This window comes from Glycine max, chromosome 17 (assembly GCF_000004515.6).
Source record: "Glycine max cultivar Williams 82 chromosome 17, Glycine_max_v4.0, whole genome shotgun sequence".
Classification (NCBI taxonomy): Eukaryota; Viridiplantae; Streptophyta; class Magnoliopsida; order Fabales; family Fabaceae; genus Glycine; species Glycine max.
Window position 1 is genome coordinate 27,314,657 of NC_038253.2, and position 72,089 is coordinate 27,386,745.

The following is a 72,089-nucleotide window of genomic DNA, read 5'->3' on the forward strand; positions in this document are numbered from 1 at the left end:
TTCCCGAATGCCAAAGTGGACTCGGATGTTTTGTATGACTTGCTAAAAGAGCAATCATTAAAACACTGATTTGACCTGAATGTGGAAACAGGACCCTAAACCTTAGTGATCGCGTGACCACAAATTTTATGTTGAGTGTCCGCATGGGTATGTTTTGCGATTGATTTTGCATGAATTTCTAATTATCATAATATGCGATTCATGGGGATGATCTGGGCTTTCCTTTCTTTTTAAGCCCTTGTTCAAACAGTTGTCCCAATATACATTATTTTCTTCCATTTGCAAGCCTTTGAGCCAAATATTGATTTTTGGCAGAACCCTGACCTAGGATAGAAGTTTCCAACCTTACCCTGGGATAAGAAAGAAGGGGTATCTTCCAAGAGGGGTTTCTATCATCTTTTGGTTTGTGATGTTCATCAAAACAAAAAGCAAAAAAATATACAAAGAACAAAAACCACAAAGAAAAAAAAAACGAAAAAAAAAGAAGGAAAAAGAGAGGAAACAAAAAAAAATCAATCAAAATAGAAAAGAGCATAAGGAAAATAGAAAAGGAAAACAAGTTCTTTGGAACAAACAATGTATGAACCATGTACGGAGTTGTTGTAAAAAGTGAAAAGGAGGGGGAACAATAGTAACTTGGTTAAGACCTGAGGGGATAGGAAGTGATCACCCGTTTAAGTTACTAACCAAACCTTTGGGCCTCCTCTCCTGTTCCACACAAAACAAAAGGGAAAAGAAGGGGAAAGACCAGAGCAACCAAAACCAGTTTCCTACAAAATCCAACCTTAGAAAGTCCTATTGATCCACGATGATTATGCATATTATCCTCGATTTGATGGGAAATGACTTGCAAAATCAATTTATGACATATCTATGATTTGGAATTGAGACGAAAACACTTGCCTATAAACCTTGTGCGGTTTTCCTCTGTTCCGTTTAACCTAGTGTTTCTTCTAATGTTCCTTTAGAAACCAAATGTAAATGTCTTAAATCTCATTTTCGGTTATGAGAAATTATATCTATATGTTTTCATTCCCCATTAGTCACATTGATTTTCAAAAAAATGTGTGTTGTTCAGATTTGGTTTGGGGTTTGTTTCTTTACCAAGCGTGTTCGCGTTTTAGTGAAAGATTTCAAGACTTCAATGTCTTCAGTCTTTACGTTTCAAGACTTCAATGTCTTATGTCTTTACATTCCCAAGACTTCAACGTCTTTTGTCTTTACATTTTCAAGACTTCAATGTCTTTTGTCTTTACATTTTCAAGACTTCAATGTCTTCTGTCTTTACATTACCAAAGACTACAATGTCTTCTATCTTTACATTTAAAGACTTCAATGTCTTTTGTCTTTACATTTCAAGACTTCAAATGTCTTTTGTCTTTACATTTTCAAGACGTCAATATCTTCTGTCTTTACATTTCAAGACTTCAATGTCTTCAGTCTTTACATTTTTAGGACTTCAATGTCTTTTGTCTTTACATTTTCATGACTTCAATGTCTTTTGTCTTTACATTTCAAGACTTCAATGTCTTCTGTCTTTACATTACCAAAGACTACAATGTCTTCTGTCTTTACATTTAAAGACTTCAATGTCTTTTGTCTTTACATTTCAAGACTTCAAATGTCTTTTGTCTTTACATTTTCAAGACTTCAATATCTTCTGTCTTTACATTTCAAGACTTCAATGTCTTCTGTCTTTACATTTTCAAGACTTCAATGTCTTTTGTCTTTACATTTTCATGACTTCAATGTCTTTTGTCTTTACATTTCAAGACTTCAATGTCTTCTGTCTTTACATTCCCAAGACTTCAGCGTCTTTTGTCTTTACATTTTCAAGACTTCAATGTCTTTTGTCTTTACATTTTCAAGACATCAATGTCTTTTGTCTTTACATTTTCAAGACTTTAATGTCTTATGTCTTTACATTCCCAAGACTTCAACGTCTTTTGTCTTTACATTTTCAAGACTTCAATGTCTTTTGTCTTTATATTTTCAAGACTTCAATGTCTTCTGTCCTTACATTACCAAAGACTACAATGTCTTCTGTCTTTACATTTAAAGACTTGAATATCTTCTGTCTTTACATTTCCAAGACTTCAATATCTTCTGTCTTTACATTTCGAGACTTCAATGTTTTTTGTCTTTACATTCAAGACTACAATGTCTTTTGTCTTTACATTCCCAAAGACTTCAATGTCTCCTATTTTCAAGACTTCAATATCTTCTGTCTTTACATTTCCAAGACTTAATATCTTCTGTCTTTACATTTCGAGACTTCAATGTCTTTTGTCTTTACATTTCAAGACTTCAATATCTTCTGTCTTTTCATGACTTCAATGTCTTTTGTCTTTACATTTAAAGACTTCAATGTCTTCTGTCTTTACATTCCCAAGACTTCAACGTCTTTTGTCTTTACATTTTCAAGACTTCAATGTCTTTTGTCTTTACATTTTCAAGACTTCAATGTCTTCTATCTTTACATTTTCAAGACTTTAATGTCTTCTGTCTTTACATTTAAAGACTTCAATATCTTCTGTCTTTACATTTCCAAGACTTCAATATCTTCTGTCTTTACATTTCGAGACTTCAATGTTTTTTGTCTTTACATTCAAGACTACAATGTCTTTTGTCTTTACATTCCCAAAGACTTCAATGTCTCCTATTTTCAAGACTTCAATATCTTCTGTCTTTACATTTCCAAGACTTCAATATCTTTTCTATCTTTACATTTCGAGACTTCAATGTTTTTTGTCTTTACATTTCAAGACTTCAATATCTTCTGTCTTTTCATGACTTCAATGTCTTTTGTCTTTACATTTCAAGACTTCAATGTCTTCTGTCTTTACATTCCCAAGACTTCAACGTCTTTTGTCTTTACATTTTCAAGACTTCAATGTCTTTTGTCTTTACATTTTCAAGACTTCAATGTCTTCTATCTTTACATTTTCAAGACTTTAAGGTCTTTTGTCTTTACATTTAAAGACTTCAATGTCTTTTATCTTTACATTTTCAAGACTTCAATATCGTCTGTCTTTACATTTTCAAGACTTCAATATCTTCTGTCTTTACATTTCCAAGACTTCAATGTCTTTTGTCTTTACATTTTCAAGACTTCAATGTCTTCTATCTTTACATTTCAAGACTTCAATGTCTTTTGTCTTTACATTTTCAAGTCTTAAATGTCTTCTGTCTTTACATTTCATGATTTCAATGTCTTCTATCTTTACATTTCAAGACTTCAATGTCTTCTATCTTTACATTTAAAGACTTCAATGTCTTCTATCTTTACATTTCAAGATTTCAATGTCTTTTGTCTTTACATTTCGAGACTTCAATGTTTTTTGTCTTTACATTTCAAGACTACAATGTCTTTTGTCTTTACATTCCCAAAGACTTTAATGTCTCCTATTTTGTTGTGCAAGACTACAACGTCCTTTGTTTAGTACTTTTGATACTTCATCCATTTATTCTTTTCTTTTACAGGTTTCACTTCTTGGGTTTTCGCCAGTTGCCGGTCAGGTAGCAAGATCGCGTGAATGAAATTAGTGTCCTTATCTTTACTTACCTTTTCATTTTCAATAAAAGATAAGTAAAGAGGGCCAACTGTCAGACCCTAATTTCGTCCGAAGACTATCATTCATGGATATTTCGATTCTCGCTAGCCGAATTAAGCTGTTCGACACCAGTTACCGCGCAAGACCAAAGATCATTCGATGTTTTGGTCAAGGATGCAAAAAATACCAAAGGGGAAGGGCAAAAAGGTTATTTCAGGCATTTTTCTGGGCCCTGACTTGCCTAGGCTAGCCTCAGGCTCGCCTGAGCCCCTAAATGGCTTAGGGCTGAAGTAACCAGCTCACCTGGGCGAGCCAAGTTACTTCAGGGTGAAGCAACAACTCGCTTGGGTGAGCTGCAAGTCCACCAAGTGCCCTCATTTCCTATAAATAGGTGTGAGGGAGGCTGAGGAAGGGGTTGGACCTTTAATGTTAAGAGAAATTAGAGAGAAATCAGAGAGAAGAAAAAGAAAAAAGAGAAAAACAAGGTTGAGGTGCTGCCAAATTGCGACCGTAATCAACTTCTACATCGTTCTTCGTTCGGTGTTCTTCGTTTGTCATCCGGTTAGTATTTGTTTTAAGGATTTGGATACGATCTATGCACCCTTAGGGGTCCTCCGTTGTTTTGTGAATCTTCATCTCCTTCTTCTATCATCAATAATCTCTTTTCTTCTTGTAAAGTAAATTTCAACTGATCATGTGTCGTAAATCATCTTTTCAAAGAGATTGGAAGTTAATGAACAAAACCAAGATAAAATCAACATATAACTGAATTTTTCTCCATTAAAGTCACTCGAGATCGTTCAAGGTCCAATGCCTTAACGACCTCTTTTTGCTTGTTATTTAAAATGAATCTTTCAATAGCCTAAAATCAACTCTACACACAACTTTCTCGACTTAAAAAACTATGTAGGTCTGAATTCCTCATCGCACCTGAGGATACGTAGGAGCAAGGGCAACACCCTTGTCAACCCCAAAAAGAAGTAAAAACACAAAAAGGGAAAATAAATAATTTTGAAGTCATGTTATACACACTCAATTAAAGGCTACCGTCCCTTTTGACAGACGTGTGGGGTGCTAATACTTTCCCCTCGCGTAAATAACTCTCGAACCCTTATTTTCAAAATTCGCAAACCTCTTTTTGATTTTTCTAACTTTTTTCTCCAATAAACGTTGGTCGCGACTCCTGCGCATTTTCCCTTTTTGGAAGATGCACAATTCCATCTCGCTTCGCCCTCTCGCCGAAGGGTAGGTTGCGATACACGTTGATAATCATTTCAGTGACAAATTTGGCCCTATGTGTCACGTAAACTATTTTATTAATGGTGAGAGATAGAAGTTAACGGCTAGATATATTTGTCGCACTTTTTTACACTTTCGAGGACTAAATTTTGTATTTTTATCTTTTTGAGACGCATTTATCAGCTAATTACACATTCAAGTACAAAAATGACTATTTATCCTAATGAAATTTTTATCAATTCTAAGTTAAGAGATAATTTATGAGTGAATTTTTGTTTATATATAAAAATATTTATAATATATGTCTATGTTAAAGGATACCAATATAGTTTAAACAAAATGGTATAAAATATATTTTCTGAATAGAATAAAATTTATGTACCAAAAGAAAATAGTAAAAACAAAATCAAACGAAGTAGTTTATGAAATTTTCGGAGATGACTTCACTAAATATCATTCTTACAAAAAAAAAATTCAGAAAAAAAATGCTTACATCTTCTATGTTAATTAAAAATAAGCTTTTTGCTAAAGTTAATCAAAAATATTTTTTTCTAGAAAAAAATACTAATATGTATTGATTCGAAAAGAAAAACTATCTCTGAATGAAGTACGTACTATAGGTTCAATTTAAGATTTATATATTGAAAAGATTATTAGTATTTTGTTTATTTATAATTTATTACTTCCCAGATTTTTATTTCAAGATATTAATAATTTATTACTTCCCAGATTTTTTTTTGAAAAATAAAAAAAAATAATTTTTGTGTTTATAATTTATTACTTCCCAGATTTTTATTTCAAAATATTAATCATTACATTTAAAATCAAGATTTTTTTTTGCTGATCAAGATATTATTAAATATTGTGAATTTTCAAACCTATAATTATATTTGATTAAATTATCTTTTTAGTTTTTTTGTTACATAATTATCTTTTTAGTTTGTCACTTAATAAAAATATCAAAGGATAAAATAAAATTAAAAACATTATTATTGATTTTGTTTTTTAAATGACAGGTAACAAAGAAACAAAGTTTTCTAGATAAAGTACCATATTTTAAAACAGACGACATTGTATCATTAAGATGCTGTACCAAAAAAATTAAGATGCTTAGGTTCTTAGCTATCGAACATGGTACCATAGCAGAGACGTATACCTGATTATATCTTCATCATATAGCACCTCAATTATACAAATTATAATTGAGAAAGTTGGTCAACTTTGACAACTTCGAAACAAAATTTGCTTGACATGACTTTGCTGTGTCACAATAAAGGTTTTTTTTAAAAAATACTAGTATGAAATCGTAAGTTCAATCACAACATTAAGAATTTTGGATTAGATTGTCTTTGTTTCAACAATCATAAGTATCTGCCCCGTTATTTTTTATAAGAATTTTATTTTTATATATAAATAAAAATTTAATTACTTTTATTTTATATAATGAGACATGTTTAAAATACATTTTATTTAATAGGAAATTGGATTTAATATCAAATTCTAATAAAAGATAATTTTAAAAAATTATTATTTTTTAATTAAAAATGACGTAATTTAATGAAATAAATTAATTTTTTAATAAGTGTGGAATATTATTTTTTGTTGATTATTATATTAGTATGAAAGTTTTCTGTTTGAATTTTTTTGCTTATCAAAGAGAACAAAAGAAATATCAATTTTATTAATAATTAGTCTCTAAAAAAATTAACTGATCACTTTTAATAGAGTATTTTTTTTCTAAAATCACGATTTTAATCTAAATGCTCGAATAAAAAAATTTGCTTAAAAGATCTGATCTTAGTTTTACACTCAGACTATAAAATAAAATAAAATTATAAGTTGTTTTAGTTTATAGAAAATTGAATGTATCTTACTCTCTTTTTTTGGATAAGTGTTTGTGAAAATTTTCTCTCTCTCAGGATTTATGAGAGAGTCAGGTTCGGTTGACAAATTTTCTATTGTTTTTTAAGTGATCATTTGGTGGTTTGGTCTTATGAGAGGTAGCACTGAGTGAATGGCACTTGCCTACTATCAGGTAAGAGCCACGTTATTTGGTGTTTAGTGTTCTATTCTGCTTCCCAATTATTATTATTATTATTATTATTATTATTATTATTATTATTATTATTATTATTATTATTATTATTATTATTATTATTATTACATGTACAAGTGTATCAGTAACTTTTTTATTCAATGAGATTAATTCTATTATATAAAATTTTCTTGAATCAACAATAATCACACACGAATGAGATTAATCTTTTATAATATAAGATTCACCCATGCTTTCTTATAGAGGAAAAGATATCCATAAAGCCATACAATGTCATGGATCACCGTAAAATTGTGAGCGCAATTTAAATTTTTGTCAGAACATTAAAATTTAACAAAATGAGATCATAAAATGAAGAGAATCAAGTGGGAGAGAAGGCAAGCATGGTGTCTTAATCAGCCAGAATTCTCGCACTTTGGAAGACCCATACTCTCTGGCTATCACAAAATATAATCTCCAAATGGATGGACAAAAACAAAAAACCACAAAGTGTAGTGGACACTTGGGTTCCCCAGCCAGAGCAGAAGTTGCCACCTTTGATGGTCCACATGCTAGAAAAAAAATTCCCCTCATTTCAACCCACCTATCATCTAACTCTCTCCTCAGCTCAAAGTCTTTGAATTTTCCCTTTCACTTGTCTACACAACTTTACCTTTTTTGTAAAGTGAGCTACTTGTTCTTTTTCTTTTTCTATTAATAAGAAAATATCTGAAGTTTCTATTTTTACACTCAACTAATCTCATTTTCACCGCATCGATCCATTTAAAAATAATATGTAGGATTAATTACGGAAATGGGTAAAATTTTAAATTTTTTATCATAATAGGTATTTTTAAAAAAAATACAAAAATAGGTAAATCAAACTTTAATATAGGATTTCACAATCAAAAAATCATATATCAAAACATGATTTCACTTTTCATTTGTTTAAAATATTTTTTTCTTTAAAAACTAAAATTGTATGTTAAAATATGATTTTTAAGATTTATTCGAACATGCCATTTCAACTTTTAATAATAATAAAATTAATATATATATATATATATATATATATATATATATATATATATATATATATATATATATATATATACACACGATTTTAGTGTGATAATTTTCTAAAAAACAAAATCGTAATTTGATGTATGATTTCTTCATGAAATCGTATTTCAAAGCATGATCCAATTTCGTATTTTTTTAAAAATATACTTATTATTATGATAAAATTATATCATTTTGATGCAAGAGACTAAAATGTACCTTTAATTGTGATTCTATGTCTAAACGAATAGAAGGATCCACAAATTTTAATTAAGAGACTTAGATATCCATTACTTGTACTATCAACTTATGATAAAATAAACTATTTTTTAATTAGTGAATTAAATTCTCAGCCATCATTGGAATTACATGTGCCACATAATAAGTACAAAAGCCCTTGACTTTTCTCGTCCTCCTCTCTATTTAATCCATTGTGATCTCTCCGTAGGGACAATACCATGCCTCTTGGTCCTTTCTCTAATCCAAATATCTCTCCGTTAATGCTCTCACCACAAACTTCAATAGACTAGCCAAAAGCTAACACCAACTATAGGCCAAATCACCAATAAATATTATTTCCCGTTCTTTTGGCGTGTTGGCCACCCACTGAACACATTTGCACTCACACATAGAAGCAGAGAGAGGCCATTGGTTGGTTTCAGAGATGGGAAGCATGCACATAGAAACCCCAGAAACTTTTGCTGATGGTAGCAAAAACTTCGATGATGATGGACGAGCTAAAAGAACTGGTATTAGCATTTCACATATAAATTGATACTGTAAAATATCATCGTTACCCAAACTTCTTCCATTGTCTATTAGTTTTTCTTTAAATAGTTACTTACTCTGGATTTGTTAAGATATACTTCTCGATAAATACTTTTAAGAAAGAAATAAAATAATTTAAAAGCTAAAATTAGTTTATTTCTAAGAAAAATCATCTTAGTTAACATGAATGCGTGTTCTTATACTTCTATGTGTTTACAGATAAATATATCCAGAAAGGTCTTTTGTAATTTTAGACTAGGGTTTGTGATGATATATATATATATATATATATATTTGGGATCTAGTCCAGTTGATTGAACTGAGTGTATAAGTATTATAATTTTTTTGATAATATGTTTAATTTTTATTAATAAAATAAATATGCTATATAATATGATTTTTGTATTGATTAATTTGAAGGGACTTGGATTACTGCAAGTGCTCATATCATAACGGCTGTGATTGGTTCTGGAGTGCTATCTCTTGCATGGGCAATTGCACAGATGGGTTGGGTAGCTGGTCCTGCAGTGCTCTTTGTCTTCTCTTTGATAACATACTTCACCTCCACTCTTCTCGCTGACTGTTACCGTTCACCTGACCCTGTACATGGCAAGCGAAACTACACATATTCTGAGGTTGTCAAAGCCAACCTAGGTAAGCAAGAATAATACCAAAAGGCTTTAATATGTTTAAAATTCATGATAAATGATTGAATTTTATTTTAAATTTCTAACCAATTTTTCTGTTATTTTGAGTTTTGATATATTAAAAAATTTATTTTGATCCTGTCTGTCATAATTTAAGTAATAATGTATTATCTAACAAATTAATTTTTCAAACATTATTCATTGTTAGGATGATATCATGTTATTACTTAATTAATTAACTATAAAAGATTTAAAATAAAAATTATAATAAATTATAGAATTAAAATAATAATTTTTTTATTAAAGACATAAAATAAAATTCGATCATTAAGTACTTTAAACATATTTAATTCATACAAAAAATGCTAGCAATATATTTTCTTTCTGATATACAATACTCTTTTAAATATATTATTTATCATTATAGATTAAAATTTATTGAGAACATATTGTCTACTATTATTCATTAAAATTTATTGAAAATCATAGATTATGTAAATCTTATTTTTAATTATATGATTTTCAATCCATTTTGATCAATTTGCTTAATTTTCCATTGGCCTTTTGCGCGCTTATCCTGTTTTATCATTACTTTTTGTAGTACTTGCCTAAATATGATACATTTATTTTAATTCTGTTGTTTCTTGTTAATTTATTTCTACCTGGACTAAATGAGTTCAAATTATTGATTATATTTTTTAAAAAAAAAGCTAAAAATGTTGTGTTTATTTGAACTTTGAAGAGAGGAGGAGAAAAATAATGTGAGTTTTACGAGAGTTACACGCCTCTTACACTGGAATATATTTTAGTGGCAGACACGTATAGAAATAGTTTTAACTAGATGTCTGAATGTGAAAATTTGATTCTTTGTATGTATTGTTCAAAGAGACAATAATTTGTACTTTTTAAAAAATACAGTACAATAATTTATGTCGGTAATTAAGTGGCTGAGACTTGACACTTTGGGATAGGGAGTTCGGGCTTTTCAAGTACTCTGCTTTTGTTTATTGTCAATGCAAACAAAAATTCATTGTTTCTTAACAGAGATATGTCACATGACTAGGGATACTATTTTTCCCGTGACAAGGTTTTGTATTGAAAGGTGCATTTATTATTTTTTCTGTTTGCATTTATAAGATTTAATTATCTATTTTATTAAGATTTAAAAAAGTTATTAATATAATTAATAGTAATTTTTTCAAAACTATTCTTATTATTAAGATTTTTGTCGATTTTAATTATTTGTCAATATAAAAAAAAGAAGAAAGTGAGTATAATTCTTTGTTAAGAAGTAAAGTACGTATACATGAATTTTTCTCATTAATAATTGTTTGATGCACCTTTATATATTTTAATTTGTTACCCTTCTTCTGTCTATAGGAGGAAGAAAATTTCAGCTGTGTGGATTGGCTCAGTATATAAATCTTGTTGGTGTAACAATCGGCTACACTATAACTGCATCACTTAGTATGGGGTAAGTTTCCACATCAACTTTTGACTTAGTGTGTTTGTGTGTACATTAATTGAAGTAATATGTTCCCTTAATTATAATTTTTTTCATATATATTTTGAAAATTGATTAGGGCGGTGAAGAAGTCGAACTGTTTACACAAACATGGCCATCAAGACGAGTGCAAAGTTAAGGACAACGCTTTTATGATTGCTTTTGCCTGCATCCAAATTCTTCTAAGCCAAATACCAAACTTCCATAAGCTCTCTTGGCTCTCTATCGTAGCAGCTGTTATGTCTTTTGCTTATTCTTCCATTGGGCTTGGCCTTTCCATAGCCAAAATCATAGGTAAGCATGTGATTATTACTCAAATATTTAATTTACACTAGCTAGTTTAATACACCTTAAGGGTCCCATTTGTTGTTATAGCTTTTTTTTCACATTTTTAAAGAAAATAATCACTTTTATAATTTTTTTAGGTATTCATTGTAGTATTTTAAATTATTTAGAAGTTAAAAAATTTTGATTAAAATTATAATATATTTTAAATAGTTTCTTATAAAATCAGTTGTACTTTTTAAATATACAAATTAGCTTCTATATTTTATAAAAATAAAAAATGAAAAACAATCACTAAATTATTGAACTTCAGATTCATTTTTTTTTTTAAATGTAACAAATACCTTTTAGGGTATTTTTTTTTTTATTATGTAATACTAATGTGATAAAAACATCATCTTTAGGTGGGGGACACGTGCGAACAACCTTAACAGGGGTGGAAGTTTCGGGAACGGAAAAGGTTTGGAAAATGTTTCAAGCTATCGGTGACATTGCCTTTGCTTATGCTTTTTCTAATGTCCTAATTGAGATCCAGGCAAGTACTAGAATTTACTATTTGTCTATTTATTCTTTGGTTAAATGTTCCGTATGGATTGCGTACAACTACGATGTAAATCATTTTTAAAAATAGTTATAGTAAAACCATATTTTTATTCATTAACTTGCACATAAGTATGTCTGAATATAATTAAATTCGCGTAATTTATTCATATTTATTGAATCTATGTGCCTGTGGTTCTGTCTCCATCGTTGGCTTGGTGTGGGTAGTTGGAATTTGGAAGAAGCCAGTATATTTCAATGATAAATAATAATACTTTATTCATAACGATTGTTATTTTTATCAGATTTAATCTATAATATTTTTTATTAATTACTTTTAGATTACAAATATTTCTAATTTAAAGAAGATAGTATTGATAAATAATTAAAAGAGAAAAATATTAATTATAAAAATAATTTTTAAAAAATTAAAATTTTTATATAAAATAAATTTATTATTATCAATTAAATTATTTTTTTAAAAAATTTTTATGAATTAGGTACGAATCTTATATATAAAAATGAAAGGAGGATTAAAATTCATTGATATTGAAAGGGATAACAAAAAATGCGGTGAAACGGGTCGATGCATGATTAAAGTTGAAATATGTGCCTGACTTGAATTTGGTAGTGCATAGAATATGTAGTCAACTAGTCAATGATCTATAGTCATATGTAATACCAATTTACTAACTGCTATTTTTGACCACTTTCATGTTTTTTTTTTCTCCTTATGTCGTTGACTTATGTGCGATGCATTATTTATTATATAAATATAGTGTCATCTAGAATTGCATGCATAACCATGACGGAGTGTGGTCACTGTTTGGGATTAGTTTAAGAAAATGTAATTAAAATGTCATTTTTATGACCACCAAATATTTTAATTTAAGAATAACATAGCAGGTGTGGGGATATTTTGGCAAATCAGTGTGTGAGATGAAAATAGATTTTTATATTTCAATATGTACATGTTTGGTTTATAGTTAAAATGACTGTAACGTACATTTTAATATAAATTTAAAGAAAAAAATAAATGTAAAATAAAGAGTCGTGATTAATTGGTAAAATTATTTGTCTGTATCTGACTAGCAAATAATTAAGACTCCTGCAAATATACATGAACCGTTAAATCCGCATATAGTTATCTCCAAGGGCACCACTTGAATGGCAAGGGTCGGTTCCCTTCCCTTTCATCTTAGTCACGAACTTATAGTCATTGATATGAAAATTGAAAACTCTTTGAAGAGATAGAAACCAAACCATGTTCTGCTAACTGTTGCCTATGTTCTCATGCATGTGATTATTCATTATCTTTGGATCACTATCTAACGGCTCAGAATAAATTGATTTCCTTGTACACATTGCTGACTTCAGATTCCATGTGATCGACTCACTCTACCATTGCATGGAAATCAAATGGTTCACGACTCACTATCCACGCTAAATACACAAAAACCAACTACACACAAACCAAACTTAATCAACATAAAAGTACTTCTCTATCTTAAAATAAGTGACATTTTAAAAAAAATCCCAAAATAAATGTTAAGGTTAATTTTTTAATGTAATATTTTTGTTTTACTAATATTCCTAATAAGTATCATTCTAGTTTTTTAATATAATATTAACAATAAAATTAGTTTTGTATAATTAATATTTTTTATCTATTAGTTCTTATTATAAAACAATAAGATGACATTTATTTTAGGATCGATAAGTAGCATTCATACCGACCAAAAGAAAAGTAAAACAATACTACTCATTAAGGCTTATTGCACAAATTCAACACAAAAATCAAAATTTATGGTAAAAAAAAGTTATGATTTGACAATTTTTTCTTTAGGGATCAAAATTACTTTTCTAAAGCCACTATGAACCTGGGATAAAGCTGGATGAAACTCTAGGCAGCAAAATTCCTTCGATGCCATTATTATGATTATTAGTAATAATGTTTAAATTTAAAACTTACTAGATATTTTTTTTCTACACTTCCTATGTTGTTTCTAAATGACCATTTCATAAGCAGTATGAAAATGTAGGAAGTAATTCAGAGAATGCAAGAAGCAATTGCCTTACTTACCTATCACAGTGCTTCAAATAAAAATCTTTACAATTTTCATTATTATATATATGACACATGTGAATATTTATTACAACTAATAATTAATAATTTAGCATTTGTCCATAAAAAATATGATTGTTTACAGTTTACAAGCCCACTAAATTAGAAATGTGATCCATACTGTTGCAGGACACACTGAAATCAAGCCCACCTGAGAACAAAGTCATGAAGAGAGCAAGTTTGATTGGCATTATGACTACAACATTGTTTTATGTACTATGTGGGTGCTTAGGCTATGCTGCATTTGGAAATGATGCACCATCTAATTTCCTCACAGGATTCGGCTTCTATGAGCCCTTTTGGCTAATAGACTTTGCCAATGTCTGCATAGCAGTGCACTTAGTTGGGGCATACCAGGTAAATAACTATTAAAGCCATAAATATCTTGTTATTCTTTGAAAATATTACTTTTGAAATTAATTTTATTCCGTTTTATTCCTTACATTTGACAAAAACAATAAAGAAATTAAAGCACATGAATTTTTTTAAGACTAGAGAAATAAATAAAATTTAAATAGAAACTACAATAATAAAAAAAACATTAGGAGTTTACTTGTGTTTTGATTTATTTATTTTTCATTTTTTGTCTTTGTTTTTAAATTACAAAATTGTCAACTTATTTTTAATCTGTTTTCCATTTTCAAAAAAAATGTACAAGAAATAGAGGGGGAAAAAATTGTTTTCAGACTTTCTTATACAAATATTTGAAAACAAGAAATAAATTGAAAATAATGTAATAATTTTGAAATCAAAAAGTAAAAACAGAAAATAAAAACACCACTAAACACCCCTTATCAATATTTATATAAAATCTGTTCGGTCATCGTCATGTGTTAGTCAGATAATTTTTTAATTTTTTATTTATTCAATTATGTTTTTTCCTTAAAAAATATTGTGTTACATGGAAACCGAGGCTAGTATTTTGAAAACCCCAAAAATTTATTTAAACCTAACTTTAATTAAAGCAATTTCTATTGCATTCTATGGTATTGGTAATATTTGTTCATGACACCATGCACTCTATGGTATAGGTCTTTGTCCAACCTATATTTGGGTTTGTGGAAAAGTGGAGCAAAGAAAATTGGACAGAAAGCCAATTTATAAATGGCGAGCATACTTTGAACATTCCTCTATGTGGAAGCTACAATGTGAACTTCTTTAGGGTAGTGTGGAGGACTGCATATGTGATTATCACTGCCGTTGTAGCTATGTTACTCCCATTCTTCAATGACTTTTTGGCCCTTATTGGTGCACTCTCTTTCTGGCCATTGACGGTTTACTTCCCTATAGAGATGTACATTAAGAAGTCAAATATGCAAAGATTTTCCTTCACCTGGACTTGGCTCAAGATATTGAGTTGGGTTTGCTTGATCATTTCTATTATCTCACTTGTGGGTTCCATCCAAGGCCTTTCGGTTAGTATCAAGAAATACAAGCCCTTCCAAGCAGAACAATAGAACTTTCATACTTAGTATTCCAACTTGAGCCAAGAGTTTCTATTGAGGGCGACAAAATTTGTATTACTATGTTTTGAAATAGTTGTTATATTTTCAATTCTCGAAATCGAGACAACTTGTTATACTAAAGTAATATAATAAAATGTTTAGTTTGCTATGTTACATGGTTTTCTTCTTGGTAGCTGTTTTTTTTTCTTTTTTGTTAGGTTATGTTTAGATTGATGGAAGAGGATGGAATAAAATGAATTAAAATATAATAGATTGGAATGAAATGTATTAAAAATTCATTCAATTGTTTGGATAATTTATAAAAAAGATGGAACAAATATTCCATTCCATCATTTGAAAAGAGAATCAAATGGAATAAATTATAACTTTTCATTTTCTATATTATCCTTATTTTGAAGTGACTTATTTTTTTATTTTCTTTTTTTCATTGCAAAGATCATATTATATATATATATATATATATATATATATATATATATATATATATATATATATATATAGTCCCGGATTCACAAAATACACGTGACATATTATATGACACTTGGACACACGTTCAACCCTCTACGTCAGCCTTAGCAATCGAGCTCTCCAACTAACAGGTTATCTCTAACCTATTAATATTTGAATATATTTATCTATTGACAGGTAGTTAATTATCTACAATGTCACACATTACCTACAAGGTACGATTATCTTCTAACTTTTATTTATAAGCTACAACTTATTTCTAACATTATTTATAAACTCTTGACTATTATCTATAAGTCGGGAATTATCTGCAAAGGTTATAACAACCCCTACAAACAAGGACTCGTAACTACGCTATACTCCTATAAATACTAGGTTCCATCTGTTGGATCAAGTGGTCTCGGAATAATTAAGAAGGGGGGTTGAATTAATTATTAACGAACCTTTACTTATTAAAAATCTACCCTTCTTAGGCTTTTACTAAAATGTTAAGAAAGTAAAGAAAAGAAACAAAAACTTAATCAAAAGTAAAAGCGCAAATTAAAGTGCACAACGGAAATTAAAGAGTATAGGGAAGAAGAAAACAAACACAAGAGTTTTATACTGGTTTGGCAACAACATGTGTCTACATCCAATCCCCAAGCGACCTGCGGTCCTTGAGATTTCTTTTCAACCTTGTAAAATCCTTTACAAGCAAAGATCCACAAGGGATGTATCCTCCCTTGTTCTCTTTGAACAACCTAGTGGATGTACCCTCCACTAGAACTAATCCACAAGAGATGTACCATCTCTTGTTCTCAGTCACAACAACCCAAGTAGATGTATCCTCTACTTGTACCACAAAGGATGTACCCTCCAATGTGTTAAGACAAAGTTCTCAGGCGGTTAGTCCTTTGAAATCTTTTGTTTTAGGGAAAGAGAAGAATTAAAAGAATTCTCAGAATGTGTCGTTTTGAATTCTTTGACAAGGGAGAAGGGAGACACAAGAGAATTCAGGCGGTTAGTCCTTGGCGAATTCTTTTTGGCAAAGGGAGAAGGAAATGAAAAAGATGAATATCACACTTTTGTTTTCAAGGTTTGGAAAACCAGAAAACTTTAGAAAGCTTTTTGCAAAGGAAGAAGAAAAAGAAGAAGAAGAAGAAGAAGAAGAAGAAGAAGAAGAAGAGATTCAAAGGTTGTAAAAGAATATGTGGAAAAGTTGTTTGTAAAGGTTGTAAGTATTGTAAGTTCTCTTCAAATGCAAATCAAGGTATTGCTTTTATAGACTCTTCAAGTCTGGTCAAGAAAATCATTGGAAGAGTTATAACCTTTAGAAAAACCTGAAAATCATTGGAAGAGTTACATCTTTTGATTTTTGTTCAAAACTTGTCACTGGTAATCGATTACCAAATCCTTGTAATCGATTACACAAGGCTTTTTATGAAAGGATGTGACTCTTCACAATTGAATTTGAATTCCAACGTTCAGATGCACTGGTAATCGATCACCAATATCTTGTAATCGATTACACCATTTTGAAATCAATTGGAACGTTGCAAATTCAGTTAAAAGCTTTTGAAATCAAACTTTGACACTCGTAATCGATTACAGGAAACTGGTAATCGATTACCAGAGAGTAAAAACTCTGGTAACTTAGAAAATTTTGAGAAAACTCTTTTGAAAAACAAAATTGTGCTATGTTTGTTTTTTGAAAAATCATTTCAATACTTCCCTTGTGTAGTCTTCTTGATTTCTTCTCTTGAAACTTGGATTCATATTTTCATGAATCTTGAAATCAAACTTCTCTTGATTCTTTGAATTTTTGACTCAATCTTGAAATCACTCTCTTGGGCTTTTTGTCATCATCTTTTGTTATCATCAAAACAACTTGAATCAACTTGATTCATCATCATGAAGCTTACTTCTACACCATCGTACCCTCTACACGTCCTTCACACGAGCAACAAGCCCCTGGGCCCCCCCCCCCCCCCCCCCTCTCTCTTTCTCTCTCTCTCACTCACTCGAGCCTTGTTTAAACATATACTTGCTGATGCAATCCTACCCCCCAAGGGCATTTGATAGAAGACTCCAAGAAGATTGGGCTAGAGATGCAAGAGAAGGCCCTAAGGTTCTTATGAGCCTTAGGGTAGATTTTGGGCTCATGGGCTAAGTGCCCACTTATCTTTGTACATATTAGATTAGAATTTCATTATTTTTGGGTCTTGTATTTAGGGCTCCATAATGTAGGTAGGGTACCCTAGAAATGTAAGATTTTTCAGCCCTTGTATTTTAGGGCACCTAGACTAATTTTTGTATTAGGCGTAGTTTTGTAATTTCACATGCATTAAGTGAATATTTGATGTGTGTGTTGAGAAATAAATTTAATTGAATTGGGAGAAGCCCAATCCAATTAAATTTTAGAGGGGGAGATGAGCATTTGCTTGCTACACCCCATTGCCACATCATATAGTCACACTTTGTTCATGTCCTTCATGCTTTACATGCCTCATGACACCTAAGCACACTTAGTGGAGAATCTTGGACTTGATCTTGGATTAGTGGGCTGAACCATAGCTAAAATTCACTAATCATAATTAGTGAAATTTTGGTTTCACAAATTCAAATTCAAGTGAAATTTGAATAGAAATTCAAATTTCCCTCCAATTTTGTGTGTATATTTTTTTGAACTTAAATCATTTGAAAATTAAACTTCAAATTTCAGAGCTCTTTTAGAGCACAAAATTTCGTGCTCTTCTCTTCCTCTCTCTTCATTCATCTCTTTCTTCCTCCAAGCTCTTATCCATGGCCTCCTATGGTGGTGAGCTTCTTCTAGACTCATCTTCTCCTTGAAGTGGCATCTCCTCTCTCTCTTCCTTCTCCATTCCGCTGCCATTCATCTTCCAAGAAGTAAAAGAATTCATTGATGAAGAAGATCCTAGGCCTACAAGCTCCAATGGAGCTTACATCATGTGGTATCAAGAGCATCTTCATCTAGGTGATGTTCTTTTGCTTCCTCTATCTTTTTGTTCGATGAATTCTCTTTAATTCCTTGTTCTTCATCTTATTCTCCATGTATATCCTCCATTGTCTTGTGCTTTGGTGCTGTTTTGAGTATATTAAAAAAAATCGATTAAATCTTAGATCTACACTTGTTCTTGCATTTCTATGGTTCAAATTTTGTAGATCTACTCTTGAATCATATTTTTGTGTTGATTTTAGGTTCTATCCTTTTTCATTCATAATATTCTTGTGCTGAACCTTAGATCTAAATTTTCTTCCAAAATATTGATTAGAAAAAAATACAAAAATCTAAGCGTAAATCACTTAATCCATGTTGTCTTAGAGTCATGTTTAGTCATAGTAATTGTCACATTATGTTCTAAGTTTGTGTTGATTTTTTATTTTGTTGATTGAATTTTAGATACATTTGTTCATATATTCTTGTCATTCTTAGAATATCTTTTGAATTTTGAGTCTAATTCATGCATGTTATTTAGTTCATAACATGTTCTAAATCAATTCCTAGAAATAGTCTTGTTGTTGAACTTTTTTTTTGTTTTCTAAGTTTCCTACATGATGCCTATGATGAAGTTGAGTTGTGGCTAGATTTGTGAATCAAAATAAGTCTTAAGCTCTCTTGAATTGTGTTATTCAAGATAATCGAGTATAAGCAAACACAAATTGTAACTATTCAAGCCTTAAGCAACATAAACACTACTCTTGATTTCTAGGTTGAAATCGCTGGTGCTGGCAGCTTGAATATACGAACTTGTATAAATTACTGGGAATTGGTCACTACGTGTTTTGAGCTGAAACTTTTACTGAATTTTCTAGACATCTAGAAAAAAATTATAAAAAAATAACCAAGCGATTTGGATTAAAGGAAAAAATAAGAAAAATCACACAAGTTTGCTAAAAAATCAGTGTCCAGGAAAAAAAAAAGTGAAAGGGAAGTGTGCTTGTTGTTTTGGCTCAAAATTTGTTCTATAATTGGTGCCTATTTTATACCAATCCTAGTTCTGAAATTTCAATTGAAATTATTGTGAAAACAAGTGCCAAAACTAGAGATTTCTTGAGTTTTTTTTTTTAGTTTTTCTACTTTACTCTAGAGCCATTCTAGGTTTCTCTTTGAGTCCTAGCTTGCTTTTGTGTTTTTTTTCATTGCTTTAATTGTTGAATAATCCTTGAAAATTTGTCTTGTTAAAACTCTATTGGTTTAGCTTTCATTTCATTTTTTTTGGTCTTTGGTTATTGCTTGTCTCTTTGTTTACTTGTTTGTGAGTTGCCATATAGGGAATTGGAAAAGAGGATTGGTGCCATCCCTTGAAGAATTTGAGTCAAGAAGCAAGGGGCCAACCACCTTAAGAGCTATTGGACTAAGAAGCACTCAAAATTGAGTGAATCACCAAAGAGAGAACAACCACAGAAATTGAGTACCTTTTTGTAATTTTTTTTAATTGAGAATTTACTTACCTTCATTGCTTTTAAATTTTGTAACAAAAGGCCTTTCATTGGAAGTAAGTTGGGAGCCTCCAATAGGTCACCCTACTTCCATTTGTGTGTAATAATTTTAGGCAATTTTTCCTTAGGATAGTGAGTGTTTTGTTGGGAACCTTAAATGAGGTCAACCAAACACTCTTAGGATCCACCTAGTTTACATTTCTTTCACTTTAATTTCTTGCTTACTTTCATAGCTTATTTCCTTTACCCTTCATTGTCAAACTGCCTAGATAGCTTGCCTTTTACCAATTAGTTTTTACCTTATCTTTCACACCTCTTTTAGTGTTTATTTTGGCTAGTTTCAACCATAGTTTATTTTACCTTTTGTTTTCAAACCTCCAACAAGAAAGAACCATAACTTAGGAACCAATATGAGTCTTCACTCTTCATCTAGTGTTAATGGTGAGGGTTCTACTCCTAAGGACCCCTTGTATAATGTGAATGCATGTATACATGATTTTGATGATGCCAAAGAAGAATCAAACAAGGCTGCTTCAAATGATAAGCATTTGCTTCAAGAATAATTCAAGAGTGTTTCAACAAATCAAAGCCTTGTTTCAAGATTCACTAAAGACCAAGCCTTGCCTTAAAACAAATTGCTTTCGAAACATGCAAGGCTCTGGTAATCGATTACCAGGAAGTGTAATCGATTACCAGAAGACAGGGTTGAGAAATAGTTGTTGAAAAATGTTTTGAATTTGAATTTTCAACATGTAATCGATTACCATTTGTCTATAATCGATTACCAGCAAAGAAACTCCTGAAATTCAAATTCAAAAGTCATGACCCTTCAAATTATAATTGTGTAATCGATTACATAATCATTGTAATCGATTACCAGTGGAGAGTTTTCAGAAAATATGCCAACAGTCACATCTTTTCATTGGATTTGTGAATGGCCATCAAAGGTCTATAAATAGGTGACTTGGGCACGAATTTTATGAGAGAGTTTTGCTGGTCCAGAATGTCTTATCCTCTCAAAAGAAAATGAGAGAGATTTCAAGAGAACTTCATTGTCAAATGCTCTCTCAAGAACTCTTGGGCAAACACTTGCAAATCCATTAAGAGTTCATCCATGGATCTTCATTGTAATATTCTTCTCTTGAAGAGAGAATTTTTCTTCCATTCTTCTTATTCAATGAGATTGGCTAAGAGACTGAGTCTCTTGTTGTAAAGCATCTGAACACAAGGGATGGGTTGTCCCTGTGTGGTTCAGACTTTGTAAAGGATTTTACAAAGATAGTGGAAATCTCAAGTGGGTTGCTTGAGTACTGGACGTAGGCACGGGAAGTGGCCGAACCAGTATAAAATTGTGTTTGCATTCTCTCTTCCCTTATCTTATTTATTTTGTTGTAATCAATTGTGTCTTGCATGTTTAAAGAACATTGTTAAATTGATTGTTGTTGCTTCTTCTGCATTCTAAGCCTATCCCTCTTAAGATTATTGAGGCCACAAGGTCCAACATATAAGATATTAGATGAGTTGAGATCCCATAAGTTGTGGAAAGAAAAACAAGAGAGAAAAGAAAAAGGTAAAAAAAATGGAAGAAATAAGTTAAGATGAAAGAGAGAAAATAAGAGAGGAAGAAAGAAGAAAAATAATGAAAGAAATGTAAAGAGAAAAACATGTCTCCTATAGTAATCATGACTCTTGCAAGAGTTTAAGTGAAGAACTTAGCAACTATTATAGAAGGCGCCATAGTTCACATACTAAACATCACTCCCAAAGAAGAGAAAAGGATATAAGGCCTTAAGAGGTTAACATTAGCCTCCCATATTTCCATGGAAAAGATAATGTTGAAGCCTACGTAGATTGGGAAATGAAGGTTGAACAACTCTTTGCTTGCCATCATCTTAGAGAAGAGAGAAAAGTTCCATTGGCTACCCTTAGCTTTCAAGGGTAGGTGGGCTTCCCTTGTTAAGGAACGAAGGATTCATGGGGATCCTCCAGTAGAGTATTGGAATGATCTTAAGAGTGCCCTTAGGAAGAGGCACATTCCCTCCTACTATGAAAGAGAGCTTATGGACAAGCTCCAAAGGCTTAGATAAGGGAGTATGAGTGTTGAAGAATATAGACAACAAATAGAACTACTCCTTTTAAGAGCTGGACTTAGGAGGAGGAAAGAACAAGCATATCTAGGTTCCTTAGTGGGCTTAATATGGAAGTGAGGGATAAGGTTGAACTCCTTCCATATAGGGACCTAGATGAGCTAGTCCAACTTTGTATAAGAGTGGAGCAACAACTTAAAAGAAAGCCTTCTTCAAAATCTTATGGCTTTCACTCTTATCCAAGGAAGGACCAAGCCCAAGGAATTTTGGGGGCTGCACCTTAAAAACCCAAGGAAGATAAAGGTAAGACCATAGAGAAATCCACCCCTAAGTTCCCAAGAAAGGACTAGCAACATTAAATGCTTCAAATGTCTTGGGAGAGGTCACATTGCCTCTCAATGCCCACAAAGAAAACCATGATTATGAGGGGTCAAGACATTTATAGTAGTCAAGAGGAGACTACTTCTTCCCCTTCCTCTAATGGAAGTGAAGATGATGTAAGGGGTGAAAAGTCTAGTGAGGAAGTCCACCCCCATGAAGAAGGTAACCTCTTAATGGTTAGAAGGCTTCTTAGAGGTCAATCTTGTGATCTATCTCAATCCCAAAGAGAGAACATCTTTCATACAAGATGCAAAATTTTAGATAAAACTTGTTCTCTCATTGTGGATAGTGGATCTTGTTGCAATTGTTGTAGCACAAGATTAGTTTCCAAGTTGAACCTCACTATCATTCGTCACCCAAAACCTTATAAACTTCAATGGCTCAATGAACAAGGGGAAATGATAGTTAACCAACAAGTGAAGATACCTTTCTATATTGGGACATATAAGGATGAAGTTAATTGTGATATAGTTCCCATGGAGGCAGGGCATATTCTTTTATGAAGGCCATGACAATTTGATAGGAAGATCATTTACAATGGCCTAACTAATGAGATTACCCTCACCCATCTTGGCACTAAATTTGTGTTGCATCCTCAAACATCTTCAAAGGTGGCCAAGGATCAACTAACTATGAAAGATAAGAGGGATGAGACAGAAAAACTAGAAAACCAAAAGAAAAAGAAGGATAGTAAGGCCTTGTCTTCAAAGGCCAAGGGGAAGGAAAAAGAGGAAAAGGATTCCTCCATGAAGATTGTTAAGAAGGAAAATCATTTTGCAACAAAATGTGATATCAAAAGAGCACTCCTTCTTAAACAATCTTTCTGCCTTCTCTTATCAAGGGAAACATCCCTTAGCACCGCCATACCTCTTGAGCTTGAGGTTATTCTTCAAGTAAAGGAGTTGTTGGATGAGGGTTTGGTTCGTAAGAGCTTAAATCCTTGTGCTTTGTTGGTTCCCAAAATAAGTATTATGAGGCAGCAAATCCCTATGATAGGTGGTATGATGAATGCGTTAAGTGGTGCAACCCTCTTTTTGTAAAATCACTCATGCACCCAACATCTTCATGATTTGTGTACATAGGGACTCATTAGGTAGGTTTGTTCTTATTTTTTTGTTTCAATACAAACTTAGGTGCTCATATGGGACACCTTAGGTTTGTCATAATTTTTTGTAGGAATAATCAACATGAAAATAAAGAAAAATGTATGTTTTATTGCATTACTTTCCTTAACTTTTTAAATAGTGATCAAGGACTTCCCATGGACTTTAAGAGAATAAAGGTTATTCCTGAGTGGCCTACTCCACCATGTATAAGGGAAATTTGGGGCTTCAATGACTTAACAAACTTTTGCAAAAGGTTTGTCCCATATTTTTCTATACTTGTAGCACCACTCATTGAGTTGGTGAGGAACTATGTCCTCTCATAGGAAGATGGTTAGGAAAGGGGTTTTCAGTCCTTACCCTACTCTAACATACCCAACATCACTAATACATATGTTTTTATTTTTTTTACAGGTGTTGAGGAAGGAATCCCTGAGTTTCAAGAACCTGTGGATTTGAGGTCAAATCCTTTTCAAGGGAGAAGGAATGATGCAATCCTACCCCCCCCCCCCCAAGGGCATTGGATAAAAGACTCCAATAAGATTGGGCTAGAGATGCAAGAGAAGGCCCTAAGGTTCTCATGAGCCTTAGGGTAGATTTTGGGCCCATGGGCTAAGTATGAACCCACTTATCTTTGTACATATTAGATTAAGATTTCATTATTTTTGGGTCTTGTAATTAGGGATCCATAATGTAGGTAGGGTACCCTAGAAATGTTGGATTTTTCAGCCCTTGAATTTTAGGGCACCTAGACTAGTTTTTGTATTAGGGGTAGTTTTTTAATTTCACATGCATTAAGTGAATATTTGATGTGTGTTGAGAAATAAATTTAATTGAATTAGGAGAAGCCCAATCCAATTAATCAAGATTCAAGTGAATATTCAAGAGAAGACTCAAGATATGCAAGAACTTCAAGAAAAACATCAAGATAAGTATAAAAAGATTTTTTCAAAAGAAAAGATTGAATATCACAATTTGTCCAAAAGAATTTTTCAAAGAAAAATATTTTACCAAGAGTTTTACTCTCTGGTAATCGATTACCAGAAAGCAGTAATCGATTACTAGTAGCCAACATTCTTTTCAAACTGATTTACAAAACTGTAATCGATTACCATAAGCATGTAATCGATACCAATGTTTTAAAACGTTATATTTCAAATTTCAAGAATCACAACTTGTGACAAAACATTTTCAAATCATTTCAAACTTGTGTAATCGATTACACAATACTTGTAATCGATTACCAGTATTTCTAAACGTTTTGATTTTCAAATTTAAACATGAAGAGTCACATCTGTTGATGTGTTATCGATTATACTACAATGGTAATCGATTACCAATGACTTATTTTGAAAAATAAATTATCAAAAGTCACAATTCTTAAAGTGACTTGTTTATGAAGATTTTTTCAAAAGTCACTACTTTTAAAGTGACTAGTTTTCGAAAAAGTCACAACTTTTAAAGTGACTAGGTTTCAAAAGAGTCACAACTTTTAAAGTGACTAGTTTTCAAAAGAGTCACAACTTTTAAAAGTGACTAGTTTTGAAGAAATTGCCAAGAGTCATAAACTTTTAACTTGAGTCAACAAGTGACTATAAATATGTGACCATGACACGAATTTTCAAAGACAACTTTCAGATTTCATTCATTCATTCAAAGCATTCTTCTAAGATTTTTTGTTCAATACTTTCTTTATTCAGGAAAAGTTAATTGGTAAAAAACTTGTGCTATTCTTTTTCTTCATCCGCTCTCTCTCTTGCTAGAAGAATTCAAAGGACTAATCGCCTGAGAATTCTTTTGATTCTTCCTTCTCCCTTTTGCCAAAAGATTCAAAGGATTAACCGCCTGAGAATTCTTTTGATTCTTCCTCTTCCCTTTAAACAAAAGATTTCAAAGGACTAACCTCCTGGGATATCTTTTGTTTCCACTTACAAAGATTCAAGGGACTAACTGCTTAAGAATTCTTTGTTTTAACACATTAGAGGATACATCCTTTGTGGTACAAGTAGAGGGTACATCTACTTGGGTTGTAATACTGAGAACAAGAGAGGGTACATTTCTTGTGGATTAGTTCAAGTGGAGGGTACATCCACTTGATTGTTCAAAGAGATCAAGGGAGGGTACATCCCTTGTGGATCTTTGCTTGTAGAGGATTTTACAAGGTTATTGGAAATCTCAAAAACCGATGGTTGCTTGGGGATTGGATGTAGGCACGGGTAGTTGCCGAACTAGTATAAAAATTTGTGTTTGTTTTTCTCTTCCCTACACTCTTTAATTTCCGTTGTGCACTTTTTATTTTCGCTTTAATTTTGTCTAAGTTATTGTTTTTGTTCTTTACTTTCTCATAACTTAGTAGTAAAGCATAATTGAATCTAGTAATATTAAGAATGATAAATTTTTAATTAGTCAAGACACGTTCATAATTAATTCAACCCCCCCCCCCCTTCTTAATTATTCCGAGGCCACTTGATCCAACACTTTTGATTCTTAGGAAACACACTCTCTTTGCTAATATAGATAAATACATCTTTTGTGTCGATAATGTGGTCTTCTTAGGTTTTGTGGTTAGCAGTTATCAGTAATGTAGGATTTTTCAATCCTTGTTTTTTAAGGCACCTAGACTAGGTTTTGTATTAGGGATAGTTTTGTAATTTCACATGCATTAAGTACACTATTCGATGTATGTGTTGGGAGAGAAATTTAATTGAATTGGGAGAAGCCCAATCCAATTAAATTTTGGACCAGCCTAAGGGGGAGATGAGCATTTGCTTGCTACACCCCATTGTCACATCATATAGTCACACTTTGTACATGTCCTTCATGCTTTACATGCCTCATGACACCTAAGCACACTTAGTAGAGAATGTTGGATTTGATATTGGATTAGTGGTTTGAACCGTAGTTGAACTTCACTAATCATAATTAGTGAAATTTTGGCTCCAAATTTGGCTCCACAAATTCAAATTCAAACTCAAGTGAAATTTGCATAGAAATTCAAATTTTCCTCCAATTTTGTGTGACACTTAAGCTATAAATAGAGGCATTGCGTGTGCACTTTGCAACTTTGATGATTTGAGCAATTAGACTTCAAAGTTTATACCTCATTCTCCCTCTTCTCTCTCAAAATTTTGTTTCCCTCTCTCCCTCCACTCATATTCTCCTACCTTCAAGCTCTTATCCATGACTTCCTATAGTGGTGAGCTTGTTCTTGACTCATCTTTTCCTTGAAGTGGCATCTCCAATCACCTTTCCTTCTTCTCCATTCCATTGCCATTGCTCTTCAAGAAGCAAATGACTCCATTGATGAAGAAGATCCAAGGCCTACAAGCTCTACATGGAGTCACATTATTCCCTATGTCCTGTCAAAGGATTATTCCCTATGTTAGGGTTATCCTCCTTGAATTTCAACCACCCTGCTTTAATTAAACTTTGCACTTTGAACTTCAAAGCTCTACAATTTTTCTTGGAGTGGCCAATAGCACCTACACGATAGTCACATTTGGCCTTGGCATTGTATCCTCTAAGATATGACAGTTCTTAAGGTTGCATCAAGATCGGAACGACCAATGAGTTTTGAAGTAAGAGGGGTAGTAAATCAGTGTAATACATTGGAATAGGGTCAAATTGAATTGTTACTCGATCTTAGGTGTTTTATGGTCTGGTTCGGGTAGAATTTTGGTTCTATGATTGATTGGTAAAAAGATGGGCTTGCTAATGGTGTACTGGGTGAAACTAGGTGAGGGATTTGTGAGATGGAAGTAATTTGATGAGTTTTGTAATTTGGTGCCTTAGGAGAATGAAACATCATTGCATTGGTGTTCCCTTTTTTTTTTCTTCCCAGACCCGCTTGGAAGAGTTTTTGAATTGGCTGCTCTAGGGGAATCAATCCTCCCTTTCCTCATGTCGTTTTCCACTCTCTCCCCTATGATGACTATATCAGAAAAGTTTGATGAGGTACACCCAATCATTTGTCATAAAATGGCTCACACAAGGTATCGATATGTAATGTTGTGGTTTCTTTCTCCGATAAGGGGGGTTCCACTTGAGCTGCCACTACTCGCCATCTTTGGGCCTTGAATGCTTCATATTCCTTCTTTGACATGCTCTGCAACTCAAATCCATTAGGAGTCAAGTCAATGTTGTACTTGTATTTCCTAATGAAAACATCACCTAAATCTTTCCATGAGTGAATATGGGCTCGCTCAAGCTGCATGTAACATTTTAGGGCTGCCCCGGTTAGACTATCTTGGAAACAATGGATAAGTAGCTTACCATCTCTGGCGTGTGCTTCCATCTTCCTAAAATATATACTTAGGCGACTTTTTGGGCAACTAGTTCCTTTGTATTTATCAAACTCTGGTGCTTTAAACTTCGGATGAATAATTACATCGGGAATCGAACAAAGATCTGCAGCTTCCACCATGCCATAATTACTACCCTCAATAGCTTTCAACCTCTCCTCCAACATTTGTAGTTGCTCATTTGAACAGGTCGTTGGGACTCCTTCTATGACCCGTGTCATCTTGTGGTTCACTGGAGGCATGAAATAAACTGGTTGGTTAGTCGGTATCAAAACCTCAACCATTGGCTGAGTGGGTTCTATTGTGTATGCAACGGGGGGCATAAAATCAGGTGGGAGACCATACAGGTGAGTGAGCAGGGTCAACATGTTGTCCAGGCCTATTAAGGTGCAAAGTGATGGGTTGTGCTTGAGTAGGGATCCCCTCTGAAGCCTTCATTTGGAAAGCTTGTAATATCTCCGGAATCTACGTCATTTGCTGCTTTAATTGATCAACGTCACTCCTCATCTCTTTATTACACTCTTCACACTCATCCATGATCTTGGCTTGGGAACGTGTTCTGTAAGGATGTCGGGGAAACAATTTTCCTTTTTGGTGTTTTACTGTTTGTCAAGAGAAAATATGGTGAGCATAAAAGAAAAAGACAAAAGAAACAAGTCACTAATTATATTTTTATAAGGACCAAAATTATACATTCACAAAATTATATGGACCAAATTTTTTTTTTTGTCTTAGGTTAGGCATCATGAGTGTTCTCTAACCTATTATGTCAAAGACTAATTTCGCTTGAGGTACATAACTGCCATTAGTCCAAGGAAATTTTGCACACTGAGAGAATTGAACATAATTTCTTTCGTTAAATAGGTTGTTCCCCAACACATATACGCATTGAAGTTTTACACCATTATGCTAATCCGATGGGTTACCAAAAAGTAGATTTAAGTCTACATTAAAATTTATTATGTTTCTAGAATTGTACAACTTACTGGTTTATTATTGTTGCATTTGGAAAATTTGGAATTAAAGAAAAATTTATGCCAATGCTCACTCATAATTTGTGCATTTGAAATTTTTAATTTATTTTAATTTGGTTATTTTTTTGACAAAATTAGCTAAAAAGTTAGTTGGAACCTAAAAAGCTAGTTAGTAGTTAAAAGTTAAAAACGGGTAGCTGAAAGCTTTTAAGCTAACTTATTAAATCATAAGTGTTCAGTAAAACTAATTGTTGAAGTAACTGAAAAATATAAAATGACATAAATGACATATTTAAAAAAGGTAATAGGGAAATTTAATAAATATTTTAATGATAAAATTGAATAAAATATAAAAAACTAGAAGTTAACATTTTAAAAAATGCTACTTCAAGTAAAATTTCCAAAAATGCTATAAGTTACTAAAAAACCACTAGAAGTTACTTAAAAATGTTTGTTTCTCTAACAATCAAACAAACTTTCCAACTATTAAAAAAAGTTAATAACTACCTCAAAATGACTTGTCGAACGTAAGAGTATCTTGCACCAAAAATAAAAATCTATCTAGTGTCTTTAATTACAGAAATGTGAATTATAAACTCTTCAAAATACTCTATGAACACATTATTTATTATTGATTGAAATTTATTGAAAATTATAAAATTTTACAATTTTAAATTTTTATTCAATTGTTCTTGCTCATGAAATTTCAATATCTTGAGCTTACCCAAACACATATTTCGTAAAAGTCTCACAAAAATCAATGGGTGTTGCTTTTGGCACGTAGCGTTTTTGTTGGAACACCCAACAACACAAGTGAAAGGGCTAAAATGTTCTTCACCTTTTCTTTAAATATGGATCATCAATCCGTATGAGTTTTTTTTTAATTATTTTAAAAAAAAATAATTAAAAAATAAAAAATTATTTAAAAAAAAACTCATAAGAATTGTTGATCCGTATGAATCATATGGATTCATATGACTCATACAGATCAACAATTCGTATCATTTTTTTAATTTTTAATTATTTAAAAAATAATTAAAAAATTTAAAATTATTTTTTTAAAAAAAAACTCATACGGATTGTTGATCCGTATGAGTCATATGGATTATTGATCCGTATGAGTCATATGGATAGGCAATCCATATGACTCATACAGATCACCAATCCGTATGAGTTTATTTTATTTTATTTTTTTTATTTTTAGTTATTTGAAAAAAATTAAAAATTATTTTAAAAAAACTAATATGGATTGTTGATCTATATGAATCATATGGATTGACTCATACGGATCTTTAATTCATATGAGTTTTTTTAATATATAATTATTTAGAAAATAATTAAAAAATAAAAATTAATTTAAATAAAAATTAATTCGTACGAGTGATATGGATTGACAATCCATATGACTCATACGAAACATCAATCTGTATGAGTTTTTTTAAATTTATTTTCCTATGAATCATACGGATCATCAATCTGTAAGTTTTTTTTTTAATTTTTAATTATTTTAAAAAATAACTAAAAAATTCAAAATTATTTTTAAAAAAAATACTCATACATCCCTATGAGTTTTTTTTTATTTTTTTTAAAATTTAATTTAAAAAAAAACAAACTCATACGGATTGATGATCCGTATGAGTTTTTTTTTAATAATTTTAATTTTTTTAACAGGTTATAGAAATTATTTTTTTATATGTTAGCGATAGTTTTAGCAATTTTATAAATATTGATTTAGTAATATTATTTAAAACATAATAAACAACCACCAAACTTCACCATATATCCTTAACAAAGCACATGCACCACTGGCGAAAACAAACGCGCACTAACGGAAGCAAGTTTTAGTTACGGAGTGTGGTTTTCTGAAAACAAAAAAGTGTTGTAGAAATGAAAAGAAGAATATGCTATTTATAACCCAAAATGCCTATAAGAATAGTTTTGACATTTTGGAAAACTACAGGGTGTGCCAGCAAAAATGTTGGGTGCCCAAAGCAGTTTCCAAAATCAATTTGGGTGCTCTCCGTTGGGTGATTTAAATATACTTATGGTTACAAAAGATAACTAGAATTAGAAGCCCAAGTAGGTTAATATTGAGCCATGCTGTATGGCAATTTTTTTTTATCAAGTCAAGTTGTATGAGAAGTATATACTAGGTTTGCCTATCATTGTGCCATAAAAAAATCTTTATTTATGAATAATTTTTAATGAAAAAATTGACTGATCACCTTTATTGAAATCTCTCATGTAATATGACACTATTTCACTTGAATTTTCACGGAATTAACTCCTTTTTTTTATAGTAAATGGGCGAAACAGCTCTTTTCATTCTTCTTTGTGATGTTTGACTTTGGTGTGTGTAATAGGTTATGAGAAATCTCTTTGAAAAATCTTCTATACACCTTACATGCGATAGAGATGTGAAGGTTCTGGACTTTCCTTTGTAGTACTTGGAAAGCCCTCTCCTGCAGATAACACAAGCAAGCCACTCATTTGAGCCAACAAATCAAACCTTAGAATGTGTAAAGAGGCTTGGATTAATTAATTTCCTCAAGACACTCACTGGATATCAAGTTGAGCCATAAGCTCAGAAAAAACACTTATTCACCATTCAAGTAACCATAAGCTGCTAAAGATACATTAGTACTAGAATTTCTGATTATTTTGTCTGCATCCATTGAGGTTGTCAAAGCATTCATTCATTGAGTGAGATGGTTAGCACTTTATTCCTTTTAATATTGTTCTTAGTTTCTTTTCGTTGCTCCTTAACACTATTTTGAATATTCTATTGATTCTAAGGTGGATCCCAAAGATAAGGATGAGCTTATCTATATATTCAAATCCATGCTTTGTCATATATTTAGAGGTATCTAATAACTAAGGAAATTTAGTGAAATGGGATCTTGGAAGTTCATCAACTAATTGAGAATAATTTGTTGGCGTGTTAGGTCTTACCAAATAATGTTATGTTATATATATATGAAGCTTATTCACTTTGTACCTTAGCACAAAGCATCTTGAATTTGTAGCAGCCCCTACCCCATCTTGTAAGGGACAAAAAAAATAACTTACAAACAAGCTGTGCAGAATATTCTGCTAGACGGCCATTTCAGCAAAGCAAAATTCAAATGTCTGACCACACAAACAGTGTCAAATCTTTCTTGAGACCCTTGAGTGCACACAAAGTAAATATTTCCCTCCCAACATTAAAGAAGGCTATTTTGAAGGCACGATGAGTAGGATGGAATATTTGTTGCTATTTGCATATCAAATGAAGAAGACACGAGTTATTTTCTCTGCAAAAGTACCATTCATTGGCAAAAGAAAATTAGAATGCATGTGGTGGATCAGTAGTTATATGAATTGCAGATGAACAAAGGAGTTCTATGTCTGTTAGTGTAAATTGTAGGTAAGTTTTGAGATCTTGAATATTAGTTGTTTAATCATTGACTCCACTTTGAAAGCTGTAGGTAGGTTTTTTAAACAGACAATGTTGGGGCATAGTAATGAGGAGTGAAATAACAAATGCAATTAGAATCAGGCTTGATTGTGAAACTGCTCATGCAATTTTGTAGGTTCCAAGTCTTCTTTTTATGATGACAATTAGAGATGGTCACCCAAGCTAGAAAAACAATTCAAGTCAACAATTAAACTCTAAAACCCAAAAATCAAAAACTCAACCACTCCAAACGGGCCCTTAGATTTTCAACTTCTGAAGCCATAGGGAGTGGCAATTCCAAACGACTCTGTCAGACTCATACAAAACAAACATATTGTTTAAGAATATGCACCTTGAAATACAGACCAAGAAATTAACACTTTGCAATAGGCTTATTGATTGTATTACAACGAGTAGCACCATCATGCACCAAGAACAATGATGGGTACTTCTTTCAGTTTCTAAGACAACTATTGTTGATTGTGTCTCAAAGCATCTTCAAGCTTGGCATTTTTCCTTGCACACTCCAAGATAGTTTTATCAGCAGTGATGAAGTATGAGGCGATGGATGCTGTTCACCAACCATCATCCAATGTTAAATATGATATGTATTCAAATTCAAACACTTAGCAAATACAGTCAAACTAAAAAAAAAAAAAGTCAGGAATTTCATTTACAAGTGAATCAACACCAAATAGATGAGTTCAGTTCCTGTTTCATTGAATTTTGAAAATGAGGCAAGCCTTTTTTATTGTGCGCATACACCACAAATGTATGGATTTGTTAATAGGATGCCATCAAAATAAAATCAATTTCTTCTAGCTTTGAAGCCAATTTCAAATAGGACAAAACGTAAGTTTCTTAGATACTTTTGTTATTTTCCAATCAAAATTGAAGTATCACCTCGGTAATCTATGTAATAAAAGTTTATGTTAAAGGTCAACATAGATTACAGAGATAAAGCTCCAATTCTAATTTGAGAATGGCACCAAAAGCACATATGGAACTGTATCTAAGTTTTCTCCTTTCAAATAACCATGCAAAACTCAATTAAATTTTTATTTTTGTACCAACAAAATCTAATAGCATTATCTAGAATTAATTCTTTGGTTCTAGTAAGTTGAGATCATACCAGCAGATATGATAAGTGCCTGAGCAGTATAATTGAGGTTTGCCTTTGCCCATGGAATCATACGAACTGCAGCCAACTGCAAATTTGAAAAATCCAACATTAAAGTCTTTAGTTGATAAGCAGCAAGTGGCATAGAATGATATGATAGTGAAATCCAATATTTAGTGTTGCATATCATCATTATTTATCATCGTCAACAAATACCCAAGAAGGGCCACAGTTTACCAGATTTATTAATCATACTTTTAATTATTTTTCAAAATTTGGTAACTAAAAAAGAAAAGGTTTCAAAAGGTCTTGTACTCAAATCATATTTGTATGGAAGTTCAAGCAATCAACATTAATTTTGAGACAGTACATATTCTGGTGAAGGTGAATAACATTCTTAATTCTTACATTATAGTAGTATCCAGAAGGATACATGATAGACAAAGGCAGAGTGCTATATGCCCTTGAATCCAAATTGTTCAATACTTCATCTACAGCCATTAGTTACAAAGTTTTGTGGACAAAGAGCATCTTTGAGTTGCTGATTTCATAACTCAAGTGCAAAGAAACCAAGGAAGGAAAGCTCTATATGGAATGAAGGATAGGAAAATGAAGAAAAACCTTAAACTCAAAGTCATGGTAAACCTTAAATTTATGTGGTAATTTGTTACTTAATGCCAACTGGCGGGGTAAAATTGTGTCCAATATAAAATGGTGGTGGAGTAAGTCTTTTGACAACATAGCATTTTCTCTCATCTTCATCAATACAAGCAGACATAAACAAGAAGGTGGAATACAGGACATTATTATAAGAAGGCTTAAATACATTTGTTGTCCCTGCAATTTAGTATTTTTTACATTTTCGCCCCTGCTAATTTATTTTTTTCATTTTAGTCCTTGCAAAATGTGATTGTTTTGTTTTTCATCTTAAAGTACTTTAGATAGTATTTTTTTAGTGTTCAAAACACTTTTTTCCTGTTCAAAGCACTATCTAAAACACTTTAGGAAGAAAAAACAAAACAAACACATTTTGCAAGGACTAAAACGAAAAAAAAAAAAATATTTGCAGAGACAGAAATGAAAATAGAAAACCCTAAATTGCATGAACCAAAAATGTATTTAAGAAAAGTGGTGCACCCAAAACATTGCTTAACAGAAATTTCTTTATAATTAAAAATGAAAAAAATGTAGCAGTATATCTGAAAATGGAAAAAAGTTGCATACTGTAGGCACAGCACTGGCAACACCAGCAATGGAAGCAGCCTTGAATCCAGCTCGCACACCTTCTGCATATTAAAGAAAAATGCCAAAAGGTAATTCAAATTTCTCGATCTCTGGCACCCTTTGACAACAAGATATCATCATAATCATGTTACAGAATTTGTAGCATACACACACAGAGGAATGAATGCATTAATTTGACGTATGAAGTATGACCAGCCAAGCATGCATTGCTTTTTTTATCGACAAATGTTAGTGGTTAGTTTGTTAGGTTTTTGTTAGCAGGGAAATCGAACCCACCACCTTTTCCTCCTTTCCTTCTTTCTTAACCACCTAACCAATCTTATCTCTGCCAAAGATGAATTGTTAATCAACAGAAATCAAGGTTTTAAATATCAGTCCGTGACCATGATTTGGGCCGCAACTTCAAGGTTTTTTAACTGTTCGTGACTGGAATTGAGATTGCATCGGCTGCATTTGTCCCTGATTTGCCGCAATATCAACAAACCGTAATGCCACCGATATTTAAAAAAACCTTGCCAGAAATAAAAAAAGCACCACTCACTACCTATTTTCCCAAGCAAAACCTTGTTTTCCTTTTAGCAACTAATAAAAAATTAACAGCACCATTCCTCTTTTATCCCAAATTTTTAGTTTTAGAGACAGAAAACATCCACACACAAAATCAACCCTTCTGCGTAATATCGATTTAACCGAAGAAAACAAGCATCAGTAATTGTCTTCTTTAACCAATAATAAAAAAATGCATGCCCCATTTAGTAAAATTAAATTAAATAACAAAAAAAAAGAGTAAATACCCCTAGTGCATTGCTTGGACCTCAAAGTCTTCCTGTCCTCTGCGGGAGAGGCAACGAGGACGCCCTTTTTGTTGGGCAACAACATGTCCCTCAGTTCCGACGGAATACCCATTGCGTTGTTTGTTGAATGTCTTTTCTTCTTTTCCGAATCGAATCCTTATTATGGCTTATTTATATCTCTTAGGTTCTCTGAATCAAATCGAAAATCGAAGGCTTATTTATTATTATATGTGTACTGTAGTAGTACTAGTAGGAGCCTTTGCCGAGCAGCCCACGATGGATAAAACAAAATTCAATTAACATTCTTTCTTTCTTTATTTGTTTTCAGTATTCTTTGTTCCTGGTCAAGTTTATGTTAGAATTAATATTTTATGTATAAAGACTAATAAATAAATAATTAAGAATTAAATTGTAATTGGGTATAGGAGAAGTATTTAGAGTTTACGGCCGCACATTAAAGGAGGTTAATATCGTAAATAAGGTTCCATTCTTGACAGAAGAGGGTTTTCTGTCTTCCATAACCATCACGAATAGAAAGAGAGACATAAAAGAAAGGTTTAAGGGTGAAATCTATGCATGAACCCTAATTATGAAATTTATGAATAATTTAATTTCTTTTAATTATGCATCAATCCTATTTATGAAATTTAGAGATTTTTTTCACTGTAAGTATGAAATCTTATATTGAAAAGGATATGAATGCTTAAAATTATATTATTTTGATTGCGTTCAATAAAGAAAAACTTATGATATTTGTAAGTAGTGGATACTTTTAATTGTATATATTAAATTTGGAGAAAGATTTCAAATTTATATTTTATGCAATCTGATTTGATTTCGTGATAATGGTGGCTAGTATTGGTATTTTTTTATGATATAATGTGAGAAAGTCATATAATGTGAGGAAGTCATCACCGAAACTATATGTTTCATGTTATGGAGAAAGTGTTGGGCTGGTACGCTATTAATTCCAAGGGACATGCTAGGTGCACCCAGCAATATTGCTGGTGCACCCAGCAATTTAGTGAATTGGCCATTTTTCCCCTTAAGTTAAATTTAAAAAAAGCGCACAACAATCTCGGAAGACCCACGTTGCCTTTGCCTTCCCTCTTTCTTTTCTTCTTCTGCTGCTTCTTCTTCCTCGCAAGCCACGCCTTCTTCTTCTGCTCCGATCAGCCGTCGTTGCTGCGTTTTGCCTTCGAGGTTGGTCTCCCCTAACTCCCCTCCGCTTTAATGTCCAATATTGTTGTAGCATTACGCCGGAAAAAATGGTGAAAACGCGGACCTGGAACGGTGGCTTCTTTCGGAAGTACCCTCTTCCGGAAAATTTCTGGAAGAATCCTTCTTCCGGAAGTTCCAGAAGACATTGTTCCGGAAACTTTCCAGAAGAAGGGTTCTTCTGAAAGAATCAAAGGGTCATCCGAAAGAAGCCTTCTTCCGGTAAGTTTTCGGAAAGTTTCTGGAAGAAGGCTTCTTCCGGATGACCCTTTGGTTATTCTGGAAGAACTTTCCGGAAGAGCCACTTGTTCCGGAAACTTTCCGGAAGAACCACTTGTTCCGGAAACTTCCGGAAGAACCACTTCTTTCGGAAGTTTGAATTTTTTTTTTAAAAATATTGTTTTGTTTTTTTTTAATAAATGAAGTTGTTGTTTTATTTTTATAAATTAAGTAGTGTATGTTTTTGAATTTTTTTTAAAAAAAAATTAGGTTTGTTTTTTTTTATGACAAATGAAGTTGTTTTTTTTATAATTTAAGTTGTGTATCTTTACTAATTATTTATTTTTAAATTATTTTTGTTTTTGTTTATAAATGAAGTTGTTTATTTTTATAAATTAAGTTGTGTGTGTTTTGGAATTTGTTTTTTAAAATTAGTGTTTTTTATAAATGAAGTTGGTTATTTTTATAAATTAAGTTGTGTATGTTTTGAAATTTTTTTAAATTAGTTTTGTTTTATTTTTATATATAATTTTAGTTGTGTATGTTTAATAATTATTTATTTATAAATTAGTTGTGTTTTTTTGTTTATAAATGAAGTTATTTATTTTTATAAATTAAGTTGTGTGTGTTTTGGAATTTTTTTTTAAATAGTCTTTTTTTATAGATGAAGTTGTTTATTTTTATAAATTAAGTTGTGTGTGTTTTGGAATTTCTTTTTTTTTAAATATTTTTTTTATAAATGAAGTTGGTTATTTTTATAAATTAAGTTGTGTATGTTTTGAAATTTTTTTTAATTATTTTTGTTTTATTTTTATATATAATTTTAGTTGTGTATGTTTACTAATTATTTATTTATAAATTAGTTGTGTTTTTTTGTTTATAAATGAAGTTGTTTTTTTTATATAAATTAAGTTGTGGATGTTTACTAATTAATTATTTTTACATTAGTTGTGTTTTTTTTTTATAAATGAAGTTGTTTATTTTTTTTATAAATTATGTTGTGTGTGTTTTGAAATAATTTTTTTAAATTAGTCTTGTTTTTTTATAAATAAACTTGTTTTATTTTTATAAAGAAAGTTGTGTCTGTTTTGAAATAATTATATGAATAGTTTATTTGACCCAAAAAAATACGTGTTCTACATGATTTGCTTATCATGGTTAGAACACGAGGTTTAGGTCTGCTATAGGTAGGGTTATAGGCAGAGATAGACATGATGAGCATGATGCAGTTGATGTTTCTGAGAGGCGTAGGCCTACTGCTTCGGCCCGTAGGCAACGGGTTCATCAGATGACTGAGGATGTTCCTCACATGACTGAGGATGTCCCTGATATGGCTGAGGATGCACCTGAGATGACTGCGGACGTACAGGCTAATGATGGTGCTGAGGGGTCACATGCTGATGATGCTGAGGGATTCCCAGGTGGGCCACGTGACCCATCAGTGCTGACTTCATTTGCGGACCATGTTGCACATGCCATTTGGACTGGATAGGTATTTTAATTTGTTAATTATTTCTCATTGTTGATTTGTTTGTCATTAATTTTTTTTATATAATTGAATATTTGGAATGCTTTGTACTTCAATTCAGGAACGTCCTGAGTTGAAGTTGGTGTCGCACGGGAGGAAGGTGACATTAATTGGGAGGCCAGTGCCTGAGATTGAAGGACTGGTTGGTGCCACAGGATTAAGTCCATTGATCGGGTGTTCAGTTGTAACTGGCGATCCTGGACTTATATCCGCATTTGTGGAGAGATGGCACAGGGAGACCAGCACCTTCCACCTTCTAGTAGGAGAGTTGACGATCACACTGGATGATGTGTCGTCACTCCTCCATCTACCTATCAGTGGCGCCTTCCACAGCTTTCATGCTCTTTCTGTGGACGAGGCGATATTTTTGTTGACAGAGTTGCTTGAGGTGTCTGCTGAGGAGGCTAGAGCCGAGACAACACGATCACACGGGGCATATGTACGACTAGGATGGGTTCGAGACATCTATGAGATGAGATGCAAGGCACGACGATGGATTGTAGCAGCTCGTGCTTATTTGCTGCACCTGGTCGGTTGCACTCTTTTTGCCAACAAGAGTGCAACATATGTTCATGTGGTGCATCTAAAGGCTTTTCGCGACCTGGGTCAGAGTGGTGGTTATGCCTGGGGAGTTGCCGCGCTGGTTCATATGTATGACCAGTTAGATGAAGCTTCTAGGACCACGACATGACAGATTGCGGGGTACCTGACTTTATTACAAGTAAATTTTGTGTTTTTAAATATGTTACATTGGATTATGATTTAAACATATTTTTATGTTATGTTAACCTCATTTTTTTTGTAGTGCTGGATCTATGAGCACTTTCCGAGTGTGCATCAGTGTGTCATAAATGATGCGTACGAGGAGAAGTCCCTACGTGCTTCCCGGTGGCTGACGACGAAGGCGCATATGAAGGGAATTACAAGAGTACCGTACCGGGCACGTTGTGATGCTTTGACGGTCACAGATGTGTGCTGGTTGCCTTACACTGAGCATCGAGGGGTTAAGGGGTTTGAGCTGATTTCATCATTCCAGGGTCAACTGAGATGGGGTCCTATGGTGGTCACAGCTCGACCGGAGAGGGTGCTACGGCAGTTTGGTTACATTCAAAGCATCCCTCCACCGCCTGTTAGCGCTTCATTATCATATGATGATATAAATGACAGGTGGGTGCATTTTGCGGACCACGTACTAGCTGTCGGTGAGCTTTGTGCGGATTACATGGAGTGGTTTTTCCGGATATCTCACCCATTCATGATATCGACCCAGGCAGGTGACCAGCCCAGACATGCACCTACCCCAGACCATGAGGAGTACATGCAGCCGGCCATCCCACAAGTTCCAGTGGCATTTGACCCCCCTCCACTTGCAGTGGTAAGATTATTTGCGCATTTAATGTTTGATGAATTGTTATTTATTTTAAATTTTATAATAAATGTTTTTTATGACTGTCACAGGATGATTACGAAGGCTATGAGGCGATCGCAGAAAGGTTGGAGCGTGTGCTCAACCTTAGGATGGTCACTGTAGGCACAAAGTTACATGATATTATGCAAGATTGCCTCACGATCGCCAGAGGGGGTGCCAGTGCAGATGGAAGTGTTAGGGCTCGATAGAGACGGCGCACAGAGCATTGATTATTGTTTTTATGTTTTGTAGTTGACATAATTTTTTGTATTTGTTACACTTTTTAGTTTAATATAGTTGACTTGTTTTGCATTGTATATTATTTTATGATATTAACTGACGTAACGATTCTGATTCCGATCCTGGTCCTTAAGCGAAGTTTTGGACTCTTATGAATTTTTTTTATAAAAAAAGTGAAGCTAAAATCATGACTTTCGTTTGTAAGAATGACATTAAAATTATAAATTTTTAAAAATAAGATAAGTAATTGTTTGGACGTTAAAAAACCCAAAACAATTAATGTCGTACCCTGGTTCCATCGAATAACACCTCAAAAAAGAGGCACAAAATCGAAAAAAATAGGAATCAAACCCTTTTTACATGTTTAAGTACCCATGTTTGAGGTTTTTTTGGATTATGTGCGAGTCGCGTAAGACATTGGAGGGGCGCTATTTCTCATGTTTGGATGTCAAAGAACCCAAAAAAATTAATGTCGGACCCTGGTTCCATCGAATAACACCTCAAAAAAGAGGCACAAAATCGAAAAAAAATAGGAATCAGACCCTTTTTGCATGTTTAAGTACCCGTGTTTGGGGTTTTTTTGGATTATGTGCGAGTCGCGTAAGACATTGGAGGGATGCTATTTCTCATGTTTGGATGTCAAAGAACCCAAAAATATTAATTTTGTACCCTGGTTCCATCGAATAACACCTCCAAAAAGAGGCACAAAATCGAAAAAAATAGGAATCGGACCCTTCCTACATGTTTAAGTACCCGTGTTTGGGGTTTTTTTTGGATTATGTGCGAGTCGCGTAAGACATTGGAGGGACGCTATTTCTCATGTTTGGACGTCAAAGAATCCAAAAAAATTAATGTCATACCCTGGTTCCATCGAATAACACCTCAAAAAAGAGGCACAAAATCGAAAAAAAAGGAATCGAATCCTTTTTACATGTTTAAGTACCCATGTTTGGGGTTTTTTTTGGATTATGTGCGAGTCGTGTAAGACATTGGAGGGGCACTATTTCTCATGTTTGGACGTCAAAGAACCCAAAAAAATTAATGTCCTACCCTGGTTCCATCGAATAACACCTCAAAAAAGAGGCACAAAATCGAAAAAAATAGGAATCAGACCCTTCTAAGTATGCCTAAGGTCTGAAGGTCAAACAATTAAAATAAATTATATTTGGACCATTCAAACAACACATTCAACTTTATTATGGGATTTAAACACGCTGTAAATAGATAAAGGTTACATGAGCGAAAAGCAAAAAATAAACATTGCATTCAGTCGTTTAGCGATGTCGCCGTCACCTCGTCTTCGAATTCCAGAACATATTTAGTAAAGACAGCTAAAATTTCTATTGGCCCATATTTTTTCCAGTAGTTAGACTGTACTAACACCTTTAGCACTTCTTCATTGGTCTTCAGCTCATTAATTTCATATTTTATAAGCTTATCTGAATACTCAAAGCGACCTGGTTGGCGGAAAAACAATCGTCTTACCGTTTGTGATTCGTGACTTCCAAGAGGGGGAATCCCTTTAGGTGCAACTTGCTTTATTAAATCCTTCAGTTCATCGATGGTACATGTTGAAGGAATTTGAAATTTCTTTTGGATTTTTTCCTGTGAACGCGCATCCAACAAATTTGTTCTGGGGTGGCATGTTCCATTTCCCGTTGTAATACAAGATCGCGTCATGAGTACGGGGCATAGTGCGTTGAAGTAAGTTTATTACTCCACCTGGTGTTCTTCCAACGGTGCATAATAACTCAATCAGACCAACACATGAAAATTGATCATTACACATTAACATTGTGTTGACATCGTCATCATTTATCAATTTCATACACTGAAAGCGAATTTGGTTACCTGTATGGGTGAATGGCTGCCGGTAGTGAATTTCATCCAAAAATTGTTTGTCGGATAGCTGAAGGGTATTGTGTATTCTGATTTTTAGGCTTGCAAAATCACAGCTGTGTGGTACTCGAATGGGCACCGGAGTCGAAGTTTGGAAGTAAACCCCAGTATCATTGTGAATAATCGATCCATTTGGAAAAATGAAACCCAACCTTGAGTTGACAATCATCTGACTGCTAGTTTCTCCTAAAAATGCCATACTTTGTGTATCAATTGAGAGACTATATGAAAGCAAGATAATGTGTGATTTATTAGCCGTGTCTCACATATATACATGGTTTTCACCGACAGATTGCTTCACTTTTTTTACAAAAAAATAGACACGCATGAACATGTTTCGTGTTTATGTTTCCTTCAGAATGTGTAGTCAAGTCAGTCAATGTGGTGTCATGCTCAAACTTTAATACGCATGCATGTCATTATGTGTTGTCAATTATGACAACAATGTATCGTACACGCGTAATTGATTTTTGTTGGACCAACTATTTTTTTGCTTAACGAAACGAGTATTTAATAATATTAATTGGTTATTAATGGCTTACAACAAATTATATCGCATAATGAATACAATTACATAAACAATGCATGTTTAGTCTTCATTTAGGTCGACATAGTGTCTTTTGAATGACATCAAACTTGTGTATTACTGCATTCTACTAATATATGGAGTTGTCCACTGCTTTGCCTGAGAATAACAATTGCTTGACCACAACAACGCTGGAGGCGGTAAGGGACAATGGTCTTTCAAATAAACTTGTTGTACATGAACAAACATTATTAACTCAAATGAACCAGGGAAGTCATTGCATAATTTTTATACTAACTATCTTCAATGTACCTGAACAAAATGATTTCCAAACACGTGATCGGCACATATCATGCGGTGCCCAGAAGAATCGGGTGGTGGTTGACTTCTAAGAGGAAAAAATATCATGCTTTGTTGTTGGGACAACAATACAAGGATTACGTTATACCGTGATGCAATCACATATCCCATCTCCGTTATATCCATCCACTTGTCCACACCAACCTGAATCAAGCAAACATACATGTGTAAGTTATTTAAAGTTTGTTATTAAAAAAAAAAACCTAAAAACATACCTTGGAAAACCCATCAACAAGTAGGGACAGCTTTAATTGTTCAAATCTCTCTATGCCACCGAAGAGGTTCATGTACTCATGCGACCATCTGCCAAGTTCTTTAATCAATTCGTTACGCACTAACGGCCACGAATCTTCCCCCATACCTAATAAAGCGACAATGGACCGATATCCACAGTTACCATCCGCTTTCACATCCACAACGTCACGAATGAAACCTTGAATGAATTGCGCAAATTGATCCAACATCGGGATGATCCTTGTTGGCTGAGGCGGTTCAGAACATGATGCACTACGTTTGACTGAAGAGTTGCTGCTTTGAACATAATGAAAAACATCAACATACTCCCAATAAGACGGATCACGCTTTGTGGATCTTTGACTTCTTTTCATCGGTTTCTTCGGTGCACCTTTATTATTGACCTTTGACGGAGGAGGGCACATAAAGTTATGATCAAGGTATGCAATTTCTCGAAGTTTACTCTTTAGAGTTACTTTGCCAGACACATCAAGTTCCTCAAACCTTTTAGATATGGTCTCAATCTCTTCCTTGATGCTGACTTCGGCCTCACATAACCCTTGGTCTGAAAAGCAAAGTCTCCTCCAGAAAATATGGACTGACTCCAATGGGATGCTGCCAGCAGTATACCTAGAAAGTTCACATGCACAAGGAAGACCGTGCGTGCTTCTCATCACACAACCACAAGAAGAGGGATTGTTGCCGAGATAACATAAACGCTCAACCTCAGAAGCAATCTCATTTAAAGCGTCCCTTGAAACCATCCTAAGAAGCCTCTTGTATAAGGTTTTTTTAAAGACATGTCCAACCACATGCATATTGGTTTCAAAGGATGCTTTAATTTCAACGTGTTGCAGCGTGATCATGTTGTTCATGGCATTCCAAACACTACACAGGTCTCCAAGGCTATTTTGTAATACTCTTTTTAGAGCCCAATGAGCTGATTCAACCCTACATTTAAAATACACAACAAACATGAAAAATATACAACAATTAAATACCATTTATTAATAGTCCTTACTAACAAATAAAATCAGTTCTTAATACCTGTTTGTTGTTGTGTTGCCTAGGTGCATGACCTTATACGTCCATGCTGTAATAAATTTTTCCTTGTGGGAGATAATCCATGTGTCGTTAACATAGTCAACGAACATCGGCCAAGGCGAACAAGCAATTTGAAACTTCTGAAGTGACTCAGCGAACTGGTGTTTGGATGGACAATCAACCAAAGTACCCCAGTTATCCATTAGATAGTCCCAAGCATTTTTTTGACCGATTAAAGATTTGCACTTCGCTTTCACATTCTTATCGATATGAAACCTGCACAACAAATTTGTACACTCTGGGAACACAGTTTTCACTGCATTCATCAGTGCTAGGTCTCTGTCAGTGACAATAACAACAGGGAGGCGATCATTTATTAAAAATAGACCTCGAAATCGTTTCAAAGCCCATACAATATTATTAACACGCTCAGCTTCCAAATATGCAAACCCAACAAAGAATGTCATCGCTGTTGGTGTCACCCCAACAAAGTCAAGTAGTGGGAGTCTGTACCTGTTTGTTTTGTAGGTACTGTCTATAAAACACAGCAGATGACATGCATTACATAACTTTACTGCATCTGGGTGACACCAAAACAGATCACGTACCACAACTTCATCCTTCAATCTATGTCAATGAATGTATTGATCACGTTCGAGAAGCTTCATCAGATGTTGCATTTCGATATTAGCTCCTCTTATTGAAGAACGATATGCACTTCTTGCATTGTAAATTTGATTTATCGTGGTGCAACTGTTGGCATTGTGTTCCTTCAACGTTAGCAAGATGTTTTTCGATTTCACCATCGACTTTGTCATATCAGCAATAATTTTCTTTTCATCCTTAGTCAATCGCCCAACGTATGGATGTCCAACTAAGGACTTGGCCAATTCATGATTGTGAATCCCACAGATCAACTTCACCATCCAACCATCCCCTCCATGCACTGGTTTCCCACGAAGCCTGAAGGGACAACCACATTTCCTATTCCCAGTGTCTCTTCTAACGAATTCTTTATTCCTACACTTGTACATACCACTCCTTTCACACCCAATTAAGGCAAATGAACTTCTTCCTCTGCTACCGGTATCTGTGTCAGACCTCATAATCACTGCAACAAATCCATTTTCATGGGCAACTGTTCGAGCCCACTGCAAAACATCATCTCGAGTACCAAATACCTACAACGCAACCCCAACATATTAATTTTTATACAAAACATCAATTCAACCAAATGACTCAAACTAATCAACATGATTACCTGAGACGTATTAAAAGCATTTGAACAATCAACATGTGGTTCATTCACACCACATTCTTCTTCATTATCATAATCGTAATCCATATGAACTTCTTGTGACATCGTATAGTCATACGTCCATTGATCTTAGTTCATCTTAACGACATATTAAATTATGCATCATACACAAGTACATTCAAATTATCATATAACCACATCCAAAAATTGACTACATATTAACTAACAAACATATTAACAACTAATACAAATACATTCAAAATTTATAACTACATTATTTACTTAAACTAAACTTAACACTATAATTAACAACTAATAAAACATTTTTCTACTACAACAAAATACAATTATTTTACCTAAATCATTTAATATTATACCAAAATCATTATACCTAATTAAACCAATTATCCACAATTTCAAATACAGATATTATAAATTATAATATTCATATATATATATATATATATATATATATATATGTATATATAATTTTTTTCATTAATTTTAAAACAAAATTCCAAAAAAATTAAAAAAACTAACATTCCGGAAGAACTTCTTCCGGAAGAACAATGCTGAAATTCCGGAAGAAGTTGTTTCGGAAGTTTCTTCTGGAACAACTTCTTCCGGAAGTTCATAGATCAACTTCCGGAAGAAGTTCTTTCGGAAGTTCATAGTTTTGCTTCCGGAACAACTTATTCCGGAAGAAGTTGTTCCGGAGTTTCACAGTTGTTCTTCCGAAACAACTTCTTCCAGTAGTTCACAGTTCTTCCGGAAAAAGTTTTTACTATTTTACTGTTCACCTTCTCTAACAAATCTACACACGAAAACGCAAAAAAAACCGATAAATGCGTACCTCCAACGAAATAGGAACAACAACGACGAAATGCGTACCCCCAATATTTAACCTTCACTGAACAACTACTTCAAACACACAAACGGGACCACCAAAACTTCAAAAGCTTTTTACGGAAAAAGAATACGAAGAACATTGGGATGAAGGTGAAACCAAAAAGGTGTAAAACGGAAAAGCAGCACAGTAAATTTAAAGAAAACAACATAGGGACAAAATCGTCATTAAATATGCATTAAATATTATTTTATTTCTAGTTATTATTATAAAATGAAATCTATTTTTACTTCACGTTGTTATAAAATTAAAATTATTTTTTTATTATATATTAAGTTTTGTAATACAAATTAAATGTTATCACAATTGGTGTCTGATAGGTGACTATAATAATGTTGCAAAAGCTCAAGATCGCATAGGAGGTAAAATGGTGACGGAAGCTGAATATACTGATTTTTCTGATATGCTTGAGCAGATTGGTCTGGCTGAAATGGATAGTCAAGGAGACTATTTTACTTGGTCAAATAAGCATGTAGAAGGCACCATTTACTCGAGAATTGATAGAGTTCTGGCAAATGTTTCGTGGTTTCAGAACAATCTGGATGTGAACCTTCACATCATGCCCCCAAATGTCTCGGACCACACTCTTCTATGGCTGCAACACCGCGATAGGGTAATTCTGAAAAAATCCCACTTCAAATTCATTAATGGTAGTGTCGATCTGGATGGTTACAATGATGCAGTCTCGGCCAGCTGGAGAGAGCCAATCACAGGCAGACCTATGTTCGTGGTCTGGGAAAAATTAATGTGTCTACAGCCAGTTCTGAGAAATTTAAGTAAACCACTGATGCATCTCAAACAGAATATTCTCCAAGCCAGGGGGAACCTGCAGCAGGCTCAACTTGATCTCTCCATCGACCTGATGAACAGTACCAATATTGCTAAGGTAAAAAAGTGCACTGATATACTTATTTACTTTCAGGAACTTGAGGAAAATGTTCTTAGGCAGAAGGCCAAGATTGATTGGCTAAAATTAGGTGATGGCAACAATTCATTTTTCTACGCAACCGTTAAATCGAGGGCTAATGCTAAAGGGATGAACATGCTAAGGAAGATTGATGGTACAATTTGTGCAACTCAGGAAGATATTGAGAATCTGGTCCTGGAGTTTTATGGTGAGCTGATGGGGAAAAATCTACCAATCTGAAGCATATAGATGCAGATGCTATGCGAAGAGGTGGGCAACTTTCAATGGAGCAACGAAAGTTTCTTGTTGCCCCAGTCAATGATCAGGAAATCCTAAAAGCGCTAAATGGTATAGGCGATTTGAAGTCTCCCGGTATCGATGGATACGGGGCAAAATTCTTTAAATCCAGTTGGGATATTATCAAAGATGATATCAATAATGCAATATATGACTTTTTCAATAATGATAGATTGCTTAAGGCATTTAACTGCACTATTGTAACTCTTATTCCCAAGCATGAGAAGGCTGTCTCTGTGAAAGACTATAGACCGATTGCAAGATGCACTATCTTATATAAGATTATCTCAAAAATACTTACAGCTAGGCTTGGAAAAGTTTTGAATAGTATTGTAAGTCCGTGTCAAGCGGCCTTTGTTCCTAGACAGCAGATCCATAATCACATTCTGTTGGCCTATGAGCTTATAAGAGGGTATGCTAGGAAGAATGGAACCCCCCGATGCATGATTCAATTAGACCTTCAGAAAGCGTATCACATGGTGGACTGGTTTGCTCTGGAAACTATTCTGCTGGAAACAGGTATTCCTAAACAGTTTGTTAAGTGGATTATGCTTACTGTCACTTCCGTCACCTACAGGTTTAATATCAATGGTAATTACACCAAATGTATGAAAGCTAATAGGGGCATACGGCAAGGGGACCCCTTATCCACGATGTTGTTCGTTATTATCATGGAATATCTCAATAGACTCCTCCACAAGATGCAAAGGAATCCTGATTTCAATCATCATTCCAAATGCGAAAAGCTAAATATTACTAATTTGGCCTTTGCTGACGATGTCTTGCTTTTTGCTATAGGAGATTGCAGATCAGTAGAGATGTTGATGCAGACCTTGAATACCTTCTCTGAAACAACTGGTTTAGTGGTAAACCCGAGTAAATGCAATATTTACTTTGGGGGGGGTTGATGATCCTACGAATACTGATATTATGAAGCTGACAGGTTTTAAAGAGGGGCCCCTCCCTTTCAAATACTTAGGTGTATCCTTGACTAGTAAGAAGTTGTCTATTTCTCATTATCTCAGTCTAATTGATAGAATAACTGGAAAGATTAATCACTGGAGTAATAAGTTGTTGAGTTATGCAGGTTGGCTACAACTCATTAAGAGTGTTACCTTTTCCATAACAATTTACTGGATGCAATGTTTTCCGTTGCCTAAGTTTGTTATCCATAAAATTAATACTGTTTGTAGGACTTTCCTTTGAACAAGTGGTGTTGACAAAAGTCCTAAAAGTCCTGTAGCCTGGACTAATGTTTGTAGGCCTAGGAAATACGGGGGTTTGAATGTTATTCACCTCCAAACATGGAATCATGTCACTATGATGAAACTACTTCGGAGTCTTAGTGAGAAGGCAGATAATTTGTGGGTAAAGTGGGTACATACCTACTATTTAAAAAATCAAAGTATAATGGAGATTCCACAGAAGACAACTCGGTCTTGGATTATGAGATCCATTCTCAATCAAAGAGTTCATATTAATAATATGCAGAGTGATTTGGGGCAGAAGGATAGGGGAAAATTCAGTATGAAGACACTGTATCTGAAGATGCGATGTGAAGGCTCGAATGAGGTTGTGTGGAATAGACTTTTTTGTGGTAACCCTGCTAGACCTCGCGCTTTGATGACTCTATGGCAAGCCTGCCACGGTAGGCTACCCACAAAAGATCGTTTGCTAAGATTTGGAATGCTAGGTGATAAGATTTGTTGCTTTTGTGAGGGACCAGAATTCCATGATCACCTTTTCTTTGGATGTAGTGTCCTTGGTGATGTGTGGAAACAAGTCCTTGAGTGGATTCAGGTAAAGCATCATCCTCAGGAATGGAATGAAAAGCAAAAATGGATTATTAGGCACAGTAAAGGAAAGGGACATAAGGCCTCTATTCTGAAGTTGGCGGTGACTGAAACTGTCTATGGCATCTGGAAATACCGCAATGCTAAGATTTTTGAAGAAACTGTAGATAATACGAACATAGTTGATTATATTATAGATAATATAGTTTATAGAGGGTGGTATAACAATAAACTGAAATCTCACATAGCTCATTTCATGATGTTTTGAGTTTTTTCCTCTTTTTGTCCTTTTGTCCTTGTTGATGGCAGGATCATTTGACCGCCTTGTAATATTGGTTTTTTGAATTAATATAAGTCCCTTGATTAAAAAAAAATGTTATCATAGTAAATATTTTATATTTTTTTAAAAATTATACGAATTAAGTAATTTGTATGATTCAAATTATACTCAATTGTTACACAATTTATAATTTAAATTTACATGCACGTAAAAAAGGAATTACAAATATTAGTCATAATTATGTATACTAATAATTTATGTATAATAATATTATTTATTTTATAATGTAATTGATTTATTAGAAAAGAAATTATTAGAAAAATATTTCATTTACAAAAAAATCATATAAAAAAGAACTTCCGGAAGAAGGTTCTTCTGGAACGTATTCCGGAAGAAGGTTCTTCTGGAAGACGGGATTGCATAAGGGCAATTTCGGCCATTCACTATTTGTTGGGTGCACTAGCAATATTGCTGGGTGCACGTAGCATGTCCCTAATTCCAATTTTGAAAAGCTTTGCAGGTTTGTTGCAAGGAAGTAGGAAATTTTGGAAATTGCTATTTGCAATCTTATGTTTGCTATTTCGAATCCCACTTGTTTTTTTTTTCCGAATATTATTGTTGAATGTTATTGAAGGATTGAAAGTTTGTCTTAGAATTAAATTAATGCTAATGTTTTGAAATTATTGATAGTAGTAAATATGTATATGCTACATATTCCTTTGAATGTGTTTGAATGCAAAACACAAATAAATGCAAATATTATTTTATGGTCTGGAATGAAATTAATAGAATGGCTATGAATTGTTAATAGCAATAAGTATGCGCAGGCCATATATATTTGGTTGGAATTAAATGTGTGTTGAATTTGTTAGTCACCAAAGTGGCCAAATTTGTAAGGTTATTTAATTCCAAATTAATGATTATTTCAATTATACTTGGTTGGAATTAAATGTATGTTGAATTTGTTAGTCACCAAAGTGGCCAAATTTGTAATGTTATTTAATTCTATATTAATGATTATTTCAATTATATTTGGTTGGAATTAAATGTATGATGAATTTGTTAGTCACCAAAGTGGCCAAATTGGTAAGGTTATTTAATTTCAAATTAATGATTATTTCAATTACTCATAGAATAATGGATGCTAAATTATATGGTTATTGGTTTATGGGTAATTGAAATTCATTGTTATAAGGCATTTATGGATCGCCCAAAGGTTGATTAGTTGTTCTTATAATTAATGAATATAATTGTAGGCAATTTGTGTGTATCATTAGTTTTATTTATAAGCCCAAAGGAAATAGATACTACTAATTGGTGCATATTTAATTGCCAAATAATGTTAAGAATTTTTATTAGCATCATTATGTTTGTATGTTATGTGTTGGTGTATCACCCAAAGGAGAACATTAATATACATTGACCGTTATCTGAATGAATCAAGTGTATGACATGTATTTTATGTCTCGAAACACTTATGTGAATTTTATTATGTAATACATGTTCTCAATTCACTGAATTCTTATGTATCATATGTGCCAATTTTAATGGGCTTAACTTCTCTGACTGAAATGAGCAAATCCAATTTCACCTCGGTGTTTTAGATCATGATCTTGTTATGTTGGAAGAAAAGTTTGTTACTATTATTGATACTAGTAGCAATGAAGAGAAAGTTCATTATAAAGCTTGGGAAAGATCTAACAGACTCAACCTAATGTTGATGAGAATGACTATTGCAAACAGTATTAAGACAACTCTCCCTAAAATTGAAAGTGCTAAAAGGTTTATGGGGTTAGTGGGAGAGCACTCTCAAACAGCTGATAAGTCTGTTTCTGGGACATTAATGACTACATTGACCACCATGAACTTTGGTGGTTCACGTACTATGTATGAACATGTCATTGAGATGACAAACATTGCAGCAAGACTTAAGACCTTAGGAATGGCTATGAATGAGAACTTTCTTATTCAGTTTATTCTAAAGTCATTACCATCCGAGTATGGCCTGTTTCAAATGAACTATAATACCATGAAAGATAAATGGAACGTGCATGAATTGCACAATATGTTAGTTTAGGAAGAAGCGAGCCTTAAGAATCAAGGAAGTCACCCAATCCATTATGTAAGCCACCAAGGGAATCAAGGAGCTGGAATGAAATTTATGAAGAAACATGATAAAGGCAAAAGGTCATTAAAGATCAATACTCTTTGCAAATCCAGAAGAAGGTATCAAAGGACAATAATTGCCAATTTTATAGGAAATCTGGACATTTCCAGAAGGATTGCCTAAAGTATAAGTCTTGGTTCGAAAAGAATGGTGAGCATAATGCTCATGTATGTTTTGAATCAAACTTAACTGAAGTTCCCCATAATACATGGTGGATTAATTCTGGATGTATGACTCATATTTCTAACATTATGCAGAAATTCCTTATAATCCAAACCATAAGCCCAAACGATAAGTTCATTTTCATGGGGAATGGAGTGAAAACTCCAGTGGAAACAGTTGAGACTTATTGTTTAAAACTCGACACTGGACATCGTTTAGATTTACTGGAAACTCCTTATGTACCTAGTTCATCTAGGAATTTATTTTCATTATTTAAACTTGATGTTACTGGATACTCTTTTAATTTTGGTAATGGATATTTCAATTTATTTAAGCATAATCATCTCATTGGTACTAGTATTCTTGTGATGGTTTATATAAATTGAAATTAGACAATTTGTATGCTGGAACTGTTTTAACTCTGCATCATAATGTTGGCACTAAACCTAGTTTAGTGAATGAACAATCTGCTTTCTTGTGGCATAAACGTTTAGGTCACATTTCTAGAGAAAGGATGGAAAGATTAATAAAGAATGAAATTCTTCCTTATCTAGATTTTATGGATCTAAATATTTGTGTGGGTTGTATTAAAGGGAAACAAGCAAAACATACAAACAAAGGAGCTACAAGAAACACTCAGCTTCTTGAAATTGTGCATATTGATATTTGTGGACCTTTTGATGTTAGTTCTTTTGAAAAGAAAAGATACTTTATCACCATTATTGATGAATATTCACGTTATGGTTATGTCTACTTACTGCCTGAGATTTCTCAAGCAATGGAAATGATGCAATCCTACCCCGCAAGGGCATTGGATAGAAAACTCCAAGTAGATTGGGCCAGAGATGCAAGAGAAGGCCCTAGGGTTCTTATGAGCCTTAGGGTAGATTTCGGGCCCATGGGCTAAGTACGAGCCCACTTATCTTTGTAAATATTAGATTAAGGTTTCATTATTTTTGGGCCTTGTATTTAGGGCTCCATAATGTAGGTAGGGTACCCTAGAAATATAGGATTTTTCAGCCCTTGTATTTTAGGGCACCTAGACTAGTTTTTGTATTAGGGGTAGTTTTGTAATTTCACATACACTAAGTGGATATTTGATGTGTGTGGTTGGAAATAAATTTAATTGAATTGGTAGAAGCCCAATCCAATTAAATTTTAGAGGGGGAGGTGAGCATTTGCTTACTACACCCCATTGCCACATCATATAGTCACACTTTGTGCATGTCCTTCATGCTTTTCATGCCTCATGATACCTAAGCACACTTAGTGGAGAATCTTGGAATTAATCTTGGATTAGTGGGCTGAACCATAACTAAAATTCACTAATCATAATTAGTGAAATTTTGGCTCCAAAGTTTGGCTCCACAAATTCAATTTCAAATTCAAGTGAAATTTGAATTTCCCTCCAATTTTGTGTGACACTTAGGCTATAAATAGAGGTCATGTGTGTGCATTTTTTTCAACTTTGATCATTTGAATATTAACTTCAGATTTCAGAGCTCCTTTTGAGCACAAAATTTCGTGCTCTTCTCTCCCTCTCCCTTCATTCATCTCCTTCTTCCTCCAAGCTCTTATCCATGGCCTCCTATGGTGGTGAACTTCTTCTAGACTCATCTTCTCCTTGAAGTGGCGTCTCCTCTCTCTCTTCCTTCTCCATTCCGCTGCCATTTATCTTCCAAGAAGCAAAGGAATCCATTGATGAAGAAGATCCTAGGCCTACAAGCTCCAATGGAGCTTGCATCATGTGGTATCAAGAGCATCTTCATCTAGGTGATGTTTTTTTTGCTTCCTCTATCTTTTTGTTCGGTGAATTCTCTTCAATTCCTTGTTCTTCATCTTATTCTCCATGTATATCCTCCATTGTCTTGTGGTTTGGTTCTGTTTAGAGTAGATTAAAAAAAAATAAACCGATTAAATCTTAGATCTACACTTGTTCTTGCATTTCTATGGTTCAAATTTTGTAGATCTACTCTTGAATCATGTTTTTGTGTTGATTTTAGGTTCTATCATTTTTCATTCATAATATTCTTGTGCTGAACCTTAGATCTAAATTTTCTTCCAAAATATTGATTAGAAAAAAAAACACAAAAATCTAAGTGTAAATCACTTAATCCATGTTGTCTTAGAGTCATGTTTAGTCATAGTAATTGTCACATTATGTTCTAAGTTTGTGTTGAATTTTTATTTTGTTGATTGAATTCTAGATACATTTGTTCATGTATTCTTGTCATTCTTAGCTTATCTTTTGAATTTTGAGTCTAATTCATGCATGTTATTTAGTTCATAACATGTTCTAAATCAATTCCTAGAAGTAGTCTTGTTGTTGAACTCTTTTTTTTTTTTTTTTCTAAGTTTCCTACATGATGCCTATGATGAAGTTGAGTTGTGGTGCTGAGTTGTGGCTGGATTTGTGAATCAAAATAAGTCTTAAGCTCTCTTGAATTTTGTTATTCAATATAATTGAGCATAAGCAAACACAAATTGTAACTATCCAAGCCTTAAGCAACATAAACACTACTCTTGATTTCTAGGTTGAAATCGCTGGTGCTGGCAGCTTGAACATACAAACTTGTATAAATTACTGGGAATTGGCCACTACGTTTTCTGAGCTGAAAGTTTTACTGAATTTTCTAGACATCTGGACCAAAATTATAAAAAAAGAACCAAGCGATTTGGATTAAAGGAAAAAATAAGAAAAATCGCACAAGTTGGCAGACAAATTAGTGTTCAGGAAAAAAAAAAGTGAAAGGAAAGTGTGCTTGTTGTTTTGGCTCAAAATTTGTTCTATAATTGGTGCCTATTTTATACCAATCCTAGTTCTGAAATTTAAATTGAAAATTATTGTGAAAACAAGTGCCAAAACTAGAGTTTTCTTGAGTCTTTTTTTTTAGAGTTTTTCTACTCTACTCTAGAGCCATTCTAGGTTTCTCTTTGAGTCCTAGCTTGCTTTTTTGGGCTTTTCATTGCTTTAATTGTTGAATAATCCTTGGAAATTTGTCTTGTTAAAACTCTATTGGTTTAGCTTTCATTTCATTTTTTTTTGTCTTTGGTTATTGCTTGTCTCTTTGTTTCCTTGCTTGTGAGTTGCCATATAGGGAATTGGAAAGGAGGATTGGTGCCATATCTTGAAGAATTTGAGTCAAGAAGCAAGGGGCCAACCACCTTAAGAGCTATTGGACTAAGAAGCACTCCAAATTGAGTGAAACACTAAAGAGAGAATAGCCACCACAATTGAGGACTTTTTTCTTTGTAATTTTGTAATTGGCAATTTGCTTTGCTTTCAAATTTTGTAAAAAAAGGCCTTTCATTGGAAGTAAGTTGGGAGCCTCCGCTAGGTCACCCTACTTCCATTTGTGTGTAATAATTTTAGGCAATTTTCCCTTAGGATAGTGAGTGTTTTGTTGGGAACCTTAAATGAGGTCATCCAAACACTCTTAGGATCCGCCTAGTTTGCATTTCTTGCACTTTAATTTCTTGCTTACTTTCATAGCTTATTTCCTTTACCCTCCATTGTCAAACCGCCTAGATAGCTTTCCTTTTACCAATTAGTTTTTACCTTATCTTTCACACCTTTTTTAGTGTTTATTTTGGCTAGTTTCAACCATAGTTTCTTTTACCTTTTTTTCAAACCCCCAACAAGAAAGAACCATAACTTAGGAACCAACATGAGTCTTCATTCTTCATCTAGTGTTAATGGTGAGGGTTCTACTCCTAAGGACCCCTTGTATAAGATATTAGATGAGTTGAGATCCCTTAAGTTGTGGAAAGAAAAACAAGAGAGAAAAGATAAAGGTAAAAAAAGAGTGGAAGAAATAAGTCAAGATGAAAGAGAGAAAATAAGAGAGGAAGAAAGAAGAAAAATAATGAAAGAAATGAAAAGAGAAAAACACGTCTCCTATAGTAGTCATAACTCTTGCAAGAGCCTAAGTGAAGAACTTCGTGACTATTATGAAGGAAGGCATAGGTCACATCTTAGACCTCACTCCCATAGGAGAGAAAATGAAAGAAAGCCTCAAGAGGTTAACATTAAACTCCCATACTTCCATGGGAAGGACAATGTAGAGGCTAATATAGATTGGGAAATAAGGGTAGAGCAACAACTTAAAAGGAAGTCTACTTCAAAATCTTATGGCTCTCACTCTTATCAAAAGAAAGACCAAGGTCATGGAATCTTAGGGGTGAGACCTTCTAAGCCCAAAGATGATAAGGGGAAGACAATAGAAAAGCAACCCCTTAAGGTTAGTATGCAAGAGAAGACTAGCTCCATGAAGTGCTTTAAATGTCTTGGAAGAGGACACATTACTTCTCAATGCCCCACCAAGAAAACCATGATTATGAGGGGCCAAGACATTTATAGTAGCCAAGATGAGGCTACTACTTCACCTTCCTCTAGTAAAAGTGAAGAAGCAAAAGGGGAAGAATCTAGTGAAGAGATCTACCCCCAAGAAGAAGGACAACCTTTAATGGTTAAGGAGGAGTGTAAGGAGGTAAGTGTCTCCTCCAAGAGGTTAGCTAAGAAGGAAAGACATTTTGAAATAAAGACAAATATTAAAGAAATTTCCCTTCTTAGACAACCTCCACATTTTCTCCTTTGTAAAAAGACACTTGTTAGCATTGCCACATCTCTTAGGCTTGAGTTTAATCCTCAAGTAAAGGAGTTGTTGGATGAGGGTTTGGTTCGCAAGAGATTAAATCCTTGTGCTTTGTTGGTGCCCAAAATAGGTATTATTAGGCACCAAATCCCTAAAATAGGTGGTGTGATGAATGTTTTGGGTGGTGCAACACTCTTTTGTAAAATCACTCGTGCACCCAACATCTTCATGATTTGTGTACATAGGGACTCATTAGGTAGGTTTTTTCTTATTTTTAGTTTCAATACAAACTTAGGCACTCATATGGGACACCTTAGGTTTGTCATACTTTTTGGTAGGAATAATCAACATGAAAATACAGAAAAAGGTATGTTCTATTGCTTTACTTTTCTTAATTTTTTAAATTGTGATCAAGGGGTTCCCATGAACCCTAAGAGAATAAAGGTCATTCCTGAGTGGCCCGCTCCACCAAGTGTAAGAAAAAATTGGGGCTTCCAAGACTTAACAAGCTTTTACAAAAGGTTTGCCCCATATTTTTCTATACTTGTAGCACCACTCATTGAGTTGGTGAGGAACCATGTTCCTTCATGGGAAGATGCCCAAGAAATGAGTTTTCAGACCTTACCTTACTTCAACAAACTAAACACCACTAATACATATGTTTTTGTTCTTTTTACAGGTGTTGAGGAAAAAAGCCCAGCGTTTCAAGAACCTCAGGATTTGAGGTCAAATCCTTTTCAAGGGGGAGGGAATGATGCAATCCTACCCCGCAAGGGCATTGGATAGAAAACTCCAAGTAGATTGGGCCAGAGATGCAAGAGAAGGCCCTAGGGTTCTTATGAGCCTTAGGGTAGATTTCGGGCCCATGGGCTAAGTACGAGCCCACTTATCTTTGTAAATATTAGATTAAGGTTTCATTATTTTTGGGCCTTGTATTTAGGGCTCCATAATGTAGGTAGGGTACCCTAGAAATATAGGACTTTTCAGCCCTTGTATTTTAGGGCACCTAGACTAGTTTTTGTATTAGGGGTAGTTTTGTAATTTCACATACACTAAGTGGATATTTGATGTGTGTGGTTGGAAATAAATTTAATTGAATTGGTAGAAGCCCAATCCAATTAAATTTTAGAGGGGGAGGTGAGCATTTGCTTACTACACCCCATTGCCACATCATATAGTCACACTTTGTGCATGTCCTTCATGCTTTTCATGCCTCAAGATACCTAAGCACACTTAGTGGAGAATCTTGGAATTAATCTTGGATTAGTGGGCTGAACCATAACTAAAATTCACTAATCATAATTAGTGAAATTTTGGCTCCAAAGTTTGGCTCCACAAATTCAATTTCAAATTCAAGTGAAATTTGAATTTCCCTCCAATTTTGTGTGACACTTAGGCTATAAATAGAGGTCATGTGTGTGCATTTTTTTCAACTTTGATCATTTGAATATTAACTTCAGATTTCAGAGCTCCTTTTGAGCACAAAATTTCGTGCTCTTCTCTCCCTCTCCCTTCATTCATCTCCTTCTTCCTCCAAGCTCTTATCCATGGCCTCCTATGGTGGTGAGCTTCTTCTAGACTCATCTTCTCCTTGAAGTGGCGTCTCCTCTCTCTCTTCCTTCTCCATTCCGCTGCCATTTATCTTCCAAGAAGCAAAGGAATCCATTGATGAAGAAGATCCTAGGCCTACAAGCTCCAATGGAGCTTGCATCAGGATGCCTTAGAAATTTACTAGAATGAAGTAAAAAGACAATTAGACAGAAATGTGAAAATTATTAGATATGATAGAGGTGGTGAGTATTACGGAAGATATGATGAAACTGGGCAACACCCAAGTCCATTTGCTAAGCTTCTTCAGAATCGTGGCATTTGTGCGCAATACACAATGCCCGGTACACCACAACAAAATAATGTATCAGAAAGGCATAATAGAACTTTAATGGATATGGTTAGGAGTATGTTAATCAATTTGACTTTACCCGTATCTTTGTGGATGTATGCCTTGAAAATTGTCATGTATTTGTTGAATAGGGTTCCTAGTAAGACAGTTCCAAAGACACCTTTTGAACTGTGGACAAATAGGACACCTAGTATAAGACACCTGCATGTTTGGGGTTGTCAGGTAGAAATAAGGATTTATAATCCACAAGAAAGAAAATTGGATGCAAGAACCATCAGTGGATATCATTCGTTATCCAGAAAAATCAAAGGGGTATATGTTTTATTGTCCTAATCATAGTACGAGAATTGTCGAAACTGGAAATACAAGGTTCATTGAAAATGGTGAAATAGTGGGAGTGCAGTTCCACGAGAAGTGGAAATTAAAGAAGTTAGAGTGCTAGTCCTTTTAGCTTGAACCTCTAGCAGTAAGGTGATTGCTCCTTTTAGTTGTTGTTACAAAATTAATGAAGAGGAGCAACACAATAATGAACCCATGATGCATAATGAACCTATTATGGAAGAACCACAAGAAGTAGCATTAAGGAGGTCTCAAAGAGAAAGGAGACCAGTTATTTCGAATGATTATGTAATATACCTACATGAAACAAAAACAAACTTAAGCATTAATGATAATGATCCAGTTTTGTTTTCACAAGCTATAAGTTGTGATAATTTTGAGAAGTGGTTAAATGTCATGAAAGAAGAGATAAATTTTATAGAACATAATGGTGTTTGGGACCTTGTAGAATTACCAAAGGGTTGTAAGAGAGTTGGTTGTAAGTGGGTCTTCAAGACTAAACGTGACTTTCATGGCAACCTTGAACGTTACAAGGCTAGACTTGTTGCTAAGAGATTTACTCAGAAAGATGGCATTGATTATAAAGAGACGTTTTTACCGGTCTCACGAGAAGATTCTTTCAAGATTATCATGACATAGGTAGCCCATTATGACTTGGAGCTACATCAAATGAATGTGAAAACCGCCTTTCTTAATGGAGATTTAGAGGACAATGTTTATATGGACCAACCAATGGGTTTCTCAGTTGAGGGAAAGGAACACATAGTGTGCAAACTAAAGAAATCAATATACAGTCTTAAAGCAAGCTTCCCATCAATGGTATTTGAGGTTTAATGATACCATTGTTTCCTTTAGATTTAAGGCAAATACTATTTATCGGTGTATGTATCCGAAGGTAAGTGGGAGTAAGGTTATTTTCTAATTCTGTATATTGATGATATCTTTCTTGCAACTAACGATCTTGGTCTTCTTCATGAGACTAAGAAATTTCTCTCTAGAAACTTTGAAGTGAAGGATATGGATGAGGTAAGCTATGTGATAGGGATAAAATTTTCTGTAATAGATCACAAGGATTGTTAGGCTTATCTCAGAAAGCATATATCAATAAAGTACTAGAGAGATTCAAGATGGAAAGGTGTTTAACATCGCCTGTTCTAATATAGAAAGGAGACAAATTTAGTCTCGCACAATGTCTTAGAAATGATATGGAACGAAAGGAAAATTGAAGCAATTTTGTATGCATCATTTGTTGTTGCATCTGAAAGCTGAATTTGTAGTATGTTTTGAGGCTACAATTCAGGCTAATTGGCTGCGAAACTTTATTTCAGGGCTTGGAATTGTCGACAGTATTGCTAGGCCGCTGAAAATGTATTGTGATAACTCCACAGCAGTATTCTGTAAGAACGACAAGTACTCTAAGGGTGCTAAGCATGTGGAATTGAAGTACTTTGTCGTGAAGGAAGAAGTTCAGAAACAAAGAGTGTCAATAGAACATATTAGCATAAACCTTATGATAGTTGACCCTTTGAACAAGGGATTACCACCCAAGATATTATAGAACATGTTGAAAGTATGAGCATTATTGTTATTGATGATCATTAAGTGTAATTTATCTTATGATTTTAGTGACAATCTGAGCTCAATTATGATATGTTTCTGATTACCTATTCTTTATGTTTGCATGCATTTTTGTGTTGGAGTAATGTTAATAGGTTTTTTCTTGAATGAAGATATTATGTTGGACCAATTATGTACTCCTAACTAATGGTCATATTAAAGAGAAAACTAATGATGTACAACCGCCATGACTCGAATTGGTTCCTAACCTTAATCATGAAATTATTATGTACCCAATGTATAAAACAATTTAGTCATTTTTAATGCGCATCATGTTAGTTAACCTATTTATTTATTTAGTCCATAATGTTTATTAATGTCACATGAGCCAAGTGGGAGAATGTTAGAATTAATGTCTCATGTGAAAGACATGTGACTTATGTAGGGTCTAATAAATAAATAATTAATAATTAAGGACTAAATTGTAATTGGGCTTAATAGGAGAAGTTTCAAGGGTTAACTGTTACTTGATGGGAGTAGTGGTTATAAAAGGGGGTTAATATCCACTGATGTGAAATAAGGTCTCTTTCCTGATAGAAAATTGTTTTCTCTCGCCCATAGTCATCACGAACGGAGAGAGGCATAAAAGAAAGGTCTAAGGAAGTGAAATCTTATTTCTCTCTTTTTCCCATGAAATCAAAGTGCACCGGAGAGAAGTGTCTATAGACAAAGGTACAAGTCTTCCTATGGAGAAAGGTACACATCATTATCTATTGTTTATTGATTGTTTGTGAGAACCATAGGTTTCAAGATCCTGTTGTTTCCTATAATTGATAGTCTAGGAAACCCCTTAAGATTTTACAGTCTTTTTCAGAAATTACTATTGGTCCCTATTGGCCCTTACTAGGTGTCAAAATCCCATTTTGCCTCCTATTTCAAAAACTTCAACTCTCCCTCTTTCGTCTCCCTTCTCCTCCCAACCTCTTCTCTCTTTCCCTTCTTCCCTTCCCCAACACCTCTCATTCCCAACCTGCCTCGTTCACTTCCCAATCCCATCTAGGGATGCTAAACAAAACTAGTTTTAAAAAAATAACTATAATTAGTTTTATATAACTAGTTATATAAAAATAGGCATAAAAATATAACTAATTCCAAAGCTACAGCTATTTCAAATAACTTATTTTTATTTAAAAAATAGTTAAAGTTATAAAACTTCTACAAGTTTTTATATAAATGGGTATTTCAAATAGCTTGTTTTTATTCATTTATAACTAGTTATGTACTTCATTTTGGATATAACTTGTTATATAATTGGTTATATATCTAGTTTATTCATAATTAATCATATACCCATATTTTAAAAATAATAACTAGTTATATCAAATTATATCCATATTTTAAAAATAATTATGGTTATAGTTATAATACCCACTTATAATCTAGTTATTTATTAGGTATGGTTATAGTTATGTAAATACTCAAATCATAAGCACCCTTAAACCGCGCTCAACCTCTTCTCTCTTGCTCTTCTCCCTCTCCTTCCCCACCTCCTCTTAGATTGTTGTTATACTATATTGTTCTTAGATTGAGTGGAAAGAAAATGATGAACTTGAGATCAACAATAAGAACATGCAAGAACCAAATGAGTGTGGTGAAAAAACTAGAAGAATAATCCTTTTAATCCTAGAGAGGGGAGTGAGATACATTTCCAAATGTTAGTAACTTGTTTATTTTAATTACTAAGAATAATAACTTGTTACAAAGCTTTTCTAGTTAAAATAGTATACTATTTTTATGATTGTATTATATTGTTTTAGATTCAATTATTATAAATTTGAAATGAGAGTTATCTTAGAAATACAAGAATCTCTTATTTTTGTAAAAAAAAAAAGAGAAAGAGATTGTATTTCAAATATGAATCTGAATTTAATATTACTAAGTAATTTACTTGAAAATATGATTATGAAAGTTTATTATGTTATTTTATGTCACACTATTATATATAAATTGTTACATAATATTTTATGTAAGAAAGAGTTATTTTAAGTGATTACTAATTATTATTATTATATAAATTGTTTCATAACATCTTATAAGAAAAGATATTTTATGTCACTTCCAAAATATAGACAGCTTTATAAATACATTTTTATTGAGATGATAACTTTGTTGTAATTATTATTTTACGAAGAAAAAAATATTGTTTAATGTACATTTAAAATATCTTACAACTTTATTTGAATAAGTACAGACTCAATATTGATATATAAGGTCCCGTTTGAGGTGGTTTTACATTTTCAGTTTTAAAATATTTGAAAATCAAATTCAGTTTTGAACTTTTAATTTCAACTTTAATTTTGAAAATACAAAAGGAACCTCATAATTAATTTCAAAATCAACATTAATGAATTTTCCAAAACTCAAAGAAAATTGAATGTTCTTTATGAATTTGCATGAATCCAAAAATTAACAATAGAAAACTATACTAAAAATCAACAAATCTCAAACAAGAATAAAAAAGGAAAACAAAAGATCTCAAAAACAAATTATTACACAACATCAAACAAGAATCAACACAAGAAATAGAGATGAATAAGGGAAACCAAAAATCTCATAAGAAATCAATACTAAAAATCATTGGTGTTGTGTGAACGTGCGGTGGTGGTGGGAGGCAAGGATGTTGGAGAAGGGTGACAATGTCATTCTGTAACGAAAGAAGACAAAGTTGCAAGGTTTGATGCTGCCACCACTGGTGGTTGACCAGCGTAGGGAAAACAATGAGATGAAAAAGGGTGGTGAATGTGTTTGGGTTGTGGTTGCATAGAGTTATGGTGAGCCAAGGGAAGTGTAGAGGTGGCAAAAGAGAACAAACTTTAGGGGAGAAAGTGGCGGGTGATGGGAGGTAGACGACAACGGTAGGGGGTCGACGACGGGCAACGAGAACCAACAAAGAAGATGATGGAAGTTGGAGAGAAAGCAACATGAAGGTAGAAGTCAGTCTCTTGGGTTTAGGGTAAAACCAACAACAAAAACTCATAAACCTATTTTTTGGTTTTTGAAATGAGGTGAAAATTGTTTTGAAAATAACTAAAAAACCAACTTAGCCCCATTTTAGCCCAACGTGTTTCCATTTTGAAATTGCATTTTAAAACCAAAAACCAGAAACTAAAAACCACCCTAAAAGGGGCCTAAATTGATAAAGTTTATAAAAATGAAAGTTTGTAACTATATTTTAAAGTGTGCCACATGTATGTATATGATATACACAGGTTACTTTATTCAGTTAATGTTGAGTCAAAAGACATTTATGTCTTAAGATGAATCAAAACTCCTAATTATTTTGATTAAATGCAAATAAATACAAATATTAAAACTTGAATCTAATATCAGATTATGCTAGGCGAGTCTACGTCTGAATAATCAGACGATAACAACCTTAAGCCATCATTTGATAAGCATTTAAGAGTTGACATTTATGTCTTAATTTAATACTTTGTGTCTGAAATTCACTTTGCAGAGACATTCTCCTAAGATCTTTCAAAATCCTATAAATAATAATTGAAGATCAGGATCTGAAAGTGCCAGGCTCTAAGCCAACCAGAGTGGACTATATGCATTAAGAAAGGACATGCATTTAATGCAAGAATTAAATGCTCCAATGACTATTATCATCAGATGAAGAACAAGTGAAGAAATCTCCCTGTTGTGAGACAACAAATACTTGAAGATGAAGGCTATAAATACTAGAAGCTTTGAAAAACAAGATAACAAACCTTTCGAGAAAACATTCTTTATTATTTATGTAAAGTTCAAAAGCTCTCAAAACACTTTGAACATATTGAGAGAAAAAAACTAAGTGATGATTGTGAATCCATCTATAAGACGACCACATAATTAGTCAGTGTTCAAACTCAAACAACAAATCTTTTTTGATTGTTCAGAGCTAGCAAAGGCTTGGTAGGACAAAGAATATTGTGTGTTGATCAAGCTTGGGGTAGAGCTTGGTTTGCAGAGGCAAAGTGGTTGTGACAAAATACTTGTAACTTATGACAAATTAGTGGAACTTGGTGGTTTATCAAGAATTCGACGTAATCTTAGGGGTAGAGACGAACTAGTATAATTCCTTATGTCTGATCTTTACTTCTTTTCTTTTTTGCTTTAACTGATCTAGGGTTTGGATTTGTTTTTAGATGTTTGAAAATATCTTCTACTTTGCGAAATCATTTTTCATTGTATGTCTATGGTTTCAAAATTTTGTTATTTGTTTTGACAAATGTTTTATTTTTGACGAAAAAATTTGTTGATTACGAAAAGGCCTTAAAATTTCTAAAATCAGAATTCAAACTTCATTCTTATGATATTTTTATTTACAATAAAAAAAATCTTCTTTTATAAGGAGAATAGTTATAAAGATAAAATGACAATATTTATGGTTATATATGAATGTAAGATTATACTAAAACAACATTATTTCATAAAATATTTGTCGCAACCTACCCTTCGGCGGGAGGGCAACGTGAGACTCATGGGTGCGTCTTCCAAGGGAGGAAAATGCGCAGAGTCGCCACCAACGTTTATTCAAGGAAAACGTCGGAAAAACCAAAAAAGGTGTGGTTTACGAACTTTAAGTGAGAAAGGTTTGGGAGTTGTTTTTACGCACGGGGAAGATATTAGCACCCCACGCGTCCGTCACAAGGGACGACAGCCTTTAACCAAGTGTGCAATATCATGTCTTCGATTTGTTTTATTTTCCCTTTTTTTATGTTTTTATGTTCTTTTATGCCTTTTGTATTTTTTATCTTTTTGTGGTCGACGAGGGTGTTTCCCTCGCTCCTACGTATCCTCAATTGCGATGAGGAAATCAGACCTACGTAGTTCTTTCAAAAGCAGTAAAGTTATGGGTTGATTTTATGCTTTTGAACGGTCCATGTTAACCGATAAAAGCAAAGAGGACCGTTTAAGGCGTTGGACCTTAAAACGGTTTTAAGTGACTTTTACAGACAAAGCTTGATTTGTGAGTTGATTTTAGCCTTAGTTTCACATTGGTTATTAGTCAATTCATTCAAGGAAACTTCCAAAGAAAAACGTCCGATTGATTTTTTTTATTATTTTATTCGAAGATATTTTGATTATTTTATTATTATTTTGCTTTTTTTGGTTTAACCGTGGTTACAATGTGAACGATCAATTAGAATTTGTTTTAACAGTGATTAAACGAGATTACAACGTAAATGATCGGTTGAAATTCATTTTATCATTTATTAAGCGAGATAACAGCTTAAATGATCGATTAAAGCTTGTTAAAAACGAAAGCAAAGAAAACCGAAAGTGAACGAAATAAAGACGAAAGCCAACAAAACAAGAAATGAATTGAAAGTCTTGGATTCGAAAACTTACCGGTTGAAGAACGAAGAATGAACGAAGAACGGATGACGAATGGTGAAGAACGGCGGAAAACCTTCACGGATTTGCTCACAGAAACATCTCGGAAGCGTTACGGAAGCACCTCGGCTTGGATTTTCTTCACGGAAACAATTTTTTTTCACCCAAAACAACTAAAATGCATAGCCAAAGGGGTTAGGGGCTATTTGGAACAACCTCCCTTCGCCTATTTATAGGAAAAGGGGGAGGAGGTTGCCGCCCATCTTCATAAGTTCACCCCCCTTTTTTTTCGTAATTTACAGAAAAAGTTACGGAAGCATATAGGACTTGACTTTCATCTTTTTTCTCTTCCTTCTCACCCATATTAAGTGAAATATGCTTATTTAGGGTTACAGGAATTTTACGGAAGCATTACGAAAGCCTTATGGAAGCATATAGGACTTGATTTTCCTCTTTTTCCTCTTCCCTTTCACCAATGTTATGTGAAATATGCTTACCCAAGATTTTCAGAAATTTTACGGAAGCATTACGGAAGCCCCGAAAACCATTTTTCAACAAAACGTGGAGGATCTTGATAAGTTCACCCCCCCCCCTTTGCTAAATACACTCCCATTTATTTACACACCCCCCACTTTGCTAAATACACTCCCGTTTTCGTGTTTTTGACCGGTTTCTTCCCGAAACATCTCGAAACTTTACGGCTTATGCAAAGATACTCTTTTTGCCCTCCGGAATGTTGCAGGACTTTACGGATTATGAAACAATGCTCTTTTTGACTTTCGGAATATTGCGGAACTTTACGAATTGCGCAACAATGCTTGTTTTGACTTCCAGAATGTTATGAAACTTTACGGATTACGCAACAATGCTTGTTTCGAGGGTTCCGAAGGGAGCAAACAAGGTTCAAGGATCAACCACCAGTACTCCCGGACGAAATTAGGGTATGACAATATTATAATAATTTTAGTTAAATACATTGTAACTATCCTTGTTAAGTAAAAGACATGAAAAATTAAATAAAGTTTAGACAAAATCTTAGATAAACTTACGAAGACTTGTTGTCATAAGAGTGTACTTGAGAGTCGAACGTATTAGATACGTTATCACTATTGTAACATATTGTTATACATATATGTGATTATAATTCCTTAGAATGATTGGTGGTGTACCAAGTTTATTATTTGATGATGATGATGTTTCTTGTACCATATCCTTATATATATTATTGTTAAAGGGTGAGAATGACCCTTGTGTGTTAATCTCGATTGTTAATTCGTGAGTATAAACCTTAGAGTCTAAATGGCTTGGGTTAGCCAAGTTAAATGGAAGGTTTTGGATTTGGTGGAAGAAGCTACAGTTTGGTATACTACAAGTTGAGATACATGGCCCGAGCAAAAGGTCTAAGGGATGGAAAGCATAAAGTGTAAAACTTTTAAAGGGTAGGTTAATCCCCTACGTTTAAGACCAATAGTATCAACTCATACATCCCAATAAGAACAAAGGCAACTTATGTTGACGTGAAGGGTATACCTTATTTGGAAGTATTCTGAGAAGTATTCTGGAAAGTTGCATGTAATTAGATTATTTATCTAACAAATGGTATTGGTGGTATCAGTGTACCAAGTTGGATGTTTAATGCATAAGTATGAGATTGTGTGATGAGAATCATAAAACTACCAAAATACAGGGACCTATGACCAGGAGTAGGACCAAACAGTCAGTGGATACCCTCCAACAAATGGTAGCAGTCATACTTAACAAGGCTCAAGAGGAGAAGGACGAAGGCCCAAGTGGAGAAGGATGAAGGCCCAGAGGCAGAGGCACTACCAAGACTATTAATTGTTGCTAAAGGCCTAGACTAATTTGAAGGCCCATGCCAAATATATTCTTTTTTTATTTATAATTTTTTTTCGTTGTAATTTTGGCCCAAATTATTTTGAAGGCCCATGTCTATTTTTTTCTTTTTGTTCAGATACACTATATGTATTGGTTTTCGTTTTCAATAAAGGAACTTTTGGCATTTGATAAAATTTTGTGAGAGCTTCTCTTTGGGTTCCATGTTGAACCAATCTCAGACTTATCAAGGTAATCTTGGTGGTGTCTACCCTGACTTATCTTCCTTATTTGGAAGTGGGGTCATCCAAACCTCTATGTCAAGTGATCTGCTTCTAGTAAGGATCACATCATCTGGTATCAGAGCTTCAACTCTTGTTACAGGTTCTATCCTATCCATTTTTTTCTCCTTTGAAATTTGTGTCTCAGTTTCTTGTTTGCGTTTGTTACAAATTCTGTTACCAACAAAATCTGTTACAAATTCTGTTTGGGGACAATTTGGCTTATTGGAAGAATTTAAGGGGTTTAGGGTTTAGTAGGCCATTGAATATCTCATATTTGTTTGTTTGACTATTAAACAAATTTCTCAATTGCCTATTGAATTTGGAGCAGTGGAATTGATTGAGTGAAAAAACAGTCTATTATCCTAGACTAATTTTGAAAAAGAAATAAAAAACTGCAGAAAGTTTGAAAAAAAAAGTGGGTGTTTGATCTTTGAATGCAAATTTGAGGCACTTAGAGACGTTTTTTTTTTGGCAAATCTATTATCCAAATGTGTTATCTAAATCTGTTATCCAAATCTATTATTCAAATCTTTTATTCTATCTGTTATCTTATCTGTTATTTTATTTGTTATAATATCTGTTATCCAATCTGTTATCCAAATCTATTACTGAATTTGTGATAATTAAATTGTCTTTCCTATTATGTTACCTTGTGCGTCTAATTTGGTTCATCCAGGATTTTAAGAAGGAGTGAGTGGTAAAAGGCAAGAGTAAAAAAAAAACATCATACAAAAGCCTATATTGAGAGCATCAAACACGAGTAAACTACCATTAAAGAGAGAAACATGTGAGTAGAGTGTGGTGAGGTCCTGTAATATTTGTTTAAATTACTGCAGAATTGTTTGTTCCTTAATCATGGCAGGAGCTGGTGACGGTGGTGGTGAATATCATCAACTAGACGAATCTCAACACTTATTATTGGACGTGATGACTACACAAATGCAATGTTTGCTGAACCATAACAATGAAGAGCTCTACAGATGAATAGAAGGACTAGAGCATAAAATGAATCCAAATGATGGGAGACCTTATGGTGGCAACATAAGGGTAAATAATGGACCAAACCTAATGTAAGCTCCATTTGAGCTTGTAGGCCTAGGATCTTCTTCATCAATGGATTCCTTTGCTTCTTGGAAGATGAATGGCAGCGGAATGGAGAAGGGAGAGAGAGAGGAGACGCCACTTCAAGGAGAAGATGAGTCTAGAAGAAGCTCACCACCATAGGAGGCCATGGATAAGAGCTTGGAGGAAGAAGGAGATGAATGAAGGGAGAGGGAGAAAAGAGCACCAAATTTTATGCTCTAAATGAGCTCTGAAATCTGAAGTTTAATATTCAAATGATCAAAGTTGAAAAAATGAACACACATGACCTCTATTTATAGCCTAAGTGTCACACAAAATTGGAGGGAAATTTGAATTTCAATTCAAATTTCACTTGAATTTGAAATTGAATTTGTGGAGCCAAAATTTCACTAATTATGATTAGTGAATTTTAGTTATGGTTCAGCCCACTAATCCAAGATCAATTCCAAGATTCTCCACTAAGTGTGCTTAGGTGTCATGAGGCATGTAAAGCATGAAGGACATGCACAAAGTGTGACTATATGATGTGGCAATGGGGTGTAGTAAGAAAATGCTCACCTCCCCCTCTAAAATTTAATTGGATTGGGCTTCTACCAATTCAATTAAATTTTATTTCCCAACACACACATCAAATATTCACTTAGTGCATGTGAAATTACAAAACTACCCCTAATACAAAAACTAGTCTAGGTGCCCTAAAATACAAGGGCTGAAAAATCCTATATTTCTAATGACATCCTATATTATGGAGCCCTAAATACAAGGATCAAATATAATGAAATCCTAGTCTAATATGTACAAAGATAATTGGACCCAACATTGGCCCATGGGCTCAGAAATCTACCCTGAGGTTCATGAGAACCCTAGGGCCTTCTTCAGCAGCTCTAGCCCAATCCTCTTAGAGCCTCTTGCTCATGGCTCTAGTGACTGGTCCCTTCCTAGGGAGGATTGCATCATCCCCTTCCCCTTGAAGAGGATTTGACCTCAAATCTGTTAGTTCCTCCTCCTCAATATCAGCTCCACCTGCAAAAGGAATCAAATAAGAAATGTTAAAAGTGGTGTTGACTCCATATTCTTCTGAGAGGTCCAACCTATAGGCATTGTTATTGATCCTCTCCAAAACCTGAAAAGGTCCATCCCCTCTAGGTCTAAGCTTGGATTTCCTTTTAGTAGGGAATCTATCCTTCCTAAGATGGAGCCAAACCCAGTCACCCTCATTAAGAACTAGCTCTTTTCTTTCTCTATTGCCTTTAGTTGAATACACCTTTGTTTGGTTCTCTATTTGGTTCTTAACCCTCTCATGCAACTTCTTTACAAACTTTGACCTAGATTCCCCTTCTTTTTGTATAAAAGAAGTGTCAAGTGGGAGAGGAATATGGTCTAACGATGTTAGGGGATTGAACCCATAGACAACCTCAAAAGGGGACTGCTTGATGGTTTTATGAACCCCCCTATTGTAGGCAAATTCTACATGAGGAAGATACTCATCCCAAGACTTATGGTTGCCTTTCAGAAGAGCCCTTAAAAGGGTGGATAAAGACCTATTCACTACCTCTGTTTGCCCATCAGTTTGTGGATGACAAGTGGTAGAGGAAAGAAGTTTAGTTCCTAGCTTAGCCCATAAGGTTTTCCAAAAGTGGCTAAGGAACTTAGCATCTCTATCTGACACAATGGTCCTAGGCAAACCATGGAGTCTCACAACTTCTCTGAAAAAGAGTTTTGAGATGTGGGAAGCATCATCCACCTTGTGGCATGGTATAAAGTGTGCCATCTTGCTAAACCTATCCACCACCACAAAGATAGAGTCTACACCTCTTTGGGTTCTAGGAAGCCCAAGGACAAAGTCCATACTAATGTCTACCCAAGGTGCAGAGGGGATGGGTAAGGGTGTGTATAGCCCATGAGGCATCACCCTAGACTTGGCTTGTAAACAAGCCACACACCTAGTGCAATGCTTATGGACATCTTTCTTCATATGGTGCCAATAAAACTTGAGTAAGACAAGCGTCTTGTCTATCCCAAAGTGGCCCATGAGCCTACCCCTATGGCTCTCTTTCACAAGTAATTTCCTAATGGATCCTTGGGGTATGCAAAGTTTTCCCTCTTTGAACAAATACCCCTTAGCCAAATAGAATCTATTTTGGGCCTTTTTCCCACAACTCTCGTAAATGGGAGAGAAATGTTTATCTAAAGCATACAAGTCCCTAATATTATCAAATCCTAAAATTTGAGCTCCTAGGGAGCAAAACAATGTGTGTCTCCTAGAGAGGGCATCAACTACCACATTTGTTTTTCCCTTTTTGTATTTGATAACATATGGAAATTTCTCTAGGTACTCTACCCATTTTGCATGCCTCCTGTTTAACTTGCTTTGCCCTCTAATGTACTTAAGTGATTGATGATCACTATGAATGACAAATTCCTTGGAAACAAGGTAATGTTCCCAATTTTGGAGGGCTCTTATTAAGGCATAAAGCTCTTTATCATAGGTGGGGTAGTTGAGGGTGGCACTATGAAGTTTTCACTAAAATAAGCAATAGGGTGCTCACCTTGTAACAATACAGCTCCAACTCCTACTCCAGAGGCATCACATTCTAGCTCAAAAGTTTTAGAAAAGTCAGGAAGAGCTAGAACAAGTGCCTTAGTAAGCTTTTATTTGAGCAAAGCAAAGGCTTGCTCTTGTTTTTCACCTCAGGTAAATGCCACATTCTTCTTCACCAGCTCATTGAGAGGTGATGCAATTGTAGAGAAATTAGGAACAAACCTTCTATAGAAGCTTGCTAACCCATGGAAGCTCCTAATATCTCCCACACTTTTTGGGGTGGGCCATTCTTGGATGGCCTTGATTTTCTCAGGGTCCACTTGGACCCCATTTCTACCAACTACAAAACCTAAGAAAACTATATTATCTACACAAAAGGTACACTTCTCTATATTTGCATAGAGGGTGTTTTTCCTAAGGACTAGAAGAACTTGCCTGAGATGTCCTAAGTGATCATCTAGGCTCCTACTGTACACTAAAATATCATCAAAATAAACAACTACAAATCTACCTATGAAATCCCTTAAGACATGATGCATAAGCCTCATAAAAG

At 33.8% G+C, this 72,089-nt stretch overlaps 2 protein-coding genes across 2 annotated transcripts; one reads left to right on the forward strand and one right to left on the reverse strand.

Annotated features, from left to right (window-relative positions):
• Positions 1-8,336: 8,336 nt before the first annotated feature.
• On the forward strand, positions 8,337-15,378 carry LOC100782534 (amino acid permease 6). The gene is made up of 7 exons (XM_003550069.5): positions 8,337-8,639; positions 9,079-9,312; positions 10,686-10,779; positions 10,889-11,103; positions 11,499-11,629; positions 13,889-14,116; positions 14,791-15,378. Exons 1-7 carry the CDS (start codon positions 8,555-8,557, stop codon positions 15,214-15,216), a joined length of 1,413 nt encoding a protein of 470 aa, XP_003550117.1. The 5' UTR covers positions 8,337-8,554; the 3' UTR covers positions 15,217-15,378.
• A 17,275-nt stretch (positions 15,379-32,653) lies between these two features.
• LOC100500499 (uncharacterized) lies at positions 32,654-35,699 on the reverse strand. Its single transcript, NM_001248310.1, is given in 4 exon segments — positions 32,654-32,986; positions 33,548-33,623; positions 34,760-34,821; positions 35,575-35,699. Coding segments are annotated over 4 exon segments (351 nt in total). The 5' UTR covers positions 35,687-35,699; the 3' UTR covers positions 32,654-32,885.
• Between the last annotated feature and the right edge of the window lie 36,390 nt (positions 35,700-72,089).

Bases quoted from the DNA above. Each gene is read 5' to 3' on its own strand.
- LOC100782534 (XM_003550069.5), top strand. From the start codon at position 8,555: ATGGGAAGCATGCACATAGAAACCCCAGAAACTTTTGCTGATGGTAGC. The intron at 8,640-9,078 runs GTATTAGCATTT...ATTAATTTGAAG, and splicing joins TGGACGAGCTAAAAGAACTG to GGACTTGGATTACTGCAAGT. The intron at 11,104-11,498 runs GTAAGCATGTGA...CATCATCTTTAG, and splicing joins TTCCATAGCCAAAATCATAG to GTGGGGGACACGTGCGAACA.